General features: G+C 37.3%; 1 long non-coding RNA gene across 1 annotated transcript; it reads right to left on the bottom strand.

Annotated features, from left to right (window-relative positions):
- Nucleotides 1-27014: 27014 nt before the first annotated feature.
- Nucleotides 27015-34200, bottom strand: LOC105533019. The gene is made up of 4 exons (XR_001005068.1): nt 33994-34200; nt 32782-32864; nt 32001-32196; nt 27015-27244 (listed from the first exon to the last, which is right to left on the bottom strand). It is a non-coding gene; the product is annotated as an uncharacterized LOC105533019 (long non-coding RNA).
- Between the last annotated feature and the right edge of the window lie 30694 nt (nt 34201-64894).

Here is a 64894-nt window from a genome sequence, read left to right as displayed (position 1 = left end):
GTGCCGCCAGTCGGACTGTGACCGCGCTCTGGATGGCTGCGGGGGGCGGCAGCTGTGGATCCCTTAAGGTCCTCACATTCGGGTTTCCGAGGTTCCGCAGCCAGAGCCAATCACAATCTACTCTGCGTCTGGGAGGCGCGCCGCCTAGTTCTCCTTTATATTGCTGCTGACATGCTGAGGTTGCATTACGTCACGCTACCCTTGCTGCAGGGTAGGGGGCCAAAGGGGGGTCTCGCGCACGCGCGCGCGCGGGAGATCGAGGCGCCCGCGCTAGGTTAGTGCGAGACCCCGCCGGCTTGAGGCGGGGGCTGAGCGCGGGCCAAGTCCAAGTGCGCAAGCCCAGATCTTGGCGCGCCCCTGAGGAGTTTCTGTGGGAAGATTTTCTGTTTTCCAGGTTTCCCAAGGGAAACGAAGAAAGGGAGTGGGAGAATCGATGACTGGACCTCTAATAGATGTTGGACGACGTTAAAAAAAAAAAAAAAAGTATCGGCCCTACCCTCGAGGATTTGACAAATTAAGCTGGCCAGAGTGATAAGAGGTATGCCTCTCCCCAATAAAACCTGTGTGTGTGTATTGCAGTTTCCCTTCCTCCCTCCCTTCATTTCTTTTCTATTTTGTAATGGTAGACAATTCGATGAAGAAAGTAAAGGAGAATGAAGAAAGGTATAGAAAGGAAAAGGTGAACAAGGGACCTCAATGAAGTGGACACTAAATATCTCATGAATGTGTCACTTTCAGCTTCTGTCTGCAAAAAGTGGGAGGACAGTGAGAAATTCATTGGGTGAGGGATGGGGAAAAGAGTGATGAGATGTGATGAAAGGTAGGTGGGGACTAGATTTTGTAAGCAAAGGGTCTTAGGTTTTGCGATTTTAGCTTTAATTCTATAAGCATTTGGAATCAATAGCAGTGTTTAAGCAGGGAAAGGATAGGATCTTAAAGAAAGTAACTCTTTGTCTTTGCAAATCATTTGAATATTTACGAATAAAACATTATTATTCTAGATTCTAGATACATTCTTCAGGTCTCTATAACCTGATATACCACTAAAAGTTTTGATAAAATTATAGAAGATGTGAAAGTCCTAGCACAGTACCTGGCTCATAGTAGACCAGGAGTCGGCAAACTTTCTCTATAAAGGGCCAGATAGTAAATATTTTATTTTTGTAAATAAATAGTAGTAAGCAAAATATTTTTTGAGGGCTATAGCATCTCTGTCACAACTACTCTGCTCTGCCATTGTAGCCCCAAAGTGGCCATAGACACTTTCAGCAGAATGAGGAGATATAATTTCCAAGCTTGAAAAGGGTGAAATTCAGTTATTACTAAAACGTGAAGTGTGATAGATAGATAGATAGATAAGAGGTTGGTAAATTACCTTCCAGTGTGAGGTTCAAAGTTTCTCTGCAAGAAATGCAATTTCTGCAGAACCCATACACAGTGGGCAAAGAGAAGGAGCACGCTCGTGAGCACGCATTTGGGGTGTGTGTGTGTGTGTGTGTGTATGTGCATGTGTAATGATGGTAAAATATTTGTTTTCCTTACTCTTGAGTTCCAGGGAGAGATAAGTGAGCATGGCTGTGTTCCAGTAGAACTTTATTTATGAATACTGACATTTGAATTTTATTTCATCTTAATGCGTAGTGAAAAATTATTATTCTTTGATTTTTTTCAACTATTAAAAATGTAAAACTCACTCTTAGTCATAGGCCATAGAATAACAGGCAGCAGTCCAGATTTGACTTGTGGGCCATAGTTTGCCCCCCTCTATAGGTTTCATTTACTTAAGCTTTTATTTTCCATTCTAGAAGAAGAAAGATATTTTTATGAGTATGTCCTCATACATGACATTTTTCTATATTGGATAGCCTGGCAAATACTACTTGTAGTCTTGTCCCAGTGGTAATTTCAACAGGACACTCAAAGAAGAAAGCTGAGAAAGATGTGGAGTTTTTATATCAATCACCTTTGTGAATGGTACACTGTGGGAGATAATTTTTAAAACCTGAAGGCCATCCTTGCTCTTCCCTCTTTCTCCAAACATCTAGTCAATGAAAATATCCTGAGAATTCTTCCACCTTAATATCCATGGAATTAATCCCCTTTTTACCTAACATCATTACCTTGTTCAGGTTCACATGCCTTCTTAACTGGATTATTGCAACACCTTGCGAACTAGTTCCTCTGTGTCCATTTACTCGCCAAATTCCCAAATCAAAAGTGACAAAATCAGAAAAATATATCACATTGATTCTCCCCATTCCATTTTCACTTCAGTTGAGGCCCTCACCAATGGGACAGTAGTAATCGTCTTCTGACTTATTTCTCTGATCCACTTGATATCTTTACAGTGTAGAGTCTGCATCATCACTGAATTCACTTGCAAACAAAACAAACAAAACTGATTATCTTACTCCCCTGCTTAAACATTACTATCAATTTCCACTAAAAGTCAAGGATAACACCCAGACGAGTACAGAAAGAGAATTATGGGAATCCCAGCTGGGGAACAATGGGGAGACCATCCAACATATGTCCTTTAGATATTTGGCCAATACTTATTTAAAGGAAGAAACTGACTAATATATGGGGAAAAAAAAACTGTTAGATCTGGCTGTTTATGCTATTTTGGAAAATAGTATTGTTTTTATATGCATGCATTAGCATTTTTGAAGTTTCATGTTAGTCTCAAGACCAATAATATTAATTAGGGGCTATAAACTTTGTAATTTGTAGCTTCTTTGTTATGTAGGTGGCTCACTTCCCTCCCTCTACTAGCCTTGGTAATCCTGGCCAACTAATAGTGTTTTGCTATAGTACATTTAAAAATTGCTGTCCCTTCTGCCTCTGGACTCACAATTTGTTGTCAACTATATTATCTTCAATCTTAACCTCATCTAGGAAAACTCATACCCTGCTTTCACTGTAACCTGGGCAACTCCCAAGGAGATAATCTAAAGTAAATTAACATGAACATATTCTGGGTTATCTAGAAAACCTCCTTATAACTAAATACTGTCATACATTATCAACACTCACATTTGTATTTGTATTTACAGCACATTAACACCAGATAGTAATATTTTAATTGTTTTGAGGCGATTTGAAGTGAAGGCATCATACTTTGTTTTTAAATTATCTGGTTCTATCAGGTTCACTATACATAATACAATTTCTTGGTAGTTAGAATAGAGTGGTGGGGGAAGTGAGTCAGCCCATAGTGTACAATAAGGCAAACCACATTCAATATGCCAATGCAGAGTCATATTCATGTTGTGAACTGCAACTTAATTTCAGCAAAGCAATATAATTCATAACATGAAATTAATGCTGTTAAATTATTGATTTTGTTGTTTATTGTGTGGTTTTATAATTATATAAGCATCATAAGCTCAAAGCATTCATTTTTTTTCTATTTTATTTTAAAATTTCAACTTTTATTTTACATTCAGGGGTTACATGTGGAGACTTGTTACATGGGTATATTGCATGATGCTGAAGTTTGGTGTATGAATGATCCCATCACTCAGGTAGTGAACATAGTACCCAACAGGTAGTTTTTTAGCACTTGCCCGCCCTCCTTCTCTTCCCTCTACAGTAGTCCTCAGTGTCTGTTTCCATGTTTGTGTCCATGTGTACCCAATCAAAGCATTCATATATATATTGCTCTACTGTTGTTCATATTTAAGTAACATTATAATAAAACTACCATAATTTAAATGAACATTGAGAGCACAATTTTTCCTTTCAAATAGTCTAATAAAAAATACAAAATGACATACAAAAAGTCTGTAAATACTATGCCACGTAAAAGGTACCAGGACTCCTTGGGGGGAATAGCAAATTCCAAGTTTGAGATTAAAAAAAAAAAAAACGAGATGAGATTGTGACATATTGTGTCAGAGAGCAGGGGTACCATCAAAGTCTAATGTCAAAAGTACACAGGAGGCCGGGCGCAGTGGCTCACGCCTGTAATCCCAGCACTTTGGGAGGCTGAGGTGGGCGGATCACAAGGTTAGGAGATCGAGACCACCCTGGCTAATACGGTGAAACCCCGTCTCTACTAAAAATCCAAAAAAAAAAAAAAAAAAAAAAAAATACACAGGAGCGTCAAACAATAATAGTAACTTTGATGAAAACACATTGACTATATAAAAATTCATGAGTTGATTAATGATACCGATAGACAGGGATCTCCCTACTCCCAAAGAATGAAACCTCATTGAATACCATTTAAGGTAAATAGAACATCGATTCCTTATTCTGACAATTAGCAGTCAAAAGAAAAAAAAATCAGTATTTTATTCTGCTTTTTCTGTACAAACTTTCAGAACAACCAGAAAGCCCTAGTTTGATAAGAGAAAGTTCTTTTTGCAAGAAATACAGTTAGTAAATGTTGAAAAAAAATCCAGAAATAAATGTAGAAAATTACTATTTTACAATCTCCAATGATGTAACAGATCCAGGCAAGGATCGTCAGTGGGTGAAACATGAGATGGAAAAGTTTATAAAGGAGTTCAGGCCGTCTTCACCTGAACCCTGTAAAAATTTTATCGTTGACAGCATTTGGTATTGTCATTATTCTTTATTTCAGCTGATCAGATAGTTGTATAGTGATATCTCATTGTATGACAGTTAATAATTTGTCTAATAACTAATAATTAACATCTATTTGTGTCCTTATTTGCCATAACTTCTTTGATGAAGCATCCATTTAAGTTCTTTGCCCATCTTTTAATGCGGTTGTTTCCTTACTATTGAGTTTTCAGAGTTTAAAAAAAATACATTTTCTGGATAGTAGTCCTTTATCAGATAGTGATTTGAAAATGTTTTCTGTACATCATTACTGGGTCTTTTCATTCACTTTACAGTGCCTGGGGCAGAAAAAAAGTTTTCAAATTTGATGAAGTCGAATTTGTCATTTTATTTTCCTTGCATGCGTTGTGCTTTGGTGTCAGTTTTAAGGTTTCTTTCCCTAAAAGTTTAACGTTTTAGTTTTTACATTTACATATATTATTTATTTTGAGTTGGTCTTTATATAAAGTGTGAAATTTAGGTTAAGGTTCATTTTCAAAGGTTCTAGCAATATTTGTTCAAAAGACAACCCTTTCTCCACTGAATTGCCTGTGTATCTTTGTAAAAATATCAAATGGCCATATTCATGTAGGTGCATATCTGTCCTATTTTTTAGTTTCCATTGATTTTTGTATCTGTCCCTTTATAAACACTACTCTGACTTTATTACTTCAGCTTTATAGTAACTTTTAAAATTAAGTAGTGTGATTCCTCTTTGTTTTTCTCTGTCAAAATGTAATGAACTATTCTAGTGCTTGTGTCTTTACATGTAAATTTGAATATTAGCTTGTCTATATCCATACAAATTTCTGCTGGGATTTTGGTTGATATTGTGTTAATCTATAGATCTCTTTGAGGGAGAATTGACATCATTACTATAATGATTGTTCTATTCATGAACATAGTATGTCCATTTATTTAGGTCTTCTTGGATTTCTTTCATCAGTGTTTTGTCATTTTCAGTATATACATTCTGTGCATGCTTTGTTAGGCTTATATGAAACATTTTCAGTTTTAGGAGCTATTGTAAATGGCATTTTTAAAATTACAGTTTCAAATTTTTCTCTGTATTTAGGTATAAGCAGTTTGAATATAAAATGTCTGGGCTTGGACTTTTTTGTGTTTATCCTGTTTAGGGTTCACTCAGCTTATTTTATTTTATTTTATTTTATTTTATTTATCGTGGTAAGAACACTTAACATGATATCAACCCTTTCAACAAATATTTAATTGTACAATGCAGTATTGTTAATTAAAGGCACAATATTGTACAGCATATTTGTAGATATTAATCACTTGAGTACTGAAACTTTATATACATTAAAAACAATTGCACATTTCCCAGTCCCCCAGCCCCTAAGAATCACCACTTTACTCTTTCATTCTATGAGTTTGACAATTTTATTGTATTTTTTGTATTTAATATTTATGGGTACATAGTAGGTATATATATTTCTGGAATATAGGAGAGAGTTTAATACAGACATACAATGTGTAATAAACACGTCTCAGGGAAAATGGGGTATCTCTCATCCCAAGCATTTATCATTTCTTTGTGTGACAATCCAATTATATTCTTTTAGTTATTTCTAAATGTGCAATAATTAATTGTTGACTGTAGTCACACTACTGTGCTACCAGACACCAGATCTTTTTCATTCTATTGAACTATATTTTTTGTGCCTATTCACTATCCCCACTTCCCCCAACCTCCCACTACATGTCCCAGCCTCTAGTAACTGTAATTCTGGTCTCTATTTCCATGAGTTCAATTGTTTTAATTTTTAGTTCCAACAAATAAGTGAGAGCATGCAAAGTTTGTGTTTCTGTGCCTGGCTTATTTCACTTAACAGAATGACCTCCAGTTCCATCCATGTTGTTGCAAATGACAGGATGTCATTCTTTTCTATGCCTGAGTAGTACTCCATTGTGTATATGTACCACATTTTCTTTATCCATTCATTTGTTGATGGACACTTAGGTTGCTTCCAAATCTTAGCTGTTGTGAGCAAGGAAATACAGATACCTCTTCAATATACTGAATTCCTTTCTTTGGGGTATATATGTAGCAGTGGGATTGCTAGATTATATGGTAGCTCTACTTTTAGTTTTTTGAGGAACCTCCAAACTGTTCTTTATAGTGGTTGTACTAATTTACATTCCCACCAACTGTGTACAAGAGTTCTGTTTCCTCCACATACTCACCAGCATTTGTTATTGCCTGTCTTTCGGATAAAATCCATTTTTTTCTGGGGTGAGATAATATCTCACTATAATTTTGATTTGCATTTCTCTGATTATCAATTATGTTGTGCACGTTTTTATACACCCGTTTGCAATTTGTATGCCTTCTATTGAGAAATGTCCACTCAGATATTTGGCCCATTTTTAAATTGAATTACTGGATTTTTTTTCGTATTGTTTGAGCTCCGTATATGTTCTGGTTATTAATCCCTTGTCAGATGGGTAGTTTGTAAATATATTCTCCCATTTTGTGAATTGTCTGTACAGTTTGTTGATTATTTCCTTTGCTGTGCATAAGCTGTTTAACTTGATATGATCCTATTTGTCCATTTTTAATTTGGTCTTGTGCTTCTGGGGTATTACTTAAGAAATCTTTGCCCAGATAAATGTACTGGAGAGTTTCCCCCAATGTTTTTTCTATTAGTAGTTTATTAGCTTGAAGTCTTATATTTAAGTACTTAATCTATTTGGATTTGCTTTTTGTATATGGTGAGGAATAGGGATCTAGTTTCATTCTCTGCATATACAAATCCAGTTTTCCCAGCACCATTTATTGAAGAGACTGTCTTTACCCCAGTGTATGTTCTTGGCACCTTTGTTGAAAATGAATTCAGTGTAGGTGTGTGGATTTGTTTCTCGATATTGATTTGGAATTGGTTCTGTATTCTGTTCCATTAATTAATGTGTCTGTTTTAATGCCAAGACCATGCTGCTTTGTTTACTATAGCTCTGTAGTGTAATTTGAAGTCAAGTAATGTGATTCCTCCAGTTTTGTTCTTTTTGCTTAAGATAGCTTTAGCTATTCTGCATCTTTTGTGCTTCTGTATAAATTTTAGGATTGCTAATTGTAGCAATCCTAACAAACATGGATTATCTTTTCAGTTTTTTGTCCTATTCAATCTATTTCATCAGTGTTTTATAGTTTTAATTATATAGACCTTTAATTTATTTCATTAATTCATAGGCACTTAATTTTATGTGTGGATATTTTAAATGGGATTTTAAAAAATTTCTTTTTCAGATTGTTCACTGTTGGCATATAGAAATACTACTGATTTCATATCCTGTAATGTTACTGAATTTGTTTACCAGTTCTCATAGTTTTTGTGTGAAGTCTTTAGATTTTTTCCAAATATAAGATCATAGCATCTGCAAACAAGGATAATTTGGCTTCTTCCTTTTAAATTCAGATGCCCTTTATTTCTTCTGTCTGATTGGCCTAAGTAGGACTTCCAGTACCGCGTTGAATGATATTCATGAAAGTGGGCATCCTTGTCATGTTCCATATCTTAAAGGAAAGGCTTTCAGTATTTTCCCATTCATTATGATACTAGCTGTGAGTCTGTCATATATGACTTTTACTGTGTTGTGGTACATTCCTTCTATTACCAGTTTTTTGAGGGTTTTTATCATGAAAGATTGTTGAGCTTTATCAAATGCCTATTCAGCATCAATTGAAATCATCATATGTTTTTTGTCCTACATTTTGTTAGTATGATGTATCACATCGATTGATTTTTATGTGTTGAATCATAATTACATTCCTGGGATAACCTCACTTGGTTCATGAAGAATAATATTTTTAATGTGTTGCTGAATTCAGTTTACTAGAATTTTGAGGATTTTTGCATCAATTTTCATTAGGAATATTAACCTGTAGCGTTACTTTTCTGATATGTCTTTGGTTTTTGCATCATGGTAATATTGGTTTCATAGAATGAGTTCAGAAGCATTCATTCCCTCCTCTTCCTCTATTTTTCAGAATAGTTTGAATAGGATTGGTATTAATTCCTTAAATGTTTGGTAAAGTTCAGCAGTGAAGCCATCGAGTCCCAGAATTTTTGTTACTGGAGACTTTATTACAGCTTCAGTCTCGTTACTTGTTATTGGCTTGTTCAGCTTTTGAATTTCTTCATGGCTCAATCTTGGTTGGTTTTACGTGTGTAGGAATTTATCAATTTCTTCTAGGTTTTCCAATTTATTAGTATATAGTTGCCCATAGTAGTCTCTAATGATTCTTTTAATTTCTATGGAATTAGTGGTAATGTCTTGTTTTTCATCTCTAATTTTATTTATTTGTGTCTTCTCTCTTTTTATCTTCATTAGTCTGGCTAAAAGTTGGTCTATTTTTAAAATCTGTTTTAAAAACCAACTTCTTATTTCATCAATCCTTTTATTGTATTTTTGTTTAAATTTCATTTATTTCTTCTCGGGTTTGGTTTGTTTTTGCTTTAGTAGTTCTTTAAGATGCATCATTAGGTTGTTTATTTAAAGTTTTTCTACTTTTTTGATGTAGGTGCTTATAGCTATACAATTTCCTTTTAGTACTGCTTTGGCTATATCCTATAGATTTTAGTATGTTGTGTTTCCATTTTCATTTGTTTCAATAAATTTTTCAGCTTCCTTCTTCATTTCTTCATTGCCCCACTGATCATTCAGAAGCATGTTGTTTCATTTCTGCCTGTTTGTATAGTTTCCAGAATTCTTGTAATTAATTTCTAGTTTTATTCTATTGTGGTCAGAAAAGATACTTGATGTAATTTTATTTTTTTTAATTTCTTAAGACTTATATTGTCCTATCTTGGAGAAAAATTCATGTGCTAAGGAGAAAAATGTGTATTCTGTAACTTTTGGATGAAGTGTTCTGTAAATATCTATTAGGTTCATTTGGTCGATAGTGCAGATTAAGTATTATAATGTTTCTTTGTTGGTTTTCTGTACGGATGATCTGTCTCATGCTAAAATGGGAGGTCTCCATCTATTACTTTATTGTGGTGTGTCTCTCTCTTAGCAATAATAATATTTACTTTGTGTATCTGGGTGCTCTAGTGTTGGTTGCACATATAGTTGTTATAACCTCTTTCTGAATTGACGCTTTTATCATTAAGAAACCTTCTTTGTTTCTTTTTATAGTTTTTGTCTTAAAATCTATTTTGTCTCAAATAAGTATACTTACTCTTACTCTTTTTCGGTTTTATTTGCATGGAACGTATTTTTTCATCCCTTTATTTTCAGTCTATGTGCGTCTTTATGGGTGAAGTGTGATTCTTATAAGCAGCAGATTGTTGGGTCTTCTTTTTTTTAATCTATTCGGCCATTCTATGTCTTTCAATTGGAGAGTTAAGTCTATTTACATTCAGTGTCATTATTAACATGTAAGGATTTACTCCTGCCATTTTATTTTTTGTTTTCTGGTTGTTTTGTTTTGTTTTGTTTTTCTGGTAGCATGATTTAGTTTCTTGCTTTTTAGTTTTTATAAATCTGTAGTGTGTTTTTTGATTTGAAGTTAACATGAGGCTTGCAAAGAATGTCTTGTAATCCATCACTTTAAACTGAAGGCAGCCTAATACTAATTGCATAAACTAATAAACAAAAAGAAAACTAATAAAAAGTACACTTTAGCTTTGTGTCCCATTTTAACTTTTTGTCATTTCTATTTATGTCCTAATGTACTGTCTTATGTGTTGAAAAGTTGTAGTTATTATTTTTGATCAATTTATCTTTTAGTCTTTCTATTTAAGATATGAGTAGTTTACACATTCATAATTACAGTGCTATAATATTCTGTGCTTTTCTGTGTATTTACCACTATCAGTGAATTTTGTACCTTCAGGTAATTTCTTATTACTCACTAACACCCTTTTCTTTCAGACTGATGAACTGCTTTTAGCATTTCTTGTAGGACAGACCTGGCATTGCTGAAATCCCTCAGCTTTTGTTGGTCTGGAAAGATTTTATTTTTCTTTCATGTTCAAAGTATAATATCACTGGGTATGCTATTCCAGGGCAAAAGGTTTTTTTTTCCTTCAGCACTTTAAATATGTCATGCCACTCTCTCCTGGCCTGTAAAGTTTCCACTGAAAAGTCTTCTGACAGACATATTGTAGTGTTTTTGCATGTTCATTTATTTTATCTTGGTGTGTTTAGTATCCTTTCTTTATCCATGACCTTTGGAAATTTGATATTAGATATTTTAAGGTAGTATAATTTAGGTTACATTTGCTTGGTGTTTTATAACCTCCTTGTACTTGAATATTGACATCTTTCTCTAGGTTTGGTACGTTCTCTGTTATTATCCCTTTGAACAAGCTGTCTATCCTGATCTCTATCTCTCTACCTCCTCTTTAAGACCAATAACTCTTAGACTTGCCCTCAGTGAGGCTATTTTCTAGATCTTGTATGCATGTTTTATTAATTTTATTCTTTTTGTTTTTGTCTCTTCTCCCTGAGTATTTTCAAATGACCTATCTCAAAGTTCAATAATTCTTTTTTCTGCTTGATCAATTATGCAGTTAAAAAGTGATGCATTCTTCTGTATGTCCATCACATTTTTGGATTCCAGAGTTTCTGCTTCGTTCTTTTTAATTATTTCAACCTCTTTGTTAAATTTATCTGATAGGAGTCTGAATTCCTTCTTTGTGTTATCTTGAATTTCTTTGAGTTTCCTCAACACAGCTATTTTGAATTATTTGTCTGAAAGGTCACATATCTCTGTCACTCTGGGATTGGTCACTCATGCCTTGTTTAGTTTGTTTGATGAGGTCGTGTTTTCCTAGGTGGATGTTTGTGAATGTTCATTGGTGTGTGGATACTGAAGAGTTAAGTATTTCTTGTAATCTTCACAGTCTGGGCTTGTTTGAAGCCTTTCTTCTTGGGAAGGCTTTCCAGGTATTTGAAGGGACTGCAGTGTTCTAAGTTTTTGTTCACTGCAGTCATATCTTCATTAGGAGATACCCCAAGACCACTAACACTGTGGTTCTACTGACTTGGTTGTCTTGGTTAAGATCTGGAAGAATTCTCTGGATTACCAGGCAGAGATTCTTTTTCTCTTCCCGTACTTTCTCCCAAATAAATGGAATCTGTCTCTCTGTACTGAGCTGCCTGGAGCTGAGGGCAGGGTGACACAAGCAACCCTGTGGCCGCCACCACTGACACTGTGCTGGATCAAACCTAAAGCCAATAGGTTAAGGAGGTCTCACTTAAGGCCTGCGGTAACCACTACCTGACTACTGGCTATATTTACTCAAGGCCCTATGGCTCTACAATCTGAATGTTGTGAAGCCAGCCAGGTTTGTGTTTTTCCCTTCAGGATCGCAAGTTTCCCCTGTCCACAGGTAGGTCCAGAGATGTCATCCAGGAGCCAGGCCCTGGAGTTAGAAACCTTAGAAATGTACCTGGTGCTCTATTTTAGTGTGGCTGAGCTGGGACCCAAGCCACAAGTCAAAGTCCTTTACACTCTTCCTTTTTCTTTTCACAAGCAGAGGAGTTGCTTCCTGTGGCCACAAATATCCCAGAGTCATGGCGAGCACTGCCTAGATACCGCCAATGTTCACTCAAGGCCCAAGGGCTATTCATGCTGTTGTGGTGAATGCTGCCAGGCCTGGGACTCTCCCTACAGGATAGTGGACTTTTCTCTATCCCAATGTAAGTCTAGAAATGACATCCAAGAGCCAAGGCCTGGATTCAGGGATCCCAAGAGTTTACTTGGTGCTCTTGTTCACTGTGGCTGAACTGGTAGCCATGCTGCAAGGCAAAGTCCCCTTTACACATTCCTTTTCTTTTCTCAAACAAAAGGAATCTCTCTCCATAGCCAAACCAGCTGGGAATATGCTGGATTAAGCCAGCACTCACCACCTTAAGCCAGCACATCTCTGAGTATCACCCAAAACCCACACTGAGTGTTGCCTGGGTACCATTCAGGGCCCAAGCGCTCTTTATTCAGCAGATGATTAATCTTTCCAGGACTGGGTTTTTCCCTTTAAGCTTGTGGGTTCTGTTCTGGCCCAGGTTGTGTCTAGATTTGTTGTCTGGGAGCCAGGGTTTGTAATGGGGGCCTCACAATTTGGCTCAGTACTCTCTCCTACTGTGGGTGAGCTGGTAACCAAGTTGCAAGACAAAGTCTTCTTTACTCTTCCCTCTCCTTTCTTCAAGCAGAAGAAAGGAGTTTCTTTCAGAGCTGTGAGCTGTGTGCCTGGGGTTGTGGGATTGGTGGTGCAAGCACTCCCTTGGCTGCCCCAGCTAGTGTCTCATTAGGTTGCATGTCTCCCAAGTCCACTAACTCTGAGCCTAGCACAGCAGGAGTACTTGCATAGGAATTGCAGTCCTTATGGCCTAGACTGCATTTCAAGTTTATTTAGATCCACAGAGCACTTTAGCCCACAGTGGCAAGGCTTTCTGGAACCCAGGTTGCAAGTACTGGGATGGCCTTCTGGCAAGAGCTAGTCTAAATATTCCCTCTTTGGGCACCAGCTGAGTTCTGCCGGATGTCGCTTTTCACTGTGGCAGGAGAGCACTGATTTCTAATGCAAAGTCTCACAGTCCTTGCACTCTGACTCCCAAAAGCACACAGGTTCTCTCTTTGCACCACTCTGCCACTGCCCTGGCATGGAGGAGTGGTGGCATTGGAAATTGAAGACTGCTTTTCCTACCTTCTTCAGTGCCTCTTTCAGTGATATGAAGTTAAATCTAGTACTGTGATCGCTTACTTGATTTTTGGTTCTAATGAAGGTACTTTTTTGTGTGGGTAGTTGTTGAATTTGGTGTTCCCACAGGGAGGATGATTACTGGAGTTTTCTATTTGGCCATCTTACTCCACCTCCCACTGAGTTTGAGTATTTTAGATACTGCCTTTAAGTGGAATCATGAAAAATTTATCCTTCTGTGACTAGTTTATTCCTTTTAGCATAATGTCCTCCAACTTCATCCATATTAATCCAAGTGGCAGGATGTCCTTTGTATTCAAGGTTGAATAGTATTCTTTTGTGTGTATATACCACATTTTCTTTATCCATTCATTTGTGGGTAGAAATGTAGCTTGTTTCCATCTCTTGGCTACTATGAATAATGTTTCAGTGAATATGGGAGTGCAGGTATCTCTTTGAGATCCTTATTTCAATTATTTTGGATATATACCCAGAAGTGGGGTTGCTGCATTATATGGTAGCTCTATTTTTAGTTTTTAAAGGAACTTTCCTACTTTTTCCATAATGGCCATACCAATATACATTCCCACCAGCAATGTACAAGACTTGCCAACATTTGTTGTGTTTTTATTTTTTAATAGTAAACATTCTAACAGATGTGATGTTACTTCTTACTGTGGTTTTGATACGCATTTCCTGATAACTAAGGATATCGAGCATCATTTCATATATTTATTGGCCATATGTATGTCTTCTGTGGGGAAATGTCTATTCAAGTCCTTTGCCTATTTTTTAATTGGATTATTTGGTTCTTTTGCTTTGTTTTGTTTGCTTTTTATTTGTAAGAGTTTGTTGTATATTTCAGATATTAAACCTTTATCAGATTTGGAAATATTTTCTCTCATTCCATAGTTTGTCATTTCACTCTGTGGACTGTTTCCTTTGCTGTGTAGAAGCTTTTTAGTTTGATGTAGTCCCACTCGTCTATCTTGGCTTTTGTTGTTGCTTCTGCTTTTTGTCTCATATTCAAGAAATAAATGCCAAGACAAATATCATAAAGCTTTTCTCATATGTATTCTCATAGGAGTTTTACAGTTTTAGGTCTTATGTTTAAATCTTTAATTCATTTATGGTTGATTTTTGTGTATGACATAAAGAAATGATCAGTTTCATTATTTTGCATGTGTATATCTAGTTTTCCCAACACCTCTTCTTGAAGAGATTATCATTTTCCCATTGTGTATTCATGGCATCCTTATTGAAGATCAATTGGTTGTATATGCATGGTTTTATTTCTGCAATATCTATTCTGTTCCATTGGTCTATATGTCTGATTTTATGCCAGCGCATATTGTTTTCATTACTATAGCTTTGTAATATATATTGAAGTCAGGAAATGTAATGCCTCCAGCTTTGTCGTTTCTCAAGATTGTTTTGGCCTTTTGGGTTCTTTTTGTGGTTCCATATGAATTTTAGGATTGTATTTTTTATTTGTGTAAAAAATGTCATTGGGATTTTGATAGGGATTGCATTGAATTCATAGATCTCTTTGGGTAGCATGAACATTTTAACAATATTAAGTTTTCCAACTCATGAACATAGGATGCCTTTCTATGTATTTATGTCTTTAATTTTTTCATTAGTGTTTTGAAGTTTTCAGTTTAGAAGTCTTTCACCTACTTTAAGTTTATATTCAAGTATTTTATTATTTTAGATGCTATTGTAATTGGAATTATTTCCTTTTCCAATAGTTCATTGTTATTGTATATAAACACAACTGTTTTTGTATGTTAAATCTGTATCCTACAACTTTACTGAATCAGTTTATTACTTTGAACAATTATTTTGTGGAATCTTTACAGTTTTCTAGATATGAGGTTATGTCAAGGTAAATTTCTTCTATAACTGATTTGTTGAGTTTTTTAAAAATTCTCAATGGGTGTTGAATTCTGTCAAATGCTTTTCCTGCTTCTATTGAGATTATAATGTGGTTTTTATACTTATGTTAATGTGCTATATTACATTAAGTGATTTGCATATGTTGAACCATCCTTGCATATGAGGGATGAATCCCACTTAGTTGTGGTGTATGATACTTTTAATATGCTATTGAATTTGGTTTGCTAGTATTTTGTTGTGAGTTTTTGCCTCTTTGTTAATCAAGGATTAATTGCTCTTCAGTTTTCTTTTCTTGGAGTATCTTTGTATGTCTCTGGTATCAGGGTAATGCTAGCCTCATAAAATGAATTTGGAAGTATTTCCTCCTCTTCCGATTTTCGAAAGTATGAGAAGGATTGGTGTTAATTCTTTTTTTAGATGTTTGGTAGAATTCACCTGTTGAAGGCATCTGGTCCTGGACTTCTCTTTGCTGGGGGTAGTTGATTAATGATCTAGTGTCTTTCCTGTTTCAGTTTAGTGCCTTTTCATTGTGACTTGAAAAATTCTATTTAGCATTTCACTGGTAGATTGGATGTGGAGTAGAGGTAAAGAGAAAAGTCAGGGATGACTCCAAAGTTTTCAACCTGAGCACGTGGAAGGATGGAGTTGCTGCCATCTGAAAAGTGGAAGTCTATAAAAGTGGAGCAAATTTTTAGTGAGTTCAACTGTGGATCTAAGTTCACGATGTTTGTTAAATATTCAAGTGGAGTTGGATTTCAGGGGAGAAGTCCAGGATAGAAATACAAAATTTGGAGATCATCAAGAAAGAGCATATATTTAGAAAAGAAGGACTGAACTCTGGAGAATTGTTAGAAATTATAAAAATAATAATAAACCAGCAAATAACACTGAGAAGAAGAGAACAATAAGGTAGGAGGAAAACTAGAAGAGTATGGTGTTTTGGAAGCCTAGTGAAGACAGTGTTTTGAGAAGAACGTGAGCAGCTGCATGGAATACTACTGATAGTTCAAATAAGATGGGGACTGAGAATTGACCATTGGATTTTGCAACGTTGAGGTCATTGGCGACCTTGACAAGAGCAATTTCAGTGGAGTGGTAGGTGTAGAAGCCTAGCTGTAATGAGTTCTGTAAAGAATGGGATAAATGGAATTGGAAACTAGAAATCAAGAAAACTGCTTTGAGGAATCTTCTTCTAAAAGAGGCAGAGAAATTGGGCAATAGCTAGAGGGGACTACAGGGACATCAATAGACATTTTTTTTTTTAATCTGAGAAATTATAGCACATTTCTATGCTGAATGGAACTGATCCAGTAGAGAAGGGGAAATTAATAAGGCAGGTAAGAAAAGAATTACTAGAATGGCATCTTTGAATAGGGAGAAGGTATGTGTTCTGGTGCACAAATGAAGGAGTCGACCTTACTTAGGAGTATGGATAATGACAAGAGCAGAGGCAGGATATGTGTGCATTCTTGCAGTTACGTCAGTTGGAAGTTATCTTCTGATGCTTGTAGAAAAATCTCTGCTTTAAGAGATTCATCATTATGGAAGTTCCAAAAATTTATGAAAGTAGAGAGAATAGATTAATGAACCCAATAGATTAATGAACCTCCATGCTGTCATCACCCAACTTTAACCAATATCTCTTCATGACCTGTATTGTTTTGTTCTATAGCCCCATCTACACTCTTTCCCTTCCCCAGATTATTTTGAAGTAAACCCCATGTATCATATTATTACAACTCTAAGTATTTTATTATATGCCTCTGAAAGATGGTGCTTTAAAAGCTATAACCACATCACCATACCTAAAATATTAACAATAATTCCTTAATATTATAATATATCCCATCCCTGTTCCGAATTCCCCAGTTGTCTTTTTATAATGTTTGTTTGAATTGTGGTCCACATAAAGACCACGTATCGTGATTGATTGATGTGTCTCTTATGTCACTTTCAATTTATAGATGCTCTTTTCATATACATTACCCAGTTTATTTCTTGATAAAACTGAACTGTTTGTCCTGTAGAGTCTCCCACAGTCTGTATTTTGCTGATTGCATCCCCATGGTGACTTTTAGCATGTTCTTCTGTTCTCTGTAATTTCTCATTCAGAGGCTTGATGAGATCTGGGTATAATGTTTGCAAGAATACTTTATAAATGGTGTTGTATACTTCTATCAAGAGACACATAATGTCCAGTTGTTTCCCTTGTTGGGATGTTAACAGCCTTTGATAATTTTTGTTCAGATCTATTAATTGATTGGGTGTTTCTGGAATTAGCAGGAATACTTGTAAAAAGAGAAGCATTTCCTCTTTTCTTTTAAGTTATACTTTTGTGCAGTTCAAAGTTTTGTTTGGATTGCTTTAATTTCCTCAGTGAAGTAGTAAGTAAGGGTATCAGATAGAATGAAGAGAGATAGGAAATATTAGAGATTTTAGGAAGAGAAGGTGTGAAATAGACATCTAAGTGAGAAACAGCATGACTAGACTACAGAGATTTAGTATGATTGCTAGGTAGCAATAAGAGCACAGATGAGGTTCGTGGTCAAGAATTTAACTAAGATCAATAAGTGTGGTTGTATGCTTTTTTAAAATCACCTTCACCTATATGGAGGTAGATTAAAGTAGAGAAAGGATTGGCTTTAAGCAGGCTTCGGTTTTGGCCCCTGAACTCAAACAAGAAAAAGGCAAGAATATTAAGGACATATATACCAGGGAATGATTATGGAATTTGCATTAGGTAGAGGGGAAGGGGGACGTGAAAATGATAAGGAACTGTAAAAAGCTGATAGGGTCCAAAGAATGCGTATCTTGTAAAGGTTGAAGAATTATAAAAGTCAGGGTGCTAAAAGCAGTGTGATGGAGAGATGAAAGGTGCTGATTAGATAGTGGAATGCTTAAAATTGAGATTATAGACAGGGAATGAATTAAGAGTGGCTGAGGAAAAGTGGTAGATAGCTCCCTGGAAGAGAGGAGATCAAGGAAATGAAAACCCAATAAATCTGAAAATATATTAATATATATTGATCATCAAGTATTATGACAGTCACTAGGCCAGAATTTAAACTCCTCAAGTAATGAGTAGTATAACTTAATTATAAGGAATAGTAAAATATAAGCTCCATGTGGACAGGGAATTTTGTCCAGTTTTATCATTGTATCCCTAACCCTTAGAATAATAACTGGCATATAGTAGAGTGTTCAATACATGATTGCTTTATGAATGAACAACTGAATGACTGAATGACTTGAAATTCAAAGCTGGGGGACGTTTAAGGAAGACAGAAGGATAATGGCTTGAAAGTGGTAATGGGGTGCAAATAGGTTGTCTAACCCAACTTAGGACCATTGATTTGAGGAGTATGGGAAAAAAAGCAGTTGCCATTTGGGCTTTAGGGGAAGCAGTGTCTTCTTTGGAAAACTAGAGTTCTTAGAGCAAGTAGGTGAAAGGAATATTTAGAAAAGAGGTTGAGGATATAAATACTTTTTCTGGTGATGGACTGTAAGTTCTAGTAGACACTGCAGGAGAGTTTCAGGAAATGGGGAAGGATGGGAAATAGGGTCAAAAAATAATGTGCAGAGTTGCATGGGGAATAAAGTGTAGGAATTTGGGATTTCTCTTCACTTGACTGAAGTAAACAGAGATAAAGGACATAATTATATAATTCTAATAATATCAAAGCAGGTAATGGTTGTGAGACTATGAGTGTAGGGGTTGGGGGAGAGAGAGATGAGAGTCCTGCAAGGAACACAGAAAGCTATGAGGCCAGTTCTTCATTCGTGTAATATAAAGATCAAGACAAGGGAACAGGGGATGGCTCCCTCCTAATTCCTGGAGCACAAGGGACTGTGGATTCCTTTTGATTCCTGTGTATCATAGAGTTGCATGTCAGAAATCTCTTTTGACTACTACTAAAGGAGAACATTGGAGAAAAAGAGATATTTCTTGCATATGAACTTTGTGCTTCAGCCATACTTGAATTACTTGCAGTTCCCTCAGTACACCATGTTCTCTTATATCTCTTTGCCTGCTGGTCCCCTCTTCCTGGTTTATCGCCCATCCATCTCCCATCTATCCAGAATGCTTCTACTCATTCTTCAAGACTTAGCTTAAGTATTTCTTCCATGCAGTCTTTCTGTCTTTGCATATTTAAGGAAAATTTAGGGACTTCCTCCTGTTGTATTCCTTAGTATTCCATAAATATATCATCATCTTGACATTTAATTTTTATTGAATTTTTACTGAGATAATGTGGATTCACATGCAGTTGTAAGACATAATACGGAAATATTCCATGTACCATTTGCCCAGTTTCCCCCAGTGGAACATCTTGTAGAACTTTAGTTCAATATTACAATCAGATTGACATTGACACAATTCACCCATGTTATTCCAATTTCCCTAGTTTTATTTGTAGTTGTGTGTGTGTATTTGTTCTATAAAATGTTATATGTGTAAGTTCATGTATCCACTACCACAGTCAAGATACAGAACAATTTCATCACTACAAGGATCCGTTTTGTTGTCCTTTTGTAACCACACCTACTTTTCTCCCACCTCCCTAACTCAATCTCTGACAACCACTAATCTGTCCTCTTTGTCTAAAATTTAGTCATTTCAAAGTATTATAAATGGAGTTACAGTATGGAACCTTTGGGGATTGTCTTTTTTTCACTTAGCATAATCCTTGGGGATCCATTCAGGTTGTTGCATGTATTTATAGCTCATTCCTTTTATTGCTGAGCAGTGTTACATTGTATGGATGTATCATGGTTTGTTTATCCATTCACTAGTTGAAGGAAAAGTGGCTTCTTTCCAGTTTTTGGCTGTTACAAAGAAATCTTCTATTTATATACAGTGCAGGTTTTTGTGTGAATGTAAGTTTTCCTTTTTTTTTTTTTTTTTTTTGATATATACTCAGGAGTGGAATTGCTGAATATAGTGGAAGGACCAGGGACTTAAAGGGTAAGTCCATCTCGTCTTATCAGGAAGGCAAAAACTTTCCTGAAATCCTCTCACTATCACACTTCCCCTTCAATCTCATTGACCAGAACTAGTGGCAATGGAGGCTGTAAAAAGGGAACATGCTTAGATATTTCAAACAAAATTTGGATTCTGTTAGCAAAGATTAAAGGGATATTTGTTATGAAATTAACAGTGTCTGCTAAAATGTCAATGTCTGAGAACGAAAGAAGCTGAATAGAAAAAAAATTCATCATAGGAATTATAGTAGGCTGAATGGTGGTTCTCAAAAAGATATGTCCATGCTCTCATTCCTGGGATCTGTGAACATTACTTGTGTGACAAAATATGTCATTAAGTTAAATAAAGATCTTGCTTATCTGTTAAGATACAGGCAGAAGAGGAGACATAGAGGAGAAGGTGACATGAAAAGGGAGGCAGAGATCACAGTGATGTGGCTATAAGCCAAGGAATACCAAAGCCATCAGAAGCTGGAAGAGGTAAGGAATGGATTTTCCCCTACAGCCTCTGGAGGGAGCGTGACCCTGCTGACACCTTGATTTAAAACTTCTGGCCTCCAGAACCATGAGAGAATAAGTAGCTGCTGTTTTGTGTAACCCAATTTGTGGTAATTTGTTATGGCAGCCTCAGGTAACTAATACAATAGTTAAGAGCACTAACATTAGAGTCAGATCTGAATTCAAGGTCTTCCTTTGCCACTTACCGGAACTAGGAGTGTTCCTTTTGATCTCCTCAACTCCTGATAAAAATAATTGCTCTGATGGTCATTATCTAGAAGTACTTTTTCCCTGCTCCCCTAGTCCATTACTTCAAACAGTCACTCCTATTTTTGTCCCATAGATTCAGGCCTTGCACACATGTTGAAAGCTATTGTGAGTTACTCTGGGCAGGAAACCTGTAGAAAGCTCCTGCATGTAAAGGAGTTTGGCACAGTACCAGCCTTCTCTCTTGCTGCTGATCCCTATGCGTATCACACAGATCCCATAATTACATAGCAACCTTTTGTGGCCTTGACTTTAGTCTAGGATTTTGTTCCCAGTCAGCAAGCCTCGGTTTCTGGTCTCTGCTAATTGTCCTCCTAGATCTGACCCACTTTCTGGACCTAGGCTTCTTATCTTGGCTCATCATCCAGGATTCGGATGATGCAATATCATTTCTGGAAGGGAACCGAGAGGTCATCTAATCTAACCCCTTCACTTTAGAGACAGAAACTGAAAACTTGACCTCATCTTTCTTCTTGGTCCTATCATATCTTCTGGCTTCTCTTGGCCTTAACATCTTTTTTGAGGTCATATGAGAAAAAAAATTCTGCTATACTCATATCCTTTTCCAGTTTAATGAAATTCCCAGCCAGGCACTTACCCAGTCCTACCAAGTCTCTAAATTACAAGTGTCAGTAGCAAAAACTTTGTGATCAAGGAAATGGGATAATTCCTAACAAAACATTCTTACTGTGACAGTATCCCAACCAGATGATATAAAAGCACAAACTTTGGACACCGATACTGGGCCAGTCATAACTAAATATACAGTATGCTGAAAACATCTATTAAACTAAAAGCTTAGCAGTAGAAGGAAGAGGGAAAATTCCTCTGAAACTGTTAAAAATCTCAGAAGGGATGGATGTTCCTTCAGAAAACAGCTTGAACAACTTTGTATACAAGACTATAACATTGTAGCTATATCAAGGCCATTCTAAAAGAAAAGTTATTGTGTATAAACTTACAATCTTAGCTGCGAGTGACTTCTAGTTAGAAGAGTAAAGCCAAGTGGAATATTTCATTTTTAAGAGTTCAGTAAAAAGATTGTCTCCTGGTGGAGAAGAACCTATTTATGGGAGTACTTACCATCTTAGCATATTGTCATCTTTGCTACTACCTTTTGTCACTCTCCTCTACTTGTAAGAAGCAAAGGATATAAGGACTTATGATTGTTGCTTGGCAGTGTCAGAAAGGCAAACCAAACACATCTTTGAGCTTAGCAGGAAGCAATTAAAATCAAAATTACCATTGTCACTATGAGATAGATGTAGGAATCAACAAACAGACCTGATTGTAATTAGGTGGTTAGATCAGACAGTCCAGATGGCATACATCAGAGGAGTAGACAGGATTGGAAAGAATAAATTCTCTCTCTCTCTCTCTCTCTAAATATATATATTTCAAATATATATATATAGGGCAAAGTTTGGAAAAGTCAGGTAAGAAAGGTATATTCAAACATAGACTATAAGTTCAGACATGAGATTTGTTCCTTGGAGTGCAGAGAGCACCTACAGAAGAAACCTTTGTCCACTTTAGCCTTATTCCTGTACTAGGCTATAACAGATAATAGTTATGATTTCTTGACTAATCACTATTTGCTGGGCACTGTTTCAAGTGCTTTACATGTCTAATTTAATCCTTATGACAGCCCTATGGAGTACATACTGTTATTCTCACTTTAGAGAAGATGAAACAGAGATAAAGGATAAGTCACTTGGCCAATGTCCCACAGCTAGGAAGTGTGGAATCTGGAATTTCAATGCAGCAGGCTCACTACAGAGTTATTTAAGTTGTTAACCACTGTGCTAGATTATCTCTTGTATATAACTACACCTTTGACCATCCTCGGTCTTCTCCTACTCTGACTCTAGCACGTACAATAGCAGCCTCTGACAATTTATGAAGTTTTCAGTGCATACAAACAAAATCTCTAACCACCTAGATCCTGTTCTTAGGCCAGCCTCAGCATCAAGAGGCTAAAACTCTGAACACTCAATGTCTATTCCTACTTAGACTGATAAGAGTCAGTTAGAGCCTGGTCTTGTGTTGTATTAAACACCTACAGAAGTCCTACCACCCAGGGTCTGGCCCTACATGATTCTCAGTATGAGTAAAGGAATCTTTCAACAACTGGAAGCTTGTTTCTATTCTGGACTATGTGACATTCACAGAAAACTTTCAACCAACCAGGAACTCTTTCATGGTTAAAAATCTCTAAGCCTAACTTAGAGGTTTTTTTCTCTGAGATAGCCACATCTTCCATAGAAATGTCTGAATTCCAAGGACTTATTTCTGATCAGGTTATCCAGGCAGAGAGAACGACATGTAGGAAGGTCCTAAAAGAGAAACCGGAAGTCAAGTATAACTAGAGCACATAACAAGATGGAGAGTGGTAAGTGAAGAAATTGGAAAAAATATACTGTTCCTAGTTACATAGTTTTGAATCAGGCTGATTGTGTTTGAATCCTGGGCTCTGACACTAATTATGTGGGTTTGCACAAGTTAATAAACTACTTACAGCCTCGATTTCCTCATTTGTACATGGGAAAAATAATAGTACCTACCTCATAGTGATGGGAGGATGGCATAAGGTTGCGTGTAAAGTATTTTGTACTTACATCATAGTAAGTATTCTTATAAATATTACACAGTAACACGCAAACACATACATGATGTAGATGTAGATATAGATGTAAATCTAGATAGAAAGAGACAGAAAGACAGAGTGACAGAGACCTGATATCTTGGGGTCTTAGAGTGCCTTGTGATCCATGGTGAGAACTTGAAATTTTATTCTAAGGTAATTGGAAACTATTGAAGAGGTTTAAGGAGAAATATAACAAGACTAGGTGTGTATATTAAAATATTACCCTAGCTGTACTGTGGCAAAAGGATTGGACTGAGGCAATTGTAATATATGGGAGACCAATTGGGTGTCAGTTACAATTGTCCAGGGAAAAGATGGTGGTGTTTCAGACGATGATAGTGTCAGAATGAATAGAGATAATGGTAAGAAGAGGGACATATTTGAGATCTATTAGGAAGTAGAAGGGACAGTGACTGGTGAGCACTTAACAATTTCTTTTTCTCTTTTTTCTTTTCTTAATTTCCCCTTTTCCACCCCAGAGAATTAAGGAGAGATGGCTGAAGAACAGGACCAATAGTTGACAGATTAGTGTAGGACACTTTGTGATGCATCTTAGATCCAGGAGAGTTTTTTTTTTTTTTTTTTTAACACAGAAGGACAATATATTAATTTTGGTGAAGAAATGTGTTCAAATTTAGATATTGTAAAGAAGAACTATCTCCATTTCAGCCTAGACTAGAAGTCCTCTATATTTTCTACACCACTTCTCCATCCATAGACTCTAAGCAAATGCTACATTCAACACTCCAGGCCTGGGAAATTTGCAAAACCCCAAAAGAGTCTTAAGACTTGATCATTACTGTAGGGCTCTTCATAAGAAAGACTGTACTCAGAAAGTTTGCCAGGAAGGGAAGGGATAAAAAGGAAAAGAGGTGCTGGAAGACTAGATATAGTGAGAAAGTGTGGAAATTAAGAGACAGGGAGAAATAGAGAGAATGAGTGATTCAGGAATGAGAGTGGTCCATTTGGTCCATTTGGTTCATTCTCCAAAAGTTTAGTGAGTAAATACATGCTCCCACCTTTTCCACAAAGGACTTGGGTGTTGTGAACTAAGCTGTATCTGCTTCACCCCAACCAAGCTCGGTGGTTCTTGCACACTCCTAGATACTGCCTTATTAGTCTTGGAGAAGATCCAGGAGAATTTTCTGGATTACCAGGCAGAGAATCTTGTACGCTTCTCTTACTTTCTCCCAAACGTACAGAGTGTCTCCCTCTCTGTGTTCTGAGCCACCCAAAGGTGGGAGTGGAGTGATGCAAGCACCCCAGAGTGGCCACCACCACTCTGACTGCTCTGGGTTCAGACCTGAAGCCAGTACAGCACTGCGTCTCCCCCAAGGCCTGCTATCATTACTCCCTGGCTACTGCCTATGTTTTTTCAAGGGGCTCTGCAATCAGCAGGTGGCAAAGCCACCCAGTCCTGTCTCCTTCCGTTCAGGGCAGCAAGAACTGCCAGTCTCCAGGTGGATCCAAAAGTACCATCAGGAGTCAGGTCCTAGGGTAAAAAACTTAGAAGTCTGCTTTGTGTTCTATTGTACTACGACTGAACTGGCAATCATACCACAAGATGCAATCCCTCTAACTCTTCCATTCCCTTTCCAAAGGCAGAGGGGCCTCACTCTATAGCCACCACCACCACAGACTGTAGGGAGTACTGCCAGACTACTGCAAGTGAGACCCTGGGTCCTAAGGTCGCAGGGCTCTTTAGTGAGCATATGATGAATGCCGCCTGGTCTTGGACTCACCCTTCAGGATAGTAGTTTCCTTTCTGGCCCAGGGCAGGTACAGAGATGATATCTAAGAGTCAGTTCTAGAATCAGAGACCCACTTGATGCCCTACCCCACTGTGGCCATGTTGATACCCAAGGTGCAAGATGAAGTTCCCTCAACATTCCCTCTGTTTTTCTTAAGCAGAAAGAGTTTCACCCTGTATCCACCACAGCTGGCAGTATGGTAGTCTTACCTGAAGCCAGCAAGTCTTAGCATCTCACTTAAGGCCCTTGATGTAGTACCTGGGTATTGCTACTGGTTATTCAGGGCCAAAGGGCTCTTCAGCTAGTAGGTGATGAATGCTGTCAGGACTGTGTTCTTTCCTTCAAGGCAGCAGGTTCCCTTCTGGCCCAGAGTATGTCTAGAAGTGCTGCCTGGAAGCTAAGGCCTGGAACAGGGTCCTCATGACTCTGACCGGTGCCCTATCCTGCTGTGGCTGAGCTGGTATCCAAAATGCAAGACAAAGTCCTCCACTTCTTCCCTCTCTTCACCTCAAGAGGAAGAAAGGGGTCTCTTTTGGAGCCAAAAGCTGTACAGCCGAGAGTTTAGCGGAGGGGTGATGCCAGCACTCCCTTAGCTGCTCCCACTGATGTCTCAGTGGGTCACATGCACCCTCAGACCACTGTTTCTGGGCCCAGTTCAGCACTAGGACTTAAGAGTTGTAGTCCCTGTGGCCTAGACTGCCTATCAAGTTTGCTTAGAAATCCAGAGCCCTTTGGCCCTGTGTGGCAAGGTCTGCACGAACTCAAGTTCCACCCATTGGGATCCAAGATTCCCCTCTGCCTAGGACTGGTTTAAATGCTCCCTCTGTGGGTGGATGTCAGCTGAGTTTTATTCTGTTTTCCTTTCTGCTGTAACAGGACAGCACTGAATTTGATGCCTCACAATTGTTGTGCTGTCCCTTCCCCAATGCCCAGAGATGCTCCACTCCACACTGCTGCTGGGGAGTTGGGGAGAGGTAGTGTCAGTGATTCAAGGTGAGGTTTTTTTTTTTTTTCTATCTCTTCAGTATTTCTTTCAGTAATGTGGAGTTAATACCAGGTACTGTGAGGGCTCACCTAAATTTTAGTTCTTATATGGTTGTTTTTTTCTGTGTAGATAGTTGTTAAATTGGTGTCCTTGCTGGGGGTGATGTGCAGTGATTGGTGGAGGCTTCTATTCCACCATCTTGCTCCTCTCTGGGTACCCTTTAAATAAAGGAGGGATAAAGGAAGAGAAGAAGGAATGAAGGAAGAAAGGAAAGAAGGAATCAGGGGCCCAGGTCATGGGATCATTCTACAGCTCCAGTCAGTTTACAGAAATCATTTAGCAATTCTTAGTTTATTTTATGGAATTTATTCATAATGAAATTACATATTTCAAACAAAATTCCTTATTTAGAGATGATGCTTTTGTGTAACTCCTTAGCTTTAGCCAGTAACTAATAAAGTACTCAGTATTCTCTTTGACCAATTTGCAATCAATTGTTTATGCATTTCACTGAGCACTTTATAAAGATGCATGTCATAAACCAGTATGCAAGTGTTATGCTGCATTTTGGTTATAATAAACATTTGCCATCCCTTCTTAGTTAGTGAAGTTGGATATTGGAAATGAAAATTTTGTTCAGGAGTCATAGAGTGAGAGAGGGGTAAAGAAAAAGTTCAAGGTATAAAGAGATAAGAAGTGATGGCATAAACGCAGAAAGAGAAGTAAAGTGTTTAGAGCATAGATAATTCATACTCATAGTGTTTTCTTAAAGTATTCTGAGTATGCTTTTAAAATGATCAGATGGCCATATAGTACACATATATGTTTTTTTTCCACAGAAAACTTAATAGTTAGATTTCAATTGCACATGTTCTATCCTATAAGGAATGTCTGACTCTTCATAACGTGAGTATCCAGTGTGTTGTTTCTCTCTTTGAATGTAGCTTGACTTTGGAACTCCTGGTGTAGAAAAACTCTGCAAATAAGTGAAAAATATCAAATGTAATTAAATGACATTTAATAAAATTTTTATTCTCATTCAGATATGCTTATATTTAGTTATTTTAGAAATCTATTTAATCACTCTCAGAAATCTGTAGTGATTTAAAACAACACATTAAAATATCTTATTTTAGTAAAATAATTTCTGGCTGATTTTAAATAACCATTAAATACTTGTAAAATAGTTCCTTCATACTGGTTTACATATTGGGCAATCCAGTTTCCATACTAAAGTAAAAAGCAAATGTTACAGGAGAAAATTTACATAAGAAAAGCAAATATTTATTTTTTATCATACTATAGTACCAAGTTCCACACTCTAGTATTACACAATTATGAATGTTAGTACTGTATTAACACAAAATTAAATTTGTTGCATTTATGAAATATTCCATTTGTCTTTTTTGTATGATCATATACACACATTTTAAAATACATGACTAATTGTTTTCACAACATATGTTATCATAACATTATTTGTGTCACATAACCAGAGTTTCGTCTCAGCACAGAATTGTTTTATGATAGAGGTTCATGCTAAAACTTAATTTCCCCAACATAACATGTTACTTTTTGACAATTAAAAATCTCCATTCATAAATTTACTTTTCCAAGGACCATAAGGAAACATGTCCATGAACATTTAAAAATGTCATTTTAAAACAGATCTGAGAAAATATGAATACTGTAGGCCTTTATTTTAAGAATTTTTTTTTTTTTTAACTGAATGGAAGATTTTATTTTTTTAAGTTTAATTTTAAGTTCAGGGTTATATGTGAAGGTTTGTTATATAGGTAAACTGTGTGTTACAGCGGTTTGGTGTACAGATTATTTTGTCACCCAGGTAATAAGCATAGTACCCAATTGGTGGGGGGTTTGTATCTTCTCTCTTCTCCTACTCTCCACTCTAAAGTGATCCCCAATGTCTGTTGTTCTCCTCCTTGTGTCCATGTGTTCTCATTGTTTACCTCTCACTTAAGTGAGAACATGTGGTATTTGTTTTTATATTCCTGCATTAGTTTGCTTAGGATAATGGTGAGAATTTTTTATGTTTACTGAAAAACATTATACTGGCTGTCTTCTCCATTCATACAAGAATGGTTCAAAAATTTAAAATATATATATTTGTTGTCCACCACTTTGTGGCAGGCACTGCCTCTGATTAGAGACTAGAAGGTGTTTCAGAAGGAGTTTAGGGAATTATAGTCAGAGAGATAGGCAGACCACTAGGAGAGTATTACCCTGGAAGTGTTCAGGAAACATTAAGTATTAAATGTCTATAGAGAGATCAGATAAGGTGAAGTCTTAAAATAGGGTTTTGGATTTGATATCTAACATATTACTGGGACACTCAGTGAGAGCAACTTTAACAATGTGCTTTAACAGAATGCTGAGCTTGGTCACCATGTATCCTTGAAATAAAAGTACAGTGAGAGCTTTCTTCGGGAAAAGTTTAATTTCTTAGCAGAGACAGATAAACCTTTTCCACGCCTTTTCCTAAGGAACTTTAGGCATGCTCTTTCTTGTCTTGGGCACTATCTTTCCCTTACCAATATCCATGTCACTTCAACTTTTTGTCTTATTTTGCCTCTTCCACCTCCAATCCTGCCCCTACTTCTTGGAAATTACTAGCACCTATTTGTCTTATTTTGCCTCTTACTTACTACCACTTATTTGTCTTATTTTGCCTCTTCCACCTCCAATCCTGCCCATACTTCTTGGAAATTACTACCACTACTTTTTGACTGACTTTTTGACTGCTCTGACCCACTTCTCTTTTGAGTCTCTTATCCACCTCTTGCACCATTATTGCTTTTCTTTTGGTGGCTATAATTAAGGGTAATACTGATACACACACTGCACCACAGGTGATTGCATCACCCTTGTCATTCTCTCTCACTACCCTCTGAGCTTTTATTTTGTAGTACTTATCACAATTTTTAATTATATACATATTGACTTGTTTAATGTATGTTTCCCTCCACTGTAATATAGTTCCATAGGCCAAGACAATAATGTTTTTCATCATTGTTTAAATACCACAGGTCTTGGCACATACTAGGCACCAGTAGGTTTAACCAATTGGTTGAATGAATGAAAAGGTTACATTCCTCAATTAGTTTCATTCAGTTTTAAAAGATTATCTGTCCCAGGCTTTCTATAACCTTTAAGGTCACCATTTTTTCCCTGTTCACCTTGTCTTCCAGGAAAAAAGCTGAGCTATTCAATTTTAGTCCTCTTTAAAGGGTAAATTGTTGATTATGTGGACACACATTGAATGATACCTTCAATGAGGTACATTGATTGCAGAAACCCCTTCTCTGGAGCATAGGAAGAACCTGTGACTTGCTTCTGGCCAATATGGAGAAAATGATAGGGAATATCAATACAATAGTTACTCTCTTGAATACATTGCTATTTAGGACTCCATCCTAGCAGAATGGAGCTAGCCATTCTTCTGCTGGCCTTGAAGAGATAAACTGCAATGTTGTGAGAGGGTCTATCAGAGGGCCATGTGGCAACCGCAAGTGGCCTATAGGAACTGACAGTGGCCTTTAGATGACAGCTAGCAAGGAAAGGGGTAGGAAAGAGAATGAAGTTCTATAGTTGCAAGGAAGTGGATTCTCCCAACAAATGCATGAGCTTGGGAGAGGACCCAAACTCCAGATGACAATGCAGTCTGCCTGACACCTTAATCACAGCATTGAAAGACCCTGAGTGGAGGACCCAGATAAGCCATACTCAGATTCCTGACTCATGGTGCTATAGTTTCGATAACTGACCCCTCCAAATCTCATGTTGAGATTTGATCCCCAGTGTGGGAGGTGAGGCCTAATGGGAAGTGTTTGGGTCATGGGGGCAGATTCCTCATGAATGATTTGGTGCCATTCTCTCTCAGTAGTGAGTTCTCAGTCCATTAATTCCCATGACCACTGGCTGTTAAAAAGAGCCTGTCACCTCCCTGCTGTTGCTTCCTTTCTCACCATGTGATTTATGTACATGCCAGCATCCCTTCATTTTCTGCCATTAGTGGAAACAGATTGAGGCTTTCACCAGACTCCCCGTCATCTAGCCTGCAGAATCATGAGCCAAATAAACCTCTTCTCTTAATATTACCTAGCTTTAGGTATTCCTTTATAGCAAAACAAAAACAGACCAAGACAGAAAGTTGGTACCAGGGGTGGGGCATTGCTATAAAGATACCTGAAAATGTGAAAGCAGCTTGGGAACTGACTAATGGGCAGAAGTTAGAAAAGTTTGGAGCACTCAGAAGAAGACTGTGAGATAGGTGAAAGTTTGGAACTTCCTAAAGATTGGTTGTGGTTGTGAGCAAAATGCTGATAGAAATATAGACAGTAAAGGCCATGCTGATGAGGTCTCAAATGGAAATGAGCAACTTAATGGTAACTGGAGAAAGGTCAGTGTGACACTGTAGCAAAGAACTTTGCTGCATTGTGTCCATGCCCTAGGGCTTTGTGGAAGGCTGAACGTAAGAGTGATGACCTAGGGTATCTGGTGAAAGAAATTTCTAAGCAGCAAGGCATTCAAGAATGGCATGACTACTTTTAACAACTTACAATATTATCTGGGAGTAAAGGGATGACCTAAAGTTAAAATTTATGATTAGAAAGGAAACAGAGTGTAAAAATCTAGAAAATTTGCTGCCTGGCCATGTGATAGAGAAGAAAAGAGTGTTTTCAGGAGAGGAATCCAAGGATGTTGTGGAACTACATTCTCTCTCAGTGCCATTCTCTCTTATTTAATTCTCTTAATGATTTTACATGTCCCATGAAAGTTCTTTTTTTTAGTTCTGTTTTTCATCACTTGTCCTCATAGATGATATATATTTCCTAATATATGCTAAGTACATTAGAAAAACCTGTTTTTATTCAATCACACAGCTGACATTTTGTCTTACTGCATAATCAAAATCCTTAAAACTACTAATCTGTGTTTCCTTAATTTATCACTGTGAGGTCACTCATTAATTCATAGTGTGTTTTTTGGGGGGAATGTTATTTTGCTATGTGGTCAACCAAAGATATCCCTCTCTCAAAAGAACCACAACTTATTATGTTAACAAATACCAGTTACCCATTTTTGGTGAACTAGCTCCAATTTTCTATAATTCATTGCACTTATCAAGAAAATTCATAAAGATAACTTTCTGCTGATCATCTGTTTCACTGTTTTCTGATTGTTTTTAAACACTTCTACAAGGAAATACTTTGCATTCTATGTTATTTGTTAACATGTCTTATAGCTAGTGATCAGTAATTAGCTAGTGTTCAACATTAGCTTGAGCAATGTACTATTTAACGTATTTTTTAAGTGGACTAAAACACAAAATAGCAGTTGCATTGCTAAATTATGGTAATTTAATGACTTCAAAAACATTAAGACCTGTCTCATCTCTGGGTTAACCAGTCTAATGGCATTTAATCAGTTTTCATTTGATCTGAAATCTCCTTCTAAAGATTCAAATTTAAATATAGATTATGCATACTTATATATAAGTATGTTAATACATATTAAATATTATATATACTATACATTTGGTTCATATTTCCTAATCCCATTTTACAAAATAAAATAGTAGTGACAGTGAGTCATATAAACTAAATTTCTTGAACATTTGTCTTGAAGTTTGTCTAATTCTACCTGACATAATTTGTCTAATTCTATCATACCATTTTGCTATAGTGAGATCTTAGTATTTATTATATTACCTTTACTTGAATTATTATGTTGATAACCATATATAGAGATTGAGATGCATAATACATACAAAGAGTGGCTTCATTTGCGTGGTTGATAAATGCTTATTCCCTTAATTTGCTTAGGTTTTTTGTTCCTTGAGAGCCACATCAGTTATAAGATGGATAGATGTAAAGACTGTCCTCTTTGGACTCATGAATCATAAGGCTATTTTAAATGAAAAAAATAAAATAAATATTATAGGACTCTTTAAAAAGTCAATCATAAACTGTTACGTGTTATGATGAAATCGAATGTTATGACTATAATCTGTGGAAAGTGAATAAACGAAGTCTTTCAGAAGTTACGTTAGATTGACATAGCAGTCATAAAATAATGGCATTCTCATAAAACTGAAAGAATGAAACAATTCTCCTTTTATTCTGTTTCTCACTCAAACTAGGGTTCTTGTTAGGGAATATTTTCTGTGGTTCTTTCTTGGAATGTCTGAAAAATTACTATGATACTTAAATAAATGAAGTACAATTTTTTAAATCTTACAGATTAATTGTAGTACTGACATTTTTTCTTAGGAAATGTGTAAAAGAGTAATCTTCTGCTCTAATATAAATACAATTATGTAGATATTCACAGTTAGAAACATTGTTATCTCTATGTTCCGTTCCCTGAAACCCTACCTTCTACCAAAAGATAAATACATAAAACTATCTACTAAAATTATTCCCAAATAAGATTCTGCTTTCTCTCTTTTTAGTATTTACATGCTTTAACATCCCTTTTAAGATAACTTACTTGTAATTTATTCCAGAGAACCGAGGTAGTGGAGATACAGTTCTTCTGGGAAGGACCCTCTGAAGGGATGAGTTCCAGAGATTCTGCACGTTGATTTTTTGAGGGAAGAGAAGAAATAGCCATGATTTTAGGGAAATTTGAAATATAATATATAATAGCTCACATTAATTCTACATTCTAATATTTAAATATCAAGATAGTTCCAGGACTAATCTTTGGAAATGACAAATAAACAAAGGTAATTGCTACAGGGAAAATGTTTATATATTATATTTACTGTATAGCAAGTCTCTTTCTATTTCTATCTTTCTGTCTATTGTTTGTCTGTCTGTCTGTCTATCTATCTATCTATCTATCTATCTATCTATCTGTCTGTCATCTTCATCGCCATCATCATTTATCTATATAGGGATATCAAATGGCCCACTGAAGAGTAAGTGCAAATTGAAGATACATTTCAGCCACCACTCTAAGCAGTAAGTGACCTTTCCATCCAAAAGGGTTAAATTTAAATCCCCCTTCCCGTTGTCATAGTTTGAAAAACACATATCTCCAGAGGAAACACAGAAGACAAAAATAACTCAGGCAGCAAATACTTAGGTTGAATACAGAGACCTGCAATGTCAAACAGCCACAACATATTCTAAAGGGTTTTGGAGGGAAGCTAATCCATAGAAATCAACTGATAAAGACTTGGTACTTAAAGACTATACTCTGAGTAAGTACATAAGTAAAGACCAAATTGCAGGAATATGGGCATTGAAGCAAGAATTTGGCTTTAAAACAGACATGAGGCATATAATATTGGATCAAAACAAGATCTACACAGAACCTATTCTTGTAGCCACACCAGTTAAGAGTATGTACATATACAATATGTATTGTATGTATGTCTATGCATATACATACTATGACATGATCATTTTGATTGAGTGATTTTGAAATCAAATGTATTTTTGCTAGCCACTTTGATAGTTATTTTTACATGAGGAAGTTTGATGCAGTCTATAAAATAATTCATTGCCCTTTGTTTTAAAAAGATTAAATAGTTTGTGAAATATATACCATGAACTACTCCTAAGTTTCATCTAATGCCCACAACCACCTTTGAGGGGTAGAGATTCTTAGATTGGTAATAATATCGAGGGTAAGATAGAGGTTAAGTATCATATGAAAAGACAAACTGATAGAAACAGGAAAAAAAAGACAGACCCAGTATTCGTCCTCTGTTGTTTAGATACTCTTTTTTGATCTTTCATCTCTCCTTCTCTGCCTCTTTTCTGCAATCTTCTTTATAATAAGACAGAAAACCACGATAAAACAAAGAAAGAAAACCATGATTTTTGAACTGTGAGTTCAACGAAGATTGGCAAGAAAGCTTCACTTGTGCCTATGGCCAGTCCCTCTGACCTTTGCTTCGTGCTGTCATAGTGGGCAGAATCAAGGGTTCCAGACCATTCCATGTTCTTAAAGGGGCCACATTTCCTTCCAGGGTGGACTTAATTTCATTGGTCTAGGCTTATTTCTCTTATCAGGCAAGAAAGAGTAGTATATCTGATGGGATGAAAAGAGGCCTATATAAAATTTGGATTTGGGGGCCCTAAACACAGATTCTTTAACTTTGGCAGTGTGGATGTGTTAGGGAGGATTCCTTTGGAAGCAGTAAGGGTCTCTGGATGTAGAGGGATGCCTGTGTGCCTCTTTTTTTTTTCTTTTTTTTTTTTTTTTACCAGTTTGGACCAAATTTAAACTTATTAATTCAAACCCAGTCCTCGATCCAACTAGGCAGATACGGAAAATTGTTTGAAGCAAAACTTAAAGAGTAGAAAATTGTAAAGTAGATAGCAGGGCCAAAGAGTAACAGCAATGATGAGATTATTTTTGAGATCAGGTCTCAGAAATAGTGGTGGTAGTAGTGGCTGTAAGAGTGTGGCACTCCACTAATATGTGCACATGAGGGTTCAGAAAAAAACAGCAGCTGGTTAGTGAAGGGAGGTTTCTCTGAAAATAGTGACCATATCAAACTCTGGAAGTAGGGTGACATATAATTTCTTGTCCAGACCAGAACACTTATGAGAGTGGCAGTGACAGCTGTTAAGGTTTACTTTAAAATAACAGGCAGAAGTGTGTAGAGGGAAATTTATAGCACTAAATGCCCTCAAGAGAAAGCAGGAAAGATCTAAAATCGACACCCTAACATCACAATTAAAAGAACTAGAGAAGCAAGAGCAAACACATTCAAAAGCTAGCAGAAGGCAAGAAATAACTAAAATCAGTGCAGAACTGAAAGAGATAGAGACACAAAAAAAACCTTCAAAAAATCAATGAATCTAGAAGCTGGTTTTTTGAAAAGATCGACAAAATTTATAGACCACTAGCAAGACTAATAAAGAACAAAACAGAGAAGAATCAAATAGACATAATAAAAAATGATAAAGAGGATATCATCACCGATCCCACAGAAATATAAACTACCATCAGAGAATACTATAAACACCTCTACACAAATAAACTAGAAAATCTAGAAGAAATGGATAAATTCCTGGACACAGACACCCTCCCAAAACTAAACCAGGAAGAAGTTGAATGTCTGAATAGACCAATAACAGACTCTGAAATTGTGGCAATAATTAATAGCCTACCAACCAAAAAAAGTCCAGGACCAGATCCAGATGGATTCACAGCCGAATTCTACCAGAGGTACAAAGAAGAGCTGGTAACATTCCTTCTGAAATTATTCCAGTCAATAGAAAAAGAGGGAATCCTCCCTAACTCATTTTATGAGGCCAGCATCATCCTGATACCAAAGCCTGGCAGAGACACAATAAAAACAGAGAATTTTAGACCAATATCCCTGATGAACATCGATGTGAAATCCTCAATAAAATACTGGCAAACTGAATCCAGCAGCACATCAAAAAGCTTATCCACCATGATCAAGTCAGCTTCATCCCTGGGATGCAAGGCTGGTTCAACATATGCAAATCAGTAAATGAAATCCATCACATAAACAGAACCAACGATAAAAACCACATGATTTATCTCAATAGATAAAGAAAAGGCCTTTGAAAAAATTCAGCAGCCCTTCATGCTAAAAACTCTCAGTAAACTAGTTACTGATGGGATGTATCTCAAAATAATAAGAGGCATTTATGATAAACCCACAGCCAATATCATACTGAATGGGCAAAAACTGGAAGCATTCCCTTTGCAAACCGGCACAAGACAGGGATGCCCTCTCTCACCACTCCTATTCAACATAGTGTTGGAAGTTCTGGCCAGGGCAATCAGGCAAGAGAAAGAAATAAAACTATTCAATTAGGAAATGAGGAAGTCAAATTGTCCCTCTTTGCAGATGACATGATTGTATATTTAGAAAACCCCATCATCTCAGCCCAAAATCTCCTTAAGCTGATAAGCAACTTCAGCGAAGTCTCAGGATACAAAATAAATGTGCAAAAATCACAAGCATTCCTATACACCAAGAACAGACAAACAGCCAAATAATGAGTGAACTTCCATTCACAATTGCTACAAAGAGAATAAAATACCTAGAAATCCAACTTACAAGGGATGTGAAGGACCTCTTCAAGGAGAACTACAAACCGCTGCTCAAGGAAATAAAAGAAAACACAAACAAATGGAAGAATATTCCATGCTCATGGATAGCAAGAATCAATATCGTGAAAATGGCCATACTGCCCGAGGTAATTTATAGATTCAATGCCATCCCCATTAAGCTACCAATGACTTTCTTCATAGAATTGGATAAAGCTACTTTAAAGTTCATATGGAACCAAAAAAGAGCCCGCATTGCCAAGACAGTCATAAGCCAAAAGAACAAAGCTGGAGGCATCACGCTACCTGACTTCAAACTATACTAAAAGGTTGCAGTAACCAAAACAACGTGGTACTGGTACCAAAATATAGATATAGACCAATGGAACAGAACAGAGACCTCAGAAATAACACCACATATCTGCAACCATCTGATCTTTGACAAACCTGACAAAAACAAGAAATGGGGAAAGGATTCCCTTTTTAATAAATGGTACTGGGAAAACTGGCTAGCCATATGTGGAAAGCCGAAACTGGATCCCTTCCTTACATCTTATACAAAAATTAATTCAAGATGGATTAAAGACTTAAACGTTAGACCTAAAACCATAAAAACCCTAGAGGAAAACCTAGGCAATACCATTCAGGACATAGGCATGGACAAGGACTTCATGACTAAAACACCAGAAGCCAGAATTGACAAATGGGATCTAATTAAACTAAAGAGCTTCTGCACAGCAAAAGAAACTACCATCAGAGTGAACAGGCAACCTACAGAATGGGAAAAAATTTTTACAATCTACCCATCTGACAGAGGGCTAATATCAAGAATCTACAAAGAACTCAAACAAATTTACAAGAAAAAAACAACCCCTTCAAAAAGTGGGCAAAGGACATAAACAGACACTTCTCAAAAGAAGACGTCTATGCAGCCAACAGACACATGAAAAGATGCTCATCATCACTGTTCATCAGAGAAATGCAAATCAAAACCGCAATGAGATACCATCTCACGCCAGTTAGAATGGCAATCATTAAAAAGTCAGGAAACAACATATGCTGGACAGGATGTGAAGAAATAGGAATGCTTTTACATTGTTGGTGGGAGTGTAAATTAGTTCAACCATTGTGGAAGACAGTGTGGCGATTCCTCAAGGATCTAAAATAGAATTACCGTTTGGCCCAGCAATCCTATTACTGGGTATATACCCAAAGGATTATAAATCATGCTACTATGAAGACATGCACACATATGTTTATTGCAGCACTATTCACAATAGCAAAGACTTGGAACCAACCCAAATGTCCATCAGTGATAGACTGGATTAAGAAAATATGGCACATATACACCATGGAATACTATGCGGTCATAAAAAAGGATGAGTTCATGTCCTTTGTAGCGAAATGGATGCAGTTGGAAACCATCATTCTGAGCAGACTATCACAAGGACAGAAAACCAAACACCGCATGTTCTCACTCCTAGGTGGGAATTGAACAATGAGATCACTTGGACACAGGGTGGGGAACATCACACACCGGGGCCTGTTGGGGGTTGGGAGGCTGGGGCAGTGATAGCATTAGCAGAAACACCTAATGTAAATGATGAGTTGATGGGTGCTGCAAACCAACATGGCACATGTATACCTATGTATCAAACCTGCACGTTGTGCACATGTACCCTAGAACTTAAAGTATAATTTAAAAAAATAATAATAACAGGCAGATACTGGGAGTGTCCCAGTCACCCTACCTTGAAGTCACAATTGGTGGACCCAAAGCCGAGCCTCCCCGTGTTCTCCAGAAACATAGTCAATGTGGCTTCCACTTTCTTCATCAAAAGAAATTTAACTTCCATGTCTTATTTCAAAAACCTTTGACACACCTTTTTGGTTATAGTATAGGTACAATCAGGGATTCCATTTTTTCACAGCCACAGTGAGGGGGATGCTATGAGAATCTGGGGCAGATGTGTCCAATGCACCATTAAGCCATGGTTCAGCTTGCAAATTTCAAAGTATAAATATGAAGTAATGTGGGGGGACTCATTAAGACGTAAGTGTAGGAAAGTGAGCAGATTTCCCATTTAAATTTATGATCAAATTGCAAAACATAATCTGCAGGCTGGGGAAAGTAACTAAATGAAGAGAAGTTTGTGGGACTCACTGATTACATTCCAAAGATAAAAAATATTGTGCACAGAAAGATATGAAGGTACATCTAATCTATGTGGAACAGCCTGAGTAGGAGCCCTGTGTATTTGAAGTAACAGGCAAAGGAGTTGCACTGTTCATTCTCCTCCCTAATGCCAATGACATTTTTCCAATTGTTACAGAGTAAAGACTCTATCTAGGGAAGCAATGCTCAGAACGAGGAGTAGACTGAGCAATGGAAGGCTAGATCTGGGCTTCTCAGATGAATTGAAGGCTTTAAAATTTCACTGGCCATCAGAGAAATGCAAATCAAAACCACAATGAGATACCATCTCACACCAGTTAGAATGGCGATCATTAAAAAGTCAGGAAACAACAGGTGCTGGAGAGGATGTGGAGAAATAGGAACACTTTTACACTGTTGGTGGGATTGTAAACTAGTTCAACCATTATGGAAAACAGTATGGCGATTCCTCAAGGATCTAGAACTAGATGTACCATATGACCCAGCCATCCCATTACTGGGTATATACCCAAAGGATTATAAATCATGCTGCTATAAAGACACATGCACACGTATGTTTATTGCGGCACTATTCACAATAGCAAAGACTTGGAATCAACCCAAATGTCCATCAGTGACAGACTGGATTAAGAAAATGTGGCACATATACACCATGGAATACTATGCAGCCATAAAAAAGGATGAGTTTGTGTCCTTTGTAGGGACATGGGTGCAGCTGGAAACCATCATTCTTAGCAAACTATCACAAGAACAGAAAACCAAACACCGCATGTTCTCACTCAGGTGGGAACTGAACAATGAGATCACTTGGACTCAGGAAGGGGAACATCACACACCGGGGCCTGTTGTGGGTTGGGGGGCTGGGGGAGTGATTGCATTGGGAGTTGTACCTGATGTAAATGACGAGTTGATGGGTGCTGACGAGTTGATGGGTGCAGCACACCAACATGGCACAAGTATACATATGTAACAAACCTGCGCGTTATGCACATGTACCCTAGAACTCAAAGTATAATAATAAATAAATAAATAAAAAGAATTTCCTGAAGTTCAAAATCACTGCTCAGCCTATCCTACAATTCCCTAACTAATAATTTTTCTACTCTCTGAGACAAATATTTCACTATATTCTCTCTCTTCAAACCTCCAACTTCTCCATGTTGTTTATTCCCAGATAACCTCACTTCTTATTTCACAAATAATATAAAAACAATCAGAAGGGAACTATTTCATCTTCTCACCACCAAATTTACCAACCTATCTGCATCTGTATTAATACACTCTGCTGTGAATAAACTTTCTCTGCTTGTATAAAAGACAAACCCTTCCAAATATTCTCAGGATTCCTCCTCTTCTTGCCTCCCCAGGGACTTTACTCATGCAATAATTTTCATTTTGTCCTATATTAACACTTTCTTCTTTTCTATTGGATCATTTCTATTAACATATAGATGTGAATTCCATAAAAACCATTAATTCCACATTTTCTCTTAGCCACTGCCTCATTTTTCTGCTGTCTATCATTATAAAACATCTCAAAAAAAGTTGCCTACCCTAATTTTCAACACTCCTTCACCAGTCTTTCACTTTTCAATTTATTTCAGGCTTGCTTCTGTTCCCACCTCTGTGCTGAAAGTGCTTTTGTCAAGGTTATCAACCACCTCCATGTTGCCGAATCTAATAGTAATTGCTCTGTCCTCCTCTGATTTGATCTCTCAGTAGCACTTAATACAGTAGACCTTTCTGTATTTCTTGAAATACTTGCTTCTTTCTCTTTTCTGGTATGCCACCACATTCTCTGGGTTTTTCTCTTATTGCTATTTCTGATTTACCTTAATTCCTCTCACCAACCCAGCTACTCTTTCACTACCTGATCTCTAAATGTTGAAGCATCTAAGGGCTTGTTACTAAGCTCTTTTTTCCTCTGAATCTATACTCTGGTCGTAAGTCCATTAACATGACTTTAAATAGCACCCATATCCTGATAACAAATTTATATTTTTCAGCCCATGCTTGTCTCCTGAGATCTGTATTCACATATCCAATTGTCTATTCATTATTTCCACTTGGATGTCTGATAGGCAGCTCCAGTTAAACATGTCAAAACCAAAATTTTGTATCCTTTCTCTCCAACAGCCCCAAACCTGCTCCACCTCTCATGTTCCTTACCCATCCAGTTACTCAAACCAAAATATTTATGGTCATGCTTGATATCTCTCATTCCTTCATGCCCCATGTTCAACCAATCAGCAAGTTTTGTTTGTTCTATTTATGAAATAGACCTTGAAGTCCACTTCTCTCTATCTCCATCGTCACCACTCTAGTTCAAGACATCATTTCTTTCTTAGACTTATATCAGATTCTGGACTCTTCCTGCTTATAGTCATGGCTCCCTCCAAACCATTCTCTGTACAACATTAGAATTACTGCCATAGAGGCAGTGCTCCTGTATGACTTGACAACAAAACCAAATATCTTACTGTATCCTACAAAGCCCAGCATGACACATCTACCTTATCAACATTTCAGCCATGTTGAATTTCTTTCTTTGAAAACATCAGGTCTATTTTTGGAAGAATTTTTGTACTAGTTCTCTCTGCTTAGAAAGTTATTTCCCTTTTTATATGGTAGGGTTTTTCTCAGCCTTTAGTCTCAATTCAAATATCGGGTCTCTTCAAAGTCTTCCCTAGCTTTTCCATTTAATGTTGCCCACTCCCAAGTCACTGTTACACCACCCTGTTTTATTTTTATTTGTAGAATTTATCACAATCTGAAATTATTTTATTTACTTGCTTATTTGTTTATTGTCTGCCTTCTTTCCCTTCTTCAATGTGAATACTATGAGGACAAGACTCAATATTGAGGTACCACTGTTTCACCAATGTATAGAATAATTTTAGGCATATAGTAGGCATTCAATAAATTTTGTTGAATGAATCAATGAATGATATCTACTGAACAGTGATGAGTGCATTTTTATGCTAAAGACCAAAAGGAATAACATTGGTTCCTTCTCCTATCGAGTCTGTAATCTCAATGCTGTGACCCTATAATGGTCTCCTGAAATATCCAAGATAATGCCAAGCACAGATGAGGAGTAATCTGAGCAATAAATAAGGCAAAGTGAGCTCTCAACTAGAACCAGTTTACTATCCAGGATCCTTTAATTTTCCATCCTTCTGGCTAACTGCCTTTTGTTATCTTTGTGCCCTCATAAGAAAAATAAGAACAAGAAATACAATTTGTTACTCAAACTAATCAATTTGGCTTCTATTATCAGCTTTAGTCCAAAGTTGGTAGAAGAAAATGTTCTAAAAGGAAATTGGATTAATTTTTTTTTGTTTGAAGATTTAATACATACATATTTCCTTTAGTCTCACTTCTTGATCAGAACTAAAGATAATTAAGCATTGGGTATTTAAGATCTGGTGAATGAATATTCACAGGGGATAAGTGAGTCGAGGAAATAAAAGAATGTCAAAGAGGTAATTAGCCTTCAACCCCCACTCTAGGATTACTCCAACAATTGGAAAGGAATTGTTTCTTTTCCTGTCTTTGCTCCAAATAATAGCCTTATCCAAAAACATAGTGACTCACAGAACACTTTGAGCTCCTGTGGATCAGCTGTGAAGTGAATTTTAACTTTCTCAATGTTCTTTAATGCATGCCAGATAGGCTTGTGAAACGAAAAGAAAAGTTTCACACCCAGGATTGAACAAAAGAGTCATAAATGTATAGCAAGTATATATAAATGGGAGGAGTGGCCAAGATGGCTGACTAGAAGCAGCTAGTGTGCGTGGCTGTCATGGAGAGGAACAGAAGCAGTGATAAATATAACACCTTCAACTGAAACATACAGGTACTCACATTGGGATTAATCAAGGAAACAACTTGACGCACAGAGAATGAAGAAAAGCAAGACAGGACAACAACCCACCTGGGAGCAACGGGGAGCCAGGGGATCCTCCCCAACTGAGGGAAGTGGTAAGTGAATGAATGACCCTGGGAAACTACACTTCTCCCACAGATCTTTGCAACCGTTAAGTCAGGAGATCTCCTTGTGAACCCACTCAGCCAGAGCCTTCAGTCTTTAGTCTGACAGACAGAGCTACATGGAGTCCTGGCAGAGCAACTGCTCAGGCATGCCTGGAGGCCTTGAAGACAAATACTCAGGCTTTCCAGCAAAAGTAGCTGCAGCTTTGCAAAGTGAAAAGTTACACTCCTGTACTTACTCCTAGGAAAAAGACTGAATCCATGGGGTTGAGCAGCAACAGCCCACAAGCCCCGCTTCCACGGCACTACACAAGACCCACTGGCTTGAAATTCCAGCCAGCTACCAGTGGCGGCATTGCACCTCACTAAGAAGGAGCTCCAGGGTAAAAGGGTGGGCCGCCATCTTTGCTGTTCAGGTACCTTAGCCATTCGAGCCTTCAGGCTTTGGAGAGTCTGAGCTGACTAGGGACAAAAGGAATCCTCCAGCACAGCACAGCTGCTCTACCAAAATGTGGTCAGACTGCTGCTTTAAGCAAGTACCTGGTCCTGATCTACCTCACTGGGCAGGATCTCCCACCTGTGGTCTCCGGCCTTCCTCAGCAGAGCTCTCCAGCTGACAGAGATCTGAATTCTCCCTGGGATGGTACTCCCAGAGAGAGGGATGGGATGCCATCTTTGCTGTTTGGATGACTTAGCCATTCCAGCCTTTGGCCTTCACAGCTCTTTGCTCTTTGAGTGACTTAGCTATTCCAGACTTTGGCCTTCAAAGTGTGTGAGGTGACAGGGGGCTGAAGTGGACCCCTAGCACAGCAAGGTTGCTCTACCAAAATGTAGCCAGACTGCTTTTTTAAATGGGTCCCTTTCCCATTCCTCCTCACTGGGTGGGACCTCTCAACTGGGGTCTCCAGCCACTTCCTGCAGGTGCTTTTGGTCCAGCAACAGATCCGTGTCTCCCTGGGACAAAGCTCCCACAGGGAAGGACAGGCTGCCATCTTTGCTACTTTGCAGGCTTCACTGGTGACCACCTCCAGGTTCTGGAAAATCCAAGGTGACTAGGCACTGAAACAGGCCCCAAGCGTACCGCAGCAGCACTATGGAAAAGTGGCCAGACTGTTACGTGGGTGCCCATTCCCATATCTCCTCACTGGGCAGGTCCTCCAGGCCTGGGCCTCCAGCCACCGCCCACCAAAGCTACTGAGCCAGTACCAAATCAGTAACTCTCTGGACAGAGGCCCCAGGGGCAACTGACAGCTGCTTGGCCACTGCCTCTACAGTGGAACTGCCCTTGTCACCCTTGGACTAATGAAGGAGCAAAGACCCTAAGTGCCTTATCCACCCCTCCAACAAGCTGAAGTTGACCCAAGGAGAGGAGGCCAGTCCATCTCCCATAGGCCCCACACACCCTCCATGGCTCATCACCGGAAAGAGAATGCCTGACTTTGGCCCATAGCACAAACCCTCCATCTTGGGCTGACTGCACTGAGTGATTGCTGACCTGCATCGCTATGGATTGAAGCCTCTAGGAATCAAGCGAAGGACCCTTGGCCACAACCCCTACTAGAATTTCTTTCTCTGCTGCCTCTAAGCTGGGAAAAGAACATAAACACTGAGACTGCCCCAGAGCTGCAGTGCCCAGCATTGGAGTGCCAAGTCACAAACTACAGCCAGCTCTCAAGAGGGCTTAGGGAGAGGAACCCACACTTTCAGAGCACTGAGAGGGAACAGAGCTTCAACTCTGAGGAAACATAGGGGAGCCACATAACCAAGCAAAAGCCTACCAAAGACATAAAGACAGAAATACCATTCAAAGACACAAAGGCCAATTGCAACAAAAGCAAAAATTGGCAAATGGGATATAATTAAACTTTGAAGCTTCTGCACAGCGAAATAAACTATCAACAGAGTAAACAGCCTACAGAATGGGAGAAAATATTTGCAAACTATCTATCTGACAAAGGTCTAATGTCCAGCATCTATAGGAAACTTAAATTAAAAGAGATACCATCTCACACCAGTCAGAATAGCTATTATTTAAAAGTCAAAAAATAACAGACGCTGGTGAGGTTGTGGAGAAAAGGGAACCCTTATACACTGTGGTAGGAGTGTAAATTAGTTCAACCATTGTGGAAAGTAGTGTGGCGATTCCCCAAAGAGCTAAAAACAGAAGTACCATTCAACCCATCAATGTGATTACCAGGTGTATAGCCAGAGGAATGTAAAGCATTCTACCATAAAGACATACATACACAAATGTTCATTACAGCACTGTTCACAATAGCAAAGACATGAAATCAACCTAAATGCCCATCAATGACAGACTAGATAAAGAAAATATGGTACATATACACCATGAAATATTATACAGCCATAAAAGAATGAGGTCATTTCTTTTGTGGAACATGGATGGAGCTGGAGGCTATCATCCTTAGCAAACTTAATACAAGAACAGAAAACCAAATGCTGCATGTTCTCTCTTATAAGTAGGAGTTCAATTATAAAAATTTATGAACACAAAGAAGGAAGCAGTAGACACTGGAATCTACTTGGAAGGAAGGGTGGAAGGAGGGAGAGGGGCAGAAAAGATAACTATTGGGTACAGAGTTTAATACCTGGGTGATGTAATAATATGTACAACTAAGTCCCGTGACACGTTTATCTATGTAAGAAACCTTCACGTGTACCCCTAAACTTAAAATTAAAATTCAAAAAAGAAAGTATATATAAATGGAGTTAAAAAAAAACTCATTGAAAGCATAACTTACAATAGATCAGGGTATACAATGGCACACGATACAATCTTAAAAATAGGCCTTAAAAGCCAGCAAAATGAGCCAGAATCTCTGTTAATTAAAATTATTGTTGATTAACAGTCCCCTATACTATGTTTAAATTCTCTATTGCCAGAAGCACAGAAATGTAATGAAATTAAGTATTTTAAGTCTCTAAGTAAAACATTTCCCTACTTCTGATCTAAGTCACCCCCACACACATGCATGAGTGCACACACACATGCACAAAGGCACACACAAATATACATTTATGTGAACGTGCTGGAAGCTGCATTAAAATTCAGTCACCTTCCTTGAGCTCTATTTAACACCATTAAATAGTACCCTGAGGTACTGTAGACAAGAAAGAGTGAATGCATCTGCTAAAGGTACATGTTTTACAACTACAGAGTAATTTAAATCCTGAGAGAATCTGACTCATGTTCCTCACAGATTTCTTCATTGGCACTACACCTAATAGAGACCATATGTTTTAAGTTTTTATAGGGACAGCACAGATTTTATGTAACATTTTTTCAATAAATGTTAATTATATAATATTATATATAATAAATTGCTAACGGTATTACCTAAATATGTTATGCCTGTGTAAAACTTTTAATGTAAATCAATGGATTTTTAAAAAACTTTTTATACCACACGTCCTCATTTTTAGATCAGAAAATATAATTACTATACATGTATCACCTCTCATTTTAAAGAAATTCCTTTGTGAATTAGTGATGAGTAAGTGAACACAAAATTTAGTGGAATAAGACTGAGGATTATGGTCAAGTTTCTAGTATCTGTCCCTTTATTTTAAATCCGTGTGTGCTCCTTGGGTGATCACATATACTGACAGGGTTTCAGTACCAGCTCTACATTTTTTAACCTATTGGAGCCTTAGGTTCCTTAGTTTTTAAATGGAACTAATAATAACAATGTCTGCCTCATAGTTTTCTGTTACAAATGCTAAATGAGATAATATGTTTGCAGTGCTCAGTCCAGTGATTGGCAAGGTATATCTACTCATTGTTTGTCTTAAAGAAAATCTTCAATAAAGGATGTAACTTCTTCAATTATTCATGTCATTTTTATTGAGCACTTTCTATGTGTTAAGAATCTGGACACAGAGATACACAAGACATATATGTTATAGTTCGGGGGGAAGGGAAGACAGACAAGTCAATAGTCTTTGTCTCTAAAGAATGATGAGAGGAACAAGTGAGAGAACACATGTAAATTACTTTTAAAATGAGTTTTAAAAGTGAGGGATTTCTGCTCATTTATACTTATTCATTTTCAATTTTTAATTTCTGTAGGTACAGAGTAGGTGTATATATTTATGGAGTAAGTGATATATTTTGATATAGGCATACAACGTGTAATAATCACATCAGGGTAAATAGGGTATCCATCACCTCAAGCATTTATCCTTTCTTTGTGTAAGGAACATTCAAGTTATAATCTTTTAATTATTTTAAAATCTACAATAAATTATTGTTGACTGTAGTCACCCGCTTGTGCTATCAAATATTCGATCTTATTCATTATGTCTAACTAAATTGTACACCCATTAATCATGTCCAATCTCCCAACCACTACCTTTTACAGCCTCTGACAACCTTATTCTACACCCTATCTGCATGAGTTCAAGCGTTTTGATTTTTAGCTCTCACGAATGAATGAGAACATGTGAAGTTTGTCTTTCTGTGCCTGGTTTATTTCACTTAACATAATGATATCGAGTTCCACCCATGTTGTTGCAAATGACAGGATCTCATTCTTTTTATGGCTGAGTCGTACTTCACTGTGTATAGGTACCACACTTGCTTTCTCCATTCGTCTGTTGACGGATACTTATGTTACTTCCAAATCTTGGCTATTGTAAACACTGTTACAATAAACATGGGAATGCAGATATCCCTTCCATATACTGCTTTTCTTTCTTTGGGGTTTATACCCAGCAGTGGGATTGGATCATATGGTAGCTCTACTTTTAGTTTTTTGAGGAGCCTCCAAACCATTCTCCGTAGTGATACACTAATTTACATACCCACCAACAGTGTATGAGGGTTCCCTTTTCTCCACATCCTTGCTAGCAAATTTAATATGTTCTTACTAATTTGAGGGACCTGAAAATCAAAAGAATTGAACTCATGGAGGCAGAGAGCAGAGAAATGGTTACCAGACACTGCTAAGGATAGTGGGGGGAGGGTGGGGAGGTGGGGATGGTTAATGGGTACAAAAATATGAAAAGAATGAATAAGCCTGTAATCCCAGCACTTCGGGAGGCTGAGGCGGGCTGATCACGAGGTCAGAAGATCGAGACCATCCTGGCCAACATGGTGAAACCCCATCTCTACTAAAAATTACAAAAAAATTATCTGGGCATGGTGGTGCGTGCCTGTAGTCCTAGCTACTCAGAGGCTGAGGCAGGAGAATCGCTCGAAACAGGGAGGTGGAGGTTGCAGTGAACCGAGATCGTGTCACTACGCTCCAGCCTGGTGACAGAGCAAGACTCCATCTCAAAAAAAAAAAAAAACAAAAACATAAGATCTAGTATTTGATAGGACAACAGGGTGATTATAGTCAGTAATAATTTAATTGTACATTTTAAAATAACTAAAAGAATATTATTGAATTGTTTGTAACACAAAGGATACATGCTTGAGGGGATGGATACCCCATTTTTACATGATGTGATTATTACATATTCCATGCCTGTATCAAAACATTTGATGCCCCATAAATATATATATATATATATACCTATTATGTACCCACAAAAATTAAAATAAAAAAATTTTTAAAGGTTCTCAGAATCATTGACCATCAGAGAAATGCATATCATAACTACAATGTTACAGCATCTCACCTGAGTTAAAATGACTTTTATTCAAAAGACAGGCAAATGCTGGCGAAGACATGGAGAAAAGGGAACCCTCTATGCTGTTAGTGGGAATGTAAATTAGTACAACCACTATGGAGAACAGTTTGGAAGTTCCTCAAAAAACTAAAAATAGAAGTACTATAGGATCCAGCCATCCTGCTAGCTATATACCCAAAAGTAAGGAAATCAAGATATCCAAGAGTTGTCTGCATTCTCAAGTCTATTGCAGCAATATTCACAATAGCCAAGATTTGGAAGCAGCCTAAATGTCCATCAACAGAACAGAGAAAGAAAATGTAGTACATATGCACAATGGAATACTATTTAGCGATTAAAAAGAATGACATTCAGTCATGCACAACAACACAGATGGAACCGGAGGACATTATGTTAAGTAAAATAAGCCAGGCACAAAAAGCCAGATTTTACATGTTTTCACTTATTTGTGGGAGCTAAAAATTAAAACACTTGAACTCATGGTAATATAAAGTAGAGTGATGGCTGCCAGAGGCTGAGAAGAATAGTGGCAGGGCAAGGGGTGGGGATTTTTAATGGGTTCAAAAATATAATTAGATAGAACGAATAAGATCTAGTATTTGGTAGCATAACAGAGTGACTACAGCCAACAATCATTTATTGTGCTTTTAAAAATAACTAAAAGGGTGTTAATAACTAAAAGGATGTTTTGTAACACAAAGAAAAGATAAATTATTGAAGTAATGTATACCCCACTTACATTGATGTGATTATTATGCATTGCATGCCTGTATTAAAATAACTCATATACTCCATACATATATACACCTACTATGTACCCAGAAAAATTAAAAATTAAGATAAAAAAATTAAAATGAGAGAAATGTCTATTCGTATACTTTGACAAATATTTAATTGGGTTATTTGTCCTTTTACTTTTGAGTTGTAGGAGCTCTTCAATATATTCTCGATGCAAGTCCTTTAGCAGACATATGACTTACTAACATTTTCTCTCACTCTCTTACTCTCTTTTTACTTGCTTGGTGATGTCCTTTGAACACAAAATTTTAAAGTTTGATCATTTCCAGTCTACTTATTTTTTTCTTTTATCAGTTATGCCTTTGGTGTCTTATCTAAGAAACCATTGCTTATCCCAAGGTCACAAAGATTTGCACTTGCTTTCTTCTAAGAGTTGTATAGTTTTAGCTCCTTACATTTAGGTTTTTGATCTGTTTTTAGTTAATTTTATATATCGTGTGAAGTAGATGTCCAGTTTCATTATTTTGTATATGGATATCCAGTTGTCCCAGGATGATTTTCTTGAGAAGACAAATCTTGCTCCCATTGGATTTTATTGGCACCCTTGTAAAAAAATCACTTGACAATAAATGTGAGGGTTTATTTTTGAACTCTCAGTTCTACTCCATTGATCAATATGTCTATTCTTATATCAGCACCTCACTGTCTTTTTTTGAAATCAGCCTACCTCATGCTTTGAAGTGCTTCACTGTCTTAATTACATCCTTTGTAGTGATGTATGCATCCTCCATTTTTGTTCCTCTTTTTCAAAATTGTTTTGGCTGTTCTGGCACTCTGGTATTTTCATATGAATTTTAGAGTCACAGCGTACTGCAAAAAAATGCAGTTGGGATTTTCATAGGGCTTGCATATTGTATCTGTATGTCAATTTGGGTAGTATTGTCATCTTAACAATATTAAGTCTTTTAATCCATAAACACAGGATGTCTTTTCATTTATTACGGTCTTCTTTACTTTATTTCGACAATTTTATTTGACTTTATTTCTTCCTTAATTTATTTCAATGTTTTGTAGTTTGTAGCTTGTGCTTTTTTGTTAAATTTATTTCTAAGTAGTTAATTAATATTGATACCATTGTAAATGAATCTATTTTTAAATTTCATTTTAGGATTCTTCATTGTTAGTGTATAGAACTAATTTTTTTTTTTATCTTGATCTTGTATCCTGCTCCATTTCAACCACAGGCTCAGTATAACCTGAGGTTACATTCAACTCCATGGCTGGTGTGGATTTGTAGAAATGTGTTTTGGTGTGCTCTGTTTCTTCCTTTAAGAGCTGAAACCCTGGGATTTCCCCCCAGCCTTGAGGAATGCACACACTTATGAATTAATTCAACCTCCAATTCAATTGTCACATGTTGTCATAGTGATCTTTTGTCAAATGCAGTTCTGAACGTGCTCTAAATGTTTTGAACCCTCATAGACAAAATTATTATTATTATTATTATTATTAAAGACAGAGTCTTGCTCTTGTCGCCCAGGCAATTTTGGCTCACTGCACCCTCCACCTCCTGGGTTCAAGCAATTCTCCTGCCTCAGCCTCCTGAATAGCTAGGATTACAGGCGCCCGCCACCACACCCAGCTAATTTTTGTATTTTCAGTAGAGACGAGGTTTCACCATGCTGGCCAGACTGGTCTTGAACCCCTGACCTCAGGTGATCCACCCACCTCAGCCTCCCAAAGTGCTGGGATTACAGGCGTGAGCCACTGCGCCCAGCCTATTTTTATCCAGATTAATTCTTCGTTGTTTGTTTCCAGTTCTAATCCAAAATATGTCCTTCTTTTTGAGTCCCACCTCCCCTCAACAACTCTTTGATTATAAATTTTCTCCATCAATAACTCTCTTTTGGGGACTCTTCACACTCTTCACACTCTTCACACATCTTCTAAAAATGTGAACTACACTACTTCCACTTTTTTACCACCCACTCTCTTCCCAGTCTACCACTGTCTGCTTTCTGTCCTCCACCACTCCACTGAAAATATGTGCTCAGTCTTAGTCTAGAGCCCAGAAAAAAAGTCTTGACCAAAAGCAGAGATTTGAGAGTTATTTACTCGCATGGTTTTAACTACCATTTCTATGATGATATCTTCTAAGTGAGTATTTATAGCTAAGGCCTTTTTCCTAAGCTGCAGACCTACTGTATGTCTCCACCTACCTACTGTATGTCTCCATCCTTATGACACACAAGTCCTCCAAACAGGGTCAAAACTGTTGTGTGTGTGTGTGTATATGTGTGTGTGTATATATATATATATGTGTGTGTATATATATATATATATATATACACGCTTTAAGATCTGGAGTACATGTGCAGAACATGCAGTTTTGTTACATAGGTATACACGTGCCATGGGGGTTTGCTGCACCCGTCAACTCATCAACTACATTAGGTATTTCTCCTAATGCTATCCCTCCCCTACCCCCCCTCACCCCCTGATAGGCCCCAGTATGTGATGTTCCCCTCCCTGTGTCCATGTGTTCTCATTGTTCAACTCCCACTTACGAGTGAGAACATGCAGTGTTTGGTTTTCTGTTCTTGTGATAGTTTGCTGAGAATGATGGTTTCCAGCTTCATCCATGTCCCTGCAAAGGACATGAACTCATCCTTTTTTATGGCTGCATAGTATTCCATTGTGTATATGTGCCACATCTTCTTTATCCAGTCTATAATTGATGGACATTTGGGTTGGTTCCAAGTCTTTGTTATTGTGAATATTGTCCTCTTCTTATGCCCAGACATAGTGAGTGGTATTACCAAACTACCCAGTAATCCAAATCAGAGAACTAAGACTGTATTCTGGACACCCCTCTACACAGTCTCTCATACCTGTCAATTCTATATTTTAAATACATTTTTTCACCTCTGTTACTACTGAGTTATTACTACTGGGCCGTGATCACATCTTGCCTTGACTGTAACTGGTGTCTGTGTCTCCAATCTTGTCAACTGTTTCCTCCACTTCCATACATTTTGTACAAGTTAACCAGTGATATTTCTAAAATGCAGATCTGATCACAGCACTCTTCTTTTCAAAATCCTTCAATTCTCCTCTCCAACTGCCTACCACCTGCCACTGTCTTCAGAATAAAATTTCTTAGTATGACTTAGAAAAGTCTTTGAAATAACAGATGCTGGCAAGGTTGTAGAGAAAAGGGAACACTTATATACTGTTGGTGGAAGTGTAAATTAGTTCAACCATTGTGGAAAGAAGTATGGTTATTCCTCAAAGAGCTAAAAGCAGAACTACCATTTGACCTACCAGTCCCATTTCTGGCTATATACCCAGAAGAATATAAATCATCCTACCATAAAGACCCATGCACACAAACATTTATTGCAGCATTGTTCACAATAGCAAAGACATAGAATCAACTTAAATGCCCACCAATGACAGATTGTATAAAGAAAATGTTGCATATATACACCATGGAATACTATGCAGTAATAAAAAGATTGAGATTTGTCTTTTGTGGGAACATGGATGGAGCTGAAGGCCATTATTCTTAGCAAACTAATGCAAGAACAGAAAGCCAAAGACCACATATTCTCACTTATAAGTGGGAGCTAAATGATGATAACCTATGAACACAAAGAAGGGAACAACAGATACTGAATTCTAGTTAAGGGTGGAGGCTGGGAGGACAGAGAGGAGCAGAAAAGATAACGATTGAGTGCTGGACTTAGTACCTGGGTGATGAAATAATCTATACAACAAACCATCATGACACAAGTTCACCTATGTAACAAACCTTCACAGGTACCTCTGAACCTAAAATATAAGCTAAAAAAAAAATGTGTTTGACTGGACTATGCCCTCTATGTTCTAGATGTGTTGAAACATGAATATATATAGTGGGCAGTCTTCAAATAAGACACACTTGCACTCACTTTAATGGGTTTTCACAGACTCTTGCCATTGCCTGGATTATCTATCCTCCTTCTTCGCCTGGGTAGCTGCTACTTATATTTGAAATGCCTTCCTTAACATTTCCTGGGTTAGGCACATATAAATTCACATAGCATCCTGTGACTTACCCTCTTACAGTGTTGAACACATTGTACTGTCATCATTTTTTCTTCCCATTAGACTATGAGTTTGAGTACTATGATATAATCATATATTTTTTATCTCTAGCAATTTGTACAGTAACAGGAATCAATTAGGTAATCAATATCTGTTGAATGAATGATATGGAATATATAGTACCATTATTCCCTGATATTTGCATATCTTAACCTGCACGTTATGCACATGTACCCTAGAACTTAAAGTATAATTTAAAAAAAAGGACTTAACTCCCATTATAGACACAACCACAACTTTCATTTAACTAAAACTGTTGTAGTATTTCTAGCTTTGATTTTTCCACTTTTAGAGAGCAATAATCAAGAGTAGAGTGAGGTTAAACACTTAAGATTAAAACTTCTGTATGTGATTTTTAAAATACACATAAATGTTTTATTTCTAGTATATTATCTGTAATTCATTTACCAAATGTCATCTATAAGTAGTCAAATAATGTATGATTTTTGAGACCTTATTAGATATTAGGCAGTCTGCTAAATACTAGGGATAAAGAAAAGAATATAATACAGTTACTGCCCTTAAATAGCTCAAAAACTAATGGGGAATATGGATTTACATATTTTTATAATTCAATGTACTATGCAGTATTGGGGGGAGTGAGTGTATACGAGGTGCTGTGGAAGCAAGTGGACAAAGCAAATGACTGCTTGACTTCATCAGTGAAATATTCTACAAAGAATGTGTTTTTTTATCTAAACTTGGAAGAACAAGTATGAGTTTTTCAGGTATGTGGGAGTAGGGACCAAAGAAAAGTGAGGGCATAAAGGCAGAAAAAAGAACATGTGTAAAATGTGGAAAGTGTGAAAGTGTAGGGAGTGTTTGTGAAACTCCAAGTACCTTGAAATGATTAGAATACAGGATGTTGGGGGGCGAAGAGAAGGCATGGAAAATGAGGTTGGCAAAGAAGGCAGGGGGCAAGCAGGAAAGGCTTTATGAGACATGCCAAAAAATACAATTTTCATCCTATAGGTTACTGAGCACAATTAAAAAGTTTTTACTCACGGAAGTAACAAGATTCTATTTATGTTTTGGAAAGGTCATGCTGGATCCACCATGGAGAATGAATGGTGAAACTTGAGACAGGACAAAACTAGAAATTTATAGTCCACCTAAAAGGCTGTGGTAATAGACAAGGTAAAAGATGAAGGGTGATTGAGCTAAGACAGTAGCAGTAGAGATGGAGACAATTGATGGATTTAAGAAATATGAAGAGCTAACAGATGGGATGTGATAATTGATACACCAAGTGAGGAAGAGAGAATACTCAAGGATCAAGTCCATGTTTCTGTCTTGTATAACTTGGGTGGGTAATCGTCTCTTTTACTGAGACAGATTAGGTTTTCAGTGGATTAAACTGTTACGTATTTATAGTAAATATACAGTTGAACCTTGAACAATTCTGGTTTGAACTGTGCCTGTCCACTTTTACACAGATTTTCTTCCACCTCTGCCATCTCTGAGACAGCAAGACCAACCCCTTCTCTTCCTCCTCCTCAGCCTACTCAACATGAAGACAAGGATGAAGATCTTTATGATGATCCATTTCCACTTAATGAATAGTAAATACATTTTATCTTCCTTATGATTTTCTTGATAACATTTTTTTCTCTAGCTTACTTTACTGTAAGAATACAGTATATAACACATATAACATGGAATATGTGTTAATCAACTGTTTATGTTATCAGCAAGGCTTCTAGTCAACAGTAGGCTATTAGTAGTTAAGTTTTTGAGAAATCAAAAGTTATACACAGATTTTCTATTGCACATGGTGTCAGTGCTCATAACCCCCACATTGTTAAAGGGTCAACTGTAACTACAAAAGAGGATTCTGAATGTTCTCATCACAAAGAAATGATCATTGTTACATCTGTGTAGTGTGGGAACAAGGAAAAAAAAGAAATGATAATTGTTTGAGGTGATGGATAAGCTAAGTACCCTGATTTGATCATATACAGTGTATACATGTATCACAATATCAAAATGTACCCATTAAATATGCACAATTATTATGTGTCAATTTAAAATGAAATAAAACTTTGAGAAAATAAATGTCAGATTGATTTAAATATTATGTGTATAGAAGTATTGTCTTCTAGAATACACGATATTACACAATTGCATAAGTAATGGACTTTTTAAATTGTTTTTTTTTTAAATTATACTTTAAGTTCTAGGATACATGTGCACAACGTGCAGGTTTGTTACATATGTATACATGTGCCATGTTGGTGTGCTGCACCCATTAACTTGTCATTTACATTAGGTATATCTCCTAATGATATCCCTCCCGCCTCCCTCAACCCCACCACAGGCCCCAGTGTGTGATGTTCCCCATCCTGTGTCCAAGTGTTCTCATTGTTTAATTCCCACCTATGAGTGAGAACATGCGGTGTTTGGTTTTCTCTCCTTGCAATAGTTTGCTCAGAATGATGGTTTCCAGCTTCATCCATGTCCCTGCAAAGGACATGAACTCATCCTTTATAACACTGTTTACATCAACTCTTTACTACAGTCACAATAGGACTGTGATAATAACATAATGAAGCTAATTTTTTTTGTTTACCCTATAAGAATTGGCCTCGTTATTTTATAGAACTGTGAATTTCCTTATCTTTTGAATGATTGACAGGTCTGGTGACAACACAAGTAGAACTGCTAGCTGAATAAGTCCTATTTTATTTAGTAGAAGAATAGCTGTTTTAACATCTAGTATATCTTTGAGTGGGTATTATCTAAGATATTCTGCCTTCGATGTTGATAGTTTTTTGATAATACATTTGCCAGTGATTAATCTTAACACAGTTATTTTGCCATTTGGTGGGGGAAAAAAAAGCGATATTGAGTTCCTTGAAAAATAGGACCATAGCCTTTATCTAGCTGAGTTAGACGCCAAATTGTGTGGATTAACCATCTGTAGATAATCATGAGATTCTAGCATTATTACTATTGCTATTTTATTTTTATGTCAGATGACTATGACTTTATCTTATTCAAACAGGATAGATCCTATTGGATAAGGACATTATTTATTAGAATAAAACTTTCTAATAAATTTTTTTAGAGAAAAAACATTTTTGATATACTGATTTTTATTTCTAGTTTTTCAAATTTTGTGTATCCTATAGCCTACATTATTTTGTCCTTAGCTTATTATAACAAATGTAGGCAGTATGGGTCAAATGTAGCTGTGTTATAACCATAAATTCAAATAAATACATTTTGAAATAATTTTATTAAATATCAAACTGCAATAACTATACAGACTGAGAAAGTATATTATAAAAGAATATGTTTAAGCATGAATTAATGCTCAAATTTTTAAGCTTTTATATTTCTAAAAAGGAGCTTGACAATCGTATTTTTCAATTTAGTAATAGATTAGTATGGGAATAAATTAGAACTCACTAGCAAAGAAATTATTAAAGAAGAGACAAGAAGTTTCTTTTTCTGTGCATTTACTTATTGAATGCGCCCATTAGCCATTCTGAACATGCTGTATTGCTAGCAGTTGTCTCACTCCAATTGTGAAATATCCATATTAGAGCAATGAATACCAACTGAATATCAAATCTTGCCAAGTAGTATTCATAGTCTTGTGTTACAGATGTCTTGCTATGCATGATTCTGAAAACTCCATATATTATTCAAGTGGATATTAGCATCAATTTCACAGAGAATTTATATCTGAGAGGGGAGGTTTTAAAATAGTAGATTCACAAGGTGGCTCCCTTTTGGGATGCCACGTAGCTGTTAGGAAATCTTATGTGATTACGTTTAAGTCTTTAACTGTGGAGAAGCCGAAAACTGTTCCACACGTACTCAGAATTCACCACGTTACAATACTGGAATGTGGAGGTAGACTTTTTAATACAACCATATTGCCACATCAAAATTTTGTCTGCTTCAAACAGGGACCTTCTCTGCAACAAGCTTTTTGGGTGTCATGCTCATAGAACCAGGGATAGCCTGGCATAGTGGCACATACCTGTAGTCTCAGCTACTGGGGAGGATGAGGTAGGAGGATCAGTTGAGCCCAGGAGTTTGACTGTTGGTATGGAAACATAGTAAGAAACACATCTCTTAAAACAAAAATAAAATAACCAGGGATAGAAGAAAGTTTTAAGAGAATATTCCAGCAAATTTAACAAATAAAACTTCACAGTTCCTGTGTTTGGCATATATAACTAAAAATTTGCAGCATGAAAGAATTTAGTATAAGTTGATAACTTTAATGGCTAAATTACACTTCTGTGTGGGTGAGCTAATTGTGTGATCAAAAATTTATTTTGTTCATTGAAATACAAAATCCAAGAATATTGTGGCCAATTTGGTAGCCACATATCAATGTAGATAATGCTTTGTCTTTAATTCAGTATGAGAACTAGAAGTGAGAAAGGAAAAGAAGCACTGTTTACTAGATACAACTGTTCTTTCATTCGATAATATTAATTGAGCATTCACAAGGTGCATAGCACTCATACAAGGATGAAGAAATATCGAGATGAATGTATCCTGATTAAGAAATTTGCAATCCACATAGAAAATTAATGAAGACATTTTTGTAAATATTTTAGATCTCTTTTTTCAAAAGTATGGCTTTGGGTATGCAGTTTTTTTAGAGAGAGATGAAGTATTTCTCTGTTGCCCAGACTGGAGTGCAGTGGTGCAATCATAGCTCACTATAGCCTCAGACACCTGGGCTCAAGTGGTCCTCTCACCTCAGCCTCCCAAGTAGCTGGGACTACAGATACAAGCCACTGCACCCAGGTGCAAACATTTTTAAGAAAGCTATCTCTACATAAAACAGTTGTAGCTAACTGATATTATGATTATTTTTCTCTAGAGATTTCCTTTAATAGATTTAACTATTTTTACTTCTTACCATCACTTAACACACATACACACCACACACCTTTTCCCAACTTTTTAAAGTCCTCACATGTCTGCACATCTCACCTCACTCATACATGTCTAAAAGGACCCTTAAACTCCATATTAGCTTGAAAGTTAGCAGCTAATTATTTTTATGGAAAGTAAAAACAAACAGGGTAACATATTTCCACCCAGCTAAAATTTTTTTTTTGAATTTTCATTTGTATGCTGTGGCCAAATATCTTATGTACAGCATAAGATATTTTTAGATGAACATAGAAACTTTTTTATTTCTGTGCTAATTTGTTTCCTTTTTACAATTATAGAGTAGGGATGAGAGGCTTCCAGGAGAATTTAAAAGGTTTAGAACTTAAAAAAAAAAACATTAAAGAGAAATTAATGAAAATTCTTCTCATACTATTCCCCAAACACTTTTTACAAGGCAGGAACTCTTCCTAACTGATTTTATGAGGCCAGCATAACTCTGATACCAAACCAGACAAGGACACAACAAAAACAACAACAACAAAACTGCAGGCCAATATTTCTGATGAACATAGATGCAAAACTCCTCAAGAAAATACCAACAAATGAAAACCAACAACATATCAAAAAGATAATACACCGTGATCAAATGGAATTTATCCCAGGAATGTGAGGATGGTTCAAGATATGCAAATTAATAAATGTGATATATTACATTAACAGAATTAAGGACAAAAACCATATGATCATCTCAATAGCTGCAGAAAAGGCATTTTATAAAGATCAGCGTCCTTTTATGATAAAAACTGTCAATAAATTGGTTATAGAAGGAAAGTACCTCAACGCAATGAAGGCTATATATGATAAACCCACTACTCAGAATGGGGAAAAACTGAAATCTTTTTCTCTAAGAACTGGAACAAGGTAAGAATACCCACTCTCACCACTCTTATTCTACATAATACTGGAAGTTCTAACCAGAGCAATTTTAGGCAAGAGAAAAAAAATAAGGGCATCGAAATTGGAAAGTCTGTATTTGCAGATGACATGGTCTTATATAGAGAGAAACCTAAAGAATCCACTAAAAAATGTTAGAATGAATAAAATAATATACAGTAAAGTAGCAGTATACAAAATCAAAACTCAAAAAGGTATAAGTGTTTCTGCACACAAACAATGAACTAGCTGAAAAAGAAATCAATTCAGTCCCCTTTACAATAGCTACAAAAATTATTTAGGAATAAACCAAAACTACAAAACACTGATGAAAGAAACTGAAGAGGATACAAACAAATGGAAAAATAGCCCATGTCCATGGATGAGAAAACTTAATATTGTTAAAATGACCATACTACCTAAGGCGATCTATATAATCAAATTAATCTATATCAAACTACATGTGACAGAAAAAGGTGGAGCAAGATGGCTGAGAAATAACACACCAGAACATCAAATTGTACAACTATCCACAAACACAAAAAGCACCTTCCTAACACCCAGAAATCAGGTGAGCAATCACACTACCTGGTTTTAACATCATATTAAGGAAAGAGGCACTAAAGAGGGTAAGAAAGACAGTCTTGAATATCCTGCACCACACATCCAGAATTCCTGCAGCAGCTACCACATGCTGAAGAAAGAAAATCTGTTTACTTGGGGGAAAGAGACCACAGTGATTGTGGGACTTCCTACTGGAATTTAGTGTTGCCCTGTCACAGCAGAAAGCACCATGGTGCCCGCAGAGGGAGCATTTTGAGCAGCCCTAGACAGAGGTGAATTGTCCATCCCAACCACGTAAAAGCCTGAGTTCCAGCAAGCTACAACACCATGGGCCAAAGTGCTCTGAGGGCCAAAGTGCTCTGAGGGCCTAAATAAACTTGAAAGGCAGTCTAGGCCAAAAGGACTGCAATTCCCGGTCAAATCCTGGTGCGGGGCTGGGTTCGGAGCCTTTAGACTTGGGGTGCATGTGACCTAGTGAGACAACAGCTGGGGCAGCCAAGGGAGTACTTGCATCACCCCTTCCCCAACACCAGGCAGCACAGTGCACAGGTCTGGGAAAGACTCCTTCCTTTTGCTTGAGGAGAGGACAGGGTAGAGTAAAGAGGACTGTGTCTTGCAACTTGGATACTAGCTCAGCCTCAGTAGATTAGGGCACCAGGTGGAGTCCTGGGGGGCCCCCATTCCAAGCCCCAGCTCTGGGATGACATTTCCAAACATGCCTAGGGCCAGAAGTGAAACTGCTACCTTGAAGGAAAGGACCCAGTCCTGGCGGAATCTATCACCTGCTAACTAAAGAATTCTTTTAACCAGCAGTGGTAACCAGGTGGTACTCACCGTGGGCCTTGGGTGAGACCCAGAACTAGGCTAGCTTCAGGTGTAACCCAGCACATTCCCAGCTGTAATGGTCATGAGAAGAGATTCCTGCTTGAGGAGAGGAGAGGAAAGAGTAAAGGGGACTTTGTCTTGCAACTTAGTACCACCTTGGCCACAAGAGGGTAGAGTACCAAGTGGGCTCCTGGCATCCATGATTCAAGGCCTTGGCTTCTGGATGGAATTTCTGATCCTGCCCTGGACCAGAAGGGAGCCCATTACCATGAAGGGAAAGACTCAGGCCTGATAGCACTTACTAAAAGCTGACTGAAGAGCCCTTAAGACTTGAGGGAACATCAGTGGTAGCCAGGCAGTACTTGCCACAGGCCTGGGGTAGTGATAGCCATAGGGAGAGACTCTTCTGCTTGAGGAAAAGTGAGGGAATGTAGGAAGGACTTTGTCTTGTGGCTTGGGTGGCAGATCGGCTACAGTAGGATAGATCACCAGGTAGATTCCTAAGATTCCCTACCTCAGGCCCTGGCTATTGGATGGCATCTCTGGACACACAGGCTCACTGCCCTGAAGGTAAGGGCCAAGCCTGGCTGGCTTCATCACCTGCTGATTGTAGAGCCGTAGGTCCTTGAGTGAAAATAGGCAGTTGCCAGGCAGTGGTCACCATGAGCCTTGAGTGAAATACAGTGCTGGCTTCAGGTCTGACCCTGCAGAGTACCAGTGATAGTGGCCATAGGGGTTCTTGTGTCACCCATCCCCCAGCTCCAGGCAGTTCCACACACAGAGAGAGACTGTTTGAGGGAAATGTAAGAGAAGAGATAAAAGAGTGTCTGCCTGGTGATCCAGGAGAATCTCCTGGATTTTACCCAAGACCAACAAGGTACCACTATGGGGCTGCAAGATCCACAATGTTATGGGCCTGGGGTGACTCCTAATGCAGATATAGATTCCGTGACCATAGGCTTAGATCACAACATCTAAGTCCCTTCAAATACCTGGAAAATCTTGCCAAAAAGGATGGGTACAAACAAGCCCAGACTGTGAACATTGCAATAAATACCTAACTCTTCAATACCCAGACACCAACAAACATACACATGCAGAGACCATTCAGGTAAAGAAGACTTCACCAGATGAACCAAATAAGGCACCAGTGACCAATTATGGGAAGTTAGAAATATGTCACCTTTCAGACAGAGAATTCAAAATATCCATGTTGAGGAAACACAACGAAATTCAAAATAACACAGAGATGGAATTCATATTCCTATCACATAAGTTTAACAAAGTGATCGAAAACATTTAAAAGAATCAAACAGATATTCTGGATCTGGAAAATGCAATTGACACACTGAAGAATGCATCAGAGTCTCTTAACTTCAGAATTCATTCAGCAAAAAAAGAATTATTGAGCTTGAAGACAGACTATTTGAAAATATGTTGTCAGAGGAGATAGAAAAATAAATAGAAAAGAATGAAGCACACCTACACAATCTACAAAATAGTCTCAATAGGACAAATCTAAGAGTTACTAGCCTTAAAGAGGAAGTAGAGAGAGAGATAGGGGTAGAAAGTTTATTCAAAAGGATAATAACAAAGAACTTCCCAAACCTAGAGAAAGATATCAATATTCAAGTACAAGAAGACCATAGCATACCAAGAAGATTTAACTCAAAATAAGGCTATCCCAAGAAACATAGTGATCAAGCCCCTAAAGGTCAAGGATAAATAAAAGATCCTAAAAGTAGCAGACTTTTTGGTGGAAACCTTATAGGTTTGGAAGCAACCTAAGTGTCGATCAGCAGACGAATGGAGAAAGTAAATGTGGCACCTATACTCAATGGAAAACTATTCAGCCATAAAAATATTGAGATCCTCTCTTTTGCAACAACATAGATGGAACTGGAGGGCATTAAGTGAAATAAGCCAGGAACAGAAAGACAAACTTCATATGTTCTCACTTATTTGTGAAAACTAAAAATTAAAATAGCTGAACTCATGATGATAGAACACAGAATGGCAGTTACTGGAGCCTGGGAAAGGTAGTGGGGTGGGGGAAGAGAAGATGACCAATGGATTTAAAAATATACTTAGATAGAATGAATAAGATCTAGTATTTGATAGCATAGCAGGATGGCTACAGTCAACAATAGCTTATTGGATATTTTTAAATAACAAAAAGATATAATTGGATTGTTTATCACAAAGAAAGGATCAATAATTGAGGTGATGGATAACCCAATTTATTCTGTTGTGATTATTATGCATTGTGTGCCTGTATCAAAATATCACTTGTACTCCATAATTGTATACTCCTACTGTGTACCACAAAACTTCTTTTAAAAAAGGAAAAATAAAAAAAAAAATACTCATGGCATTCTTCACTTTTTTTTTTTTTACATCTTATAATTTGTATGGTGGCACAAACAACCCCAAGTAGCCAAAGAAGTTCTAAGCAAAAATAACAGAGCTTTCAGGTATCACACTACCAAATTTCAAAATATACTACAAAGCCTTAGTAACCAGAACAGCATAATACTAGTATAAACACAGACACATATGCCAGTGGTATAGAAAAGAGAGCCCAGAAATTAATCCACGTATCTACAACCAATTGATTTTTGACAAAGGCACCCAGAACATTGGGGAAAGGACAGTTTCTTCAATGAAGGTACTGGGGAAACTGGATATTCATATGCACAAGAATGAAAGTAGATCCTCACCACTCAACCTATACAAGAATCAACTCAAAATGGATGAGAGACCTAAATATAAAACCCAAAACTGTAAAAATACTAGTTAAAAATTAAGGGAAATCCTTCAAGACATTAGTCTGGGAAAACTTTATGATTAAGACCTCAAAAGCATAGGCAACAAAAGCAAAAATGAACAAATGGGATCAAACTGAAAATCTTCTGCACAGCAAAGGAAACAATCAATAAAATAAAAACAACCTGAAGAATAGGATAAATATTTGCAACGTATTCATCTAACAAGAGATTAATATCCAAAATGCACAAGGAACTCAAGCATCTCAACAAAAACAAGCAATCCAATTTAAAAATGGGCAGTTGGTCTAAACAGGTATTTTTGAAAAGCAGACATACAAATGGCCAACAAATACATGAAAAAATGCTCAACATCACTAATCATCAGGGAAATTGATATCAAAACCACAATGAGGTATTCTGTCACCCTGGTTAAGATGCATATGATCAACAAGACAAAAAAGTAACAAATGCTGGTGAGGGGGTGGAGAAAAGATACTCATACACTGTTGGTGGGAATGTAAATTAGTACAGCCATTATGGAGAAACAGTAGGGAAGTTCCTCAAAAAACTAAAAATAGAACTAACATATGATTTAGCAATTCTGCTACCATGCAAGGAAAGGAAATCAAAGGATGTCAAAGAGGTTATCTGCACCACCATGTTTACGGAAGCACTATTCATGGTAGCTATGATATAGATTCAACCAAGGTGTCAAACCACAGATGAATGGATAAAGAAAATGTGGTATGTATGCCCAATGGAATACTATTCAGCCATAAAACAGAATGAAATCCTGTCATTCCTGGCAACATGGATGGAACTGGAGAACATTATGTTAATGAAATAAGCCAGGAATATAAATATAAATAGTGCATGTTCTCACTTATATTTAGAAGCAGAATAAGGTGACCTCTTAAAACTAGAAGAATTATGGTTATTAGGGATTGGGAAGGGTAGGGAAAAGGGAAGGATAGGGAAATATTTATTAAAGGATACAAAATTACAGCTAGATAGGAAGATTAATTTCCAGTGTTCTGTACCACTGTAGGATGACTATAGTTAACAACAATATATAGTTTCAAATAGATAAAAGAAGATATCTCAGTTTCCCTTGGCTAGGAAAAGGAATTACCTTCCCCCTTGTGCTTCCCAGGTGAAGCGATGCCTCGCCCTGCTTCAGCTTTTGCTGGTTGGCCTGCACCCACTGACCAGCACTGACTGTCCAACATGCCCCAGTGAGATGAATCCGGTACCTCAGTTGAAAATGCAGAAATCACTTGTCGTCTTTGTCGCTCACGCTGGGAGCTGGAGGCTGGAGTTGTTCCTATTCGGCCATCTTGGGCACCCCCCAGACATTTGTACAGCCAACAGACACATGAAAAAATGCTCATCATCACTCGCCATCAGAGAAATACAAATAAAAAACACAATGAGATACCATCTCATACCAGTTAGAATGGCAATCATTAAAAAGTCAGGAAACAACAGGTGCTGGAGAGGATGTGGAGAAATAGGAACATTTTTACACTGTTGGTGGGACTGTAAACTAGTTCAACCATTGTGGAAAACAGTGTGGTGATTCCTCAAGGATCTAGAACTAGAAATACCATTTGACCCGGCCATCCCATTACTGGGTATATACCCAAAGGAATATAAATCATGCTGCTCTAAAGACACATGCACATGTATGTTTATTGTGGCACTATTCACAATAGCAAAGACTTGAAATCAACCCAAATATCCATCAGTGACAGTCTGGATTAAGAAAATGTGGCACATATACACCATGAAATACTATGCAGCCATAAAAAGGATGAGTTCGTGTCCTTTGTAGGGACATGGATGCAGCTGGAAACCATCATTCTCAGCAAACTATCGCAAGAAC

Source organism: Mandrillus leucophaeus, unplaced genomic scaffold, assembly GCF_000951045.1.
Source record: "Mandrillus leucophaeus isolate KB7577 unplaced genomic scaffold, Mleu.le_1.0 Scaffold1213, whole genome shotgun sequence".
Taxonomy (NCBI): domain Eukaryota; kingdom Metazoa; phylum Chordata; class Mammalia; order Primates; family Cercopithecidae; genus Mandrillus; species Mandrillus leucophaeus.
This window is presented reverse-complemented; position numbering and strand designations above follow the sequence as displayed.